Source organism: Babylonia areolata, chromosome 20, assembly GCF_041734735.1.
Source record: "Babylonia areolata isolate BAREFJ2019XMU chromosome 20, ASM4173473v1, whole genome shotgun sequence".
Taxonomy (NCBI): Eukaryota; Metazoa; Mollusca; class Gastropoda; order Neogastropoda; family Buccinidae; genus Babylonia; species Babylonia areolata.
The window spans coordinates 44,608,089-44,665,588 of NC_134895.1; the positions used below are offsets into that span (position 1 = coordinate 44,608,089).

The window sequence follows — 57,500 nt, forward strand, 5'->3', positions numbered from 1 at the left end:
GGTTCCAGAGGAACTAATTCAGGAGAGAGTAGTGTCGCTGTTCCGCGGCAAAAGGTCCGGCCGCCACGGGTGGGTGTGGCAGCGGCGTGGAGATGATGAATTATTATATTCCATTAACTCTCTCCATACGAACGGCGAAAGAGACGACGTTAACAGCGTTTCTCCCCAATTACTATCATCAAAATATTACAAGCGGAAGGCTCTTACACTGAAGAGGTGAATGTTGACAAAGAATACCACAATTCTGACGACGGAAGCTAAAGGTTGGATCATTGTGACACCCACTGGACATCCGAGGGGTCTGTGTAGAGGAGAAGAGAGAACTGGCCGTACTGAGTGAGTTAACTCTCTTCATACGAACGGCGAAAGAGACGACGTTAACAGCGTTTCACCCCAATTACCATCATCAAAATATTGCAAGCGGAAGGCTCTTATACTGAAGAGGTGAATGTTGACAAAGAATACCACAATTCTGACGACGGAAGCTAAAGGTTGGATCATTGAGACACCCACTGGACATCCGAGGGGTCTGTGTAGAGGAGAAGAGAGGACTGGCCGTACTGAGTGAGTTAACTCTCTCCATACGAACGGCGAAAGAGACGACGTTAACAGCGTTTCACCCCAATTACCACCATCAAACTATTACAAGCGGAAGGCTCTTACACTGAAGAGGTGAATGTTGACAAAGAATACCACAATTCTGACGACGGAAGCTAAAGGTTGGGTCATTGAGACACCCACTGGACATCCGAGGGGTCTGTGTAGAGGAGAAGAGAGGACTGGCCGTACTGAGTGAGTTAACATCATAGGCCACACACCACCCCCTTTCCCGGCTCCTTCTCCAAAAGTGTTCAACGTCTGTCGAATCCTCTCACATCCTGATCTGTCTATCAGAGATCTACATGCAGAGAAGCTGTGTCTGTTTGATCCAGTGAGAGCTGGAGATGAAGATGTGTAATAATCTTCATCTGCATCTGTCTGTGAAGAGGAATCTCCCCCCTCCTCTCGGCTCCTTTTTGTACCTCTTCTCTCTCACTCCTTCATCAAAGCTGTGCTAGTTTCATCGACAAATACACATGCATGCACGCGCGCGCACGTGCGCACACACACACACACACACACACACACGTGCGCACGCACACACTCATACACTAACACTCTCTCTCTCTCTCTCTCTCTCTCTCACACACACACACACAGAGAAAGATTCAGATTCGGATATTTTATTCATTTAAGGCCTTAGCCTCATGAGAAGAGAGAAGAGAGAGAGAGAGAGAGAGAGATTCAGATATTTTATTCATTTAAGGCCTTAGCCCCATGAGACAGAGACAGACAGAGAGAGAGAGAGAGAGAGAGAGAGACAAGCCAGTCAGGTCTTTGAGGTGCCTCCAAAGCAGGAAATGTTTGCCGACGAAGATGCGGACGGAAGGGAACAGATGAAAAGGGAGACTACAAGTCCCGTGCAGCAAGCAAAGCAGGGACGGACGAAGGCCTGCACGCGCACAGGGGGCATTCACTCCCCGAGAACAGTGAAAGCAATTTGATGGATGACCACGCCTTGACGATCACAGAGCTGACCATGAGCTGGAAATAGGTTTTTATTTGGGGGGGAGGGGGGGGGGGGGAGGATTCCAAATTGGGGTGAGGGTGGGAAGGAGTCGGGGGTACGAGTTGGGCACGGCCGGATAATGGAGGGGGGGTGGGGGTGGGGGGGCGAGGGGGGGATAGATGGAGGTCCCACTGAGAGTTGAGGGGTGGTGGTGGTGGTGGAGGTTATTGGGAGGTGGGGGGTGGGGGGGGTCGGGTTGGTTAGCAATGCCTGGATCTATACTACCAGCCAAGCTATAGACCTGTATCGACTAGGACTGTTGAAACAGATTAGGAGGGACGTTGGAAGGGAGAGGGGTGGGGGTGGTGACCGGGTGCGGGGGTGGGGGTCGATTATTGCAGTACCGCAGAATGTACGTCAACTTCAGTCGATAACAGCAAATATACGTATATAAGCTCTTCACTGTGTGTGTGTGTGTGTGTGCGTGCTGGCGTTCCGAGCGCGCGCGTACGTTTCAATAAAGAACACGCTCCTCTTTTTATTATATTGGGGGCCGCGGGCCGGGGAGGGGAGAGATGAGGGAGCGGGGTCTTATGTTAATGGAATATAATCTATCTTTTCTATACTGCCAGACCCGCAACCTTGTTCAGTTACCCACTATCCAGAAATCGTCGTGGCAGACCTTTTGCGGCGGCGGAACAACGACATTACTCTCTCCTAAATTAGTCAGTCTCTCTCGGACCCCCCCTGCTCCCCGCCCCCCCCAGCCCACTCCCTCCACCTCAACCACCCTCCTGTCCCTTTAATCTGTCTCAACAGTCTATCGATCGATCTGTAGCTTAGCTGGTGGTGGAGGTATACATCCAAGGCACAGATCAACGTTTCTGCTGAACTTAGCCGGACTCCCCCTTTCCTCAGCTGTTAGATACCTCTCTCTCTCCCTCTCCCTCAGTCATCCGTACCCCCCTTATCCCCTACCATCAACCCTTTTGAATCACCCTTCCCCCCACCCGCCCCCTCACACCCCTACTCCTCCCTACTATTCCCAGCTCATGGTCAGCTCTGTGATCGTCAAGGCGTGGTCGCCCATCAAATTGCTTCCACTGTTCTTGGGGAGTGAACGCCCCTGTTGCTGCACGGGTTCTGTGGCTTATCTCCCTTGTCTTATGACCCCCCCCCCTCCCCCCACACACCCTTCCCTCCAAACCCCTTCCACGTCTTCAGCGCCAAACATTTCCGGCGGCATTGAAGGCACCTCAACAACCTGGGTTCTCTCTCCGCGCACGCACGTGTGTGGGAGAGGGGGGGGGGTATATGGATTGTATGTGTGTGTGTGTGTGGTGTGTGAATGTGTGTGATTTGCTTGTCTCAGTGGCACTGCTGGACTGAAGTTGTGATCAAATGGGTATGTATTATTATTGTATCCCCCACACCCTAAAAGGGGCAAACAGATTAAATCTCTTTGAATCTTTGTATGAAAGAAGCTTTGCGGTGAACTTTGAACAGTTTGTCACTTCCAGGCTGATCCAACTCTGATAATACTTTTTTTTTTTTTCTGCGAAACATCACTATCTGCCACTGCTCTCACAGTGTAAATGTACGACCTTCTGTGTTGTAACAGGTTTGCATCACTCAACCCCTAGAATTCAGACACAGTTGTAATTCCATTAAGGTTAGTATAATACTGTACTTTGTTTAGATGTGGTGTTGTTGTTTTTTGTGTGTGTGTGTGTTTTCTTTTTTGTGGTTTTTTTTTTTGTCAGATGTAGCAAGATTATTGTAAATACAATCAACCTGAATGTCTGCTAGGAATAATACAGACAAAACGTTAAAGACCACTTCAAAAATGGTGGAATGATTAATCCTTTTGTGTAGATCGATGAGCAAACAAATGCTCGGCTAACCAAATTTATGCATTCAGCTTGCACAAACACATTGTCATAACAGAAAACTGAGGCTGGGTTTTTTTTGTTGTTTTTTTCTTTTTATTGTTATGCACATTTTGCTCAACACAAAACATATTCCAGCTGCATTATCATTTCCAGGAAAATATAACACAGACACTTAACAGTACATAATTCAGAATGTCTCGATGAGCACACACATACTTGTATTTCACACGAGTTATGAACAAACTCCAGCACACACACACACACACAAGTCTATTCCTGTTATACCAACATGCCCTCAGCACATATAAGTATCTTTACAAGCATGTGTGTTAACACACACAGAGCATGCCACACACAAACACACACACACACACACACACAATCAATCACTTACACACACACAATAAATCACTTACAATCATAGGAACATATGCACAGGCACTCACTACACTTCAGTGATGGCCTAGAGGTAACGTGTCCGCCTAGGAAGCGAGAGAATCTGAGCGCGCTGGTTCAAATCACGGCTTAGCCGCCGATATTTTCTCCCACTCCACTAGACTTTGAGTGGTGGTCTGGACGCTAGTCATTCGGATGAGATGATAAACTGAGGTCCTGTGTGCAGCATGCACTTATGCACTTAGCGCATGTAAAAGAACCCACTGCGTCAAAAGGGTTGTTCCTGGCAAAATTCTGTAGAGAAATCCATTTCCATAGGAAAAACAAATAAAACTGCAGGCAGGAAAAAATACAAAACAAAAAATGGGTGGCGCTGTATTGTAGCGACACGCTCTCCCTGGGGAGAGCAGCCCAAATTTCACACAGAGAAATCTGTTGTGATAAAAAGAAATACAAATACAAATACACACACTCACACACATACACACACACCACACCACACACACACACACACATACACACCAATGCACCCTTGACATTTATCCCACATTACTCCTGCGTCAGCCGCTGGCACACCTGGCTCCCTTTCTCCTTGCTCTGTTCCAGCTTGGCGATGCGAGATCCGAACTGGATGGCCCTCTTGGGCAGAGCGGAGGTGGCCGGCAGACGGAGCCGCAGGGCCAACAGTCGCAGCAGCAGCTTCTCCCCCACCCCTCGTGGCAGTCGTAGATCAGTCTGCAACAACACAGGTACTGGGGGGTTACCTGGGGAACACGGGTACACAGCTACTGGTCTGTTACCACCTGGGGAACACAGTTACTGGGCTATTACCTGGACAACACAGCTACTGACTGTTACCAGGGCTGGGCTGCATGAAGCTATCTTTGCAGCGCCGAGTTTGCTTAGAGTTATTTGTATTTGTATTTCATTTTATCACAACAGATTTCTCTGTGTGAAATTCTGGTTGCTCTCCCCAAGGAGAGCACGTCGCTATACTACAGTGCCACCCATTTTTTTGTATTTTTCCTGCGTGCAGTGTTATTTGTTTTTCCTATCGAAGTGGATTTTTCTACAGAATTTTGCCAGGAACAACCCTTTTGTTGCCAGGGGTTCTATTATGTGCGCTAAGTGCATGCTGCACACGGGACCTCAGTTTATCGTCTCATCCGAATGACTAGCGTCCAGACCACCACTCAAGGTTAGTGGAGGGGGAGAAAATATCGGCGGCTGAGCCATGATTCGAACCAGCGCACTCAGATTCTCTCACTTCCAAGGCAGACGCGTTACCTCTAGGCCATCACTCCACATATGAATGTTCCTAACAATGTAATGGAATTTACCATGAAGTTGGGGCAATGATTAACGACAAGCAAACTTTAGCGCTGCTAAGTTCGCTCATGCACCCCACCCCTGGGGAACCACAGCTACTGGGCTGTTACCTGGGGAACCACAGCTACTAGGCTGTTACCTGGGGAACCACAGCTACTGGGCTGTTACCTGGGGAACCACAGCTACTGGGCTGTTACCTGGGGAACCACAGCTACTAGGCTGTTACCTGGGGAACCACAGCTACTAGGCTGTTACCTGGGGAACCACAGCTACGGGGATGTTACCTGGGGAACCACAGCTACTGGGCTGTTACCTGGGCAGCACAGCTACTGGGCTGTTACCTGGGTAACACAACTACTGGGATGTTACCTGGGGAACACAGCTACTGGGCTGTTACCTGGGGAACACAGCTACTGGGCTGTTACCTGGGCAACACAGTTACAGGGATGTTAACTGGGGAACACAGCTACTGGGCTGTTACCTGGGGAACCACAGCTACGGGGATGTTACCTGGGCAACACAGCTACTGGGCTGTTGCCTGAGCAATACAGTTTTGGGGCTGTTACCTGGGGAACACAGGTACTGGCCTGTTACACACACACACAACCACACACACACACACACACACAACAGACAGACAGGAACACACACACACACACACACACACACAACAAACACACAGGAACACACAGACACTACCTTGTAGTGGGTGGGCAGGGAGGCCAGGAAAGCCACCACCTCTTCATCCAGAAACGGGAAGCGCGATTCCTTGCCATGGTCAGCGATGATTCTGTGTGCACAGAAACCATGCAGCAATGGATGCCAGTACTGATCACAGCGAAGGTACAGCCATGCCACTGATACTGTGATAAGCCCTAAAGCGTCTGTAGCAATAGCACATACAGTAACAAACAGACAACAACAAAAAAATCTACACATATCACTATTCCATTTCAGTCTGCAAAGCTCAACTCTCCCATACCACCAAGAAAAAGTAAAAGAAGAAACATGTACACACACAGGAACACACATACACACATACACACACACTCACACACACAAACAAAATCCCCATCAAAACATGCACGCACACACACACACACACACACTCACACACCACACACACTGCTTGTCATGTTCACCAAAATGAGCAAAGGGAGATCAATTGCTGAAAGAAATCAGCTGCACACACAGCCTTGTTGCAACCACACCTTCAAAGAGCTGAAATCAACTCCGCTGATAAACCAGCTTCCTAACACATGACAAACTGAAGCCTGGTTTGCTCACTTGGTGCTGTGCTCAGCTCGCAATCTAAACTGCTAAGGAGTTCAAATCACAGACACCTGCTACAACGACTGGCTTTTTTCGTTGCCCATCTAACATGTTCTGGTGGTGTCAGTGTGGAGTCAGAGAGGTCCCTTCCCTCCCACCACTCTCCTGGGATGGTCGTCCCTATCAGCCATATCACCCGAGTTGAGGTGTCAACAGCCCAGTGGTTAAAGAGCTGGACTTTCAATCTGAGGGTCCTGTGTTTGAATCTTGGTGATGGCGCCTGGTGGGTAAAGGGTGGAGATTTTTCCGATCTCCCAGGTTCGAGTGTATACGCATGCACAAGATCAAACGTGCACTTTAAAAATCCTGTAATCCAAGTCAGTGTTTGGTGAAACAAAAACATAACCAGCACGCACACCCCTGAAAATGGACTATGGTTGCCTATATGGTGGGGTAAACAAACACAAAAAAACCATACATGTAAATATGAGTGTGTAGGTATATGTGTGTGTGACTGAAGCCTGACTGAATGACATAGGAAACTAATGATGAGCACCCAATGGCAGCCGTCAGTCAGCTCTACCCAGGTAGGCAGCCTGTTGAGCAAATGGCTCTGTGTTTGTCAAGTGCTTCGAGAATGGTCTCCGACCGAGGTAAGGCGCTATGTAAATATCCATCCATATCATCATCACCATCAACATCACTACAATCGGCTTCGGATCCACTCTGTTTATGCATACCCAGCTTCAAACACTCAACTGCTGGCCACCGTTCTTTTTCTGTCTCTGGATCTTGCAAATGGAATAAACTTCCTCTTTCGCTTTGTCAAGTCTCCACACTCAGCTCTTTCAAGTCTGGCCTTAAAACCCACCTCTTCCCAAAATAGCCTCCCTTACATGCCTCTTCCTTGTCTTCAGTTTCTCCAGTAGAGCTATGCATGCGTGTGATTGAATGGTGTGAAAGCACTTTGATTTGTCTCTGCACAAGATTCAGCGCTATATAAATACCATTATTATTATCATTAAATCAAACCTGAATGTAACTGGATTGTGAGGTGGGTGTCAACATTAAATCACATCAAATTGTAACTGGATGGTCATCCACATCAGACATATCCCCTGAGGTGGGAGTCAACGTTAAATCCAACTTCATGACAGAGTAGTTTTCTGGAAAACTGATGAAGTTCACACACACACACACACACACACACACACACAAACACAAAAATCAAAACAAAAAAAAAGAAGAAAAAAGCAACAACCATCTCTCTCTCTTTCCACTTAAAAGAATACTGTTTTGTTTTCAGTGGTAGTCAATGAATAACTTTTTTCTTCTTCTTCTTCTTCTGCGTTCACTCATATGCACACGAGTGGGCTTTTACGTGAATGACTGTTTTTACCCCGCCATGTAGGCAGCCATACTCCGTTTTCGGGGGTGTGCATGCTGGGTATGTTCTTGTTTCCATAACCCACCAAACGCTGACATGGATTACAGGATCTTTAACGTGCGTATTTGATCTTCTGCTTGCATATACACACAAAGGGGGTTCAGGCACTAGCAGGTCTGCACATATGTTGACCTGGGAGATCGTAAAAATCTCCACCCTTTACCCACCAGGCGCCGTCACCGTGATTCGAACCCGGGACCCTCAGATTGAAAGTCCAACGCTTTAACCATTCCGCTATTGCGCCCGTCAATAACTTTTTTTTTTTTCAATCCATGATGTTCACAATACAGGTGAATGCACCCACCTGTCGTCACGGCCCAGGTTACGTGCTGAGATGCGATGAATCTCCATGTTGATTTCTGCTGTCAGTTCCGTCCATGACCCCTGCCTGTAGTAACACACACACTTTGCTGCATGGAGATCAGTACATGTTAAAAACTAAAAATGTGTGTGTTTGTGTGTGTGTGTGTGTGCTTGCTGCACGTAAATAAGTACATGCTAAACACTCGGCCCAACACTCGACTTATATCACAGATTGACATAAGTTTACATTTGGGCCAACAGCAAAGAGAGAGCTATATTATCAATGGTTTCTCCAGTCAAAGGGAAATCATTTACAGCATAGTGTTTTGTGAAGGATTATAACTCTCAAACTAGGAGGCAAAATTGCACTGGCTCTTAGTGCTGCAGCCTTGGGGGCTAGTTGGCCTTTGGGAATCAACCCAACACCGACTGTCCTAAAACCCTCTTGGCCGAGAGAGTGGGGATGTAACTTGGGCAAGACACTCTCCACTATAATCAAATTCTAGCCCAAGTAGTCAGAACAGCAGGTGCCTCCTCTGCTGTTCTGATGGTCATAGTCGGACACGACTGACTATCATATATAAATACAAAGGATGAATGTGTGCACATGACTGTGCATGTGTGAGAGCTTGCTAATCAGAATCAGAATCAATTTCAATCATCAATTAAACTTTAACAAGTTTTATAAGACATGTGTACACAGTTACACATGCTAATACATCACACATGTGCATGCATGTGTGTGTGAATTAAATTCTGCCATGCTCCTTTGCAGTATTACAATCACTTCTTGCGAAGTGCATAGAGGTTTAAACTATGATATGTTTGAGGAGCGCCCACTATGCAAATGTTTCATTCTATTAATTTTACAGGAATTTTAGTATGCATATTGGGATCTTCTGCACACTGTCAAGTACGCTAGTCATGTTGATCAAGAAAAATACAAAGACTGACCTGACTGTGCTGTGTTGTACTGTAGTGAACAGTGCTGTGCTGTGTTGTGCTCTGCAATGCTGTGCTGTGCTGTGCTGTACTGTACTGTACTGTACTGTAAAGTACTGTGCTGTACTGTACAGTGTTGTGCTGTGCATTGCTGTGCTGTGCTGTGCATTGCTGTGCTGTACTGTGCACTGCTGTGCTGAGCTGTGCTGTGCCGTGCTGTACTGTGCTGTGCTGTGCTGTGCTGTGCTGTACTGTACTGTACTGTGCTGCATGGTACTTACTGGAAACGAACCCTGTGCCTTGAATAGCCTGCCAGTTGCTCATCAGCCCCCATCCCACACAGAATGACCTGATGAGGATAAGTGGTTCAACTGTATCAACGCTCTTACAGTCTGTGTTACAGAACAGTAAATAAAACATATATGTGTATCTCAATAACTGTGTCAATGGTCTGACAGTCTGTGTGGTAGAAGTAAACAGTATATAAAACATACACATGTTTCTCAACAACTATATCAATGCTCTTACAGTCTGTGTGACATAAGTAAACGGTATATAAAACATGCACATGTTTCTAAAGAACTGTATCAATGCTCTTACAATCTGTGTGATAGAAGTAAACGAACACAACTTCCTCACCGACTCTGTCAATGCTCTGACAATCTGTGTGATAGAAGTAAACATACACATCTTTCTGACCAACCCTATCAACGTCCTTACAGTCTATGTGATGGAAGTAAACATACACATCTTTCTCACCAACTGTATCAATGTCCTTACAGTCTATGTGATAGAAGTAAACATACACATCTTTCTCGCCAACTGTATCAATGTCCTTACAGTCTATGTGATGGAAGTAAACATACACATCTTTCTCATCAACTGTATCAACGTCTTTACAGTCTATGTGATGGAAGTAAACATACACATCTTTCTCATCAACTGTATCAACGTCCTTACAGTCTATGTGATGGAAGTAAACATACACATCTTTCTCACCAACTGTATCAATGTCCTTACAGTCTATGTGATAAAAGTAAACATACACATCTTTCTCATCAAATGTATCAATGTCCTTACAGTCTATGCAACAGAAGTAAACATACACATCTTTCTCACCAACTGTATCAACGTCCTTACAGTCTATGTGATAGAAGTAAACATACACATCTTTCTCGCCAACTGTATCAACGTCCTTACAGTCTATGTGATAGAAGTAAACATACACATCTTTCTCATCAACTGTATCAACGTCTTTACAGTCTATGTGATGGAAGTTAACATACACATCTTTCTCATCAACTGTATCAATGTCCTTACAGTCTATGTGATGGAAGATAACATACACATCTTTCTCACCAACTGTATCAAAATTCTCACATTATGTTTGATAGAAGAAAACACACACAACTTTATTACCAACTGTATCAAAACTCTTGCAGTCTGTGTGATAAAAGTAAACAGTATATAAAACATACATGTTTCTCAACAACTGTATCCATGCTCTTACAGTCTGTGTGATAAAAGTAAAAAGTATATAAAACATACACATGTTTCTCAACAACTGTATCAATGCTCTTACAGTCTGTGTGATATAAGTATACACATCTTTCTCATCCAACTATACCAATGCTCTTACACTTTACAGTCACTGTGATATAAGTATTAGCTTTCTCAACAACTGTACCAACGTTCTTACAGACTGTGTGGTATAAGTCAACAATATATAAAACATGCACGTGTTTCTCAACAACTGTATTAATGCTCTTACAGTCTGTGTGATGGTAATAAACATACACATTTTTCTTACCAGCTGTATCAATGTTCTTACAGTCCGTGTATTAGACATAAACACACACACCTTTCTCACCAAATGTATAAATGTTCTTAACAGTCTGTGTGTCTTTCTCACTAACTGTATCAACATTCTGACAGTCTGTGTGACAGATGTAAACACAAACACATCTTTCTCACCAACTGTATCAAAGTTCTTTCTGTCTATGCAACAGAAGTAAAAAAACAAAAACAAAAAAAAAACAAAAAAAACACGTTTCTCACCAACTGTACCAATGTTCTTACAGTCTGCAATGACAGACATAAACGCACACACCTTTCTCAACCCTTACATGAAATGGCTGCACTTGAAAGGTGCTGATAAAACTCAACAAGGCATTAAACATCAACAACACCTCACAGAAATTTATCGTGTGTAAGTTTTTCTCACAATGTGGAAGTACAGTGGAGGGACCCCTCTTCCACCACCCCTTCAAAAAATATAGGTTATAAATAAAGTTATGCCCTCTGAGAACTGAACATTTCACAGCACATCAACCAGGTTTGTTTCCTAACAACAGGTAGCCACTGTGCTGTCAACACATCAACCAGGGTTTGTGTTCTAACAACAGGTTGCCACTGTGCTGTCAACACATCAACCAGGTTTGTGTCCTAACAACAGGTAGCCACTGTCCTGTGAACACATCAACCAGGTGTGTGTCCTAACAACAGGTAGCCACTGTACTGTCAACACATCAACCAGGTGTGTGTCCTAACAACAGGTACCCACTGTACTGTCAAGGGTCTGTGTCCTAACAACAGGTAGCCACTGTACTGTGAACACATCAACCAGGTGTGTGTCCTAACAACAGGTAGCCACTGTGCTGTCAAGGGTCTGTGTCCTAACAACAGGTAGCCACTGTCCTGTCAAGGGTCTGTGTCCTAACAACAGGTAGCCACTGTCCTGTCAAGGGTCTGTGTCCTAACAACAGGTAGCCACTGTCCTGTCAAGGGTCTGTGTCCTAACAACAGGTTGCCACTGTACTGTCAAGGGTCTGTGTCCTAACAACAGGTAGCCACTGTCCTGTCAAGGGTCTGTGTCTTAACAACAGGTAGCCACTGTCCTGTCAAGGGGCTGTGTCTTAACAACAAGTAGCCACTGTACTGTCAAGGGTCTGTGTCCAAACAACAGGTACCCACTGTGCTGTCAAGGGTCTGTGTCTTAACAACAGGTAGCCACTGTACTGTCAAGGGTCTGTGTCCTAACAACAGGTAGCCACTGTGCTGTCAAGGGTATGTGTCCTAACAACAGGTAGCCACTGTGCTGTCAAGGGTCTGTGTCCTAACAACAGGTAGCCAATGTACTGTCAAGGGTCTGTGTCCTAACAACAGGTAGCCAATGTACTGTCAAGGGTCTGTGTCCTAACAACAGGTAGCCACTGTGCTGTCAACACATCAACCAGGTGTGTGTCCTAACAACAGGTACCCACTGTACTGTCAAGGGTCTGTGTCTTAACAACAGGCAGCCACTGTGCTGTGAATGGTCTGTGTCCTAACAACAGGTAGCCACTGTCCTGTCAAGGGTCTGTGTCCTAACAACAGGTAGCCACTGTGCTGTCAAGGGTCTGTGTCCTAACAACAGGTAGCCACTGTGCTGTCAAGGGTCTGTGTCCTAACAACAGGTAGCCACTGTAATGTCAAGGGTCTGTGTCCTAACAACAGGTAACCACTGTCCTGTCAAGGGTCTGTGTCCTAACAACAGGTAGCTACTGTGCTGTCAAAGGTCTGTGTCCAAACAACATTTAGCCACTGTGCTGTCAAGGGTCTGTATCCTAACAACAGGTAGCCACTGTACTGTCAAGGGTCTGTGTCCAAACAACAGGGAGCAACTGTACTGTCATGGGTCTGTGTCTTAACAACAGGTAGCCACTGTACTGTCAAGGGTCTGTGTCCTAACAACAGGTAGCCACTGTCCTGTCAAGGGTCTGTGTCCTAACAACAGGTAGCCACTGTGCTGTCAAGGGTCTGTGTCCTAACAACAGGTAGCCACTGTACTGTCAAGGGTCTGTGTCCAAACAACAGGTTGCCACTGTACTGTCAAGGGTCTGTGTCCTAACAACAGGTAGCCACTGTCCTGTCAAGGGTCTGTGTCTTAACAACAGGTGGCCACTGTGCTGTCAAGTGTCTGTGTCCTAACAACAGGTGGCCACTGTGCTGTCAAGGGTCTGTGTCCTCATGACAGGTAACCACTGTTCTGTCAAGAGTCTGTGTCCTAACAACAGGTAGCCACTGTGCTGTCAAGGGTCTGTGTCCTAACAACAGGTAGCCACTGTCCTGTCAAGGGTCTGTGTCCTAACAACAGGTAGCCACTGTGCTGTCAAGGGTCTGTGTCCTAACAACAGGTAGCCACTGTACTGTCAAGGGTCTGTGTCCTAACAACAGGTAACTACTGTACTGTCAAGGGTCTGTGTCCTAACAACAGGTAGCAACTGTACTGTCAAGGGTCTGTGTCCTAACAACAGGTAGCCACTGTAATGTCAAGGGTCTGTGTCCTAACAACAGGTTACCACTGTACTGTCAATGGCCTGTGTCCTAACAACAGGTAGCCACTGTACTGTCAAGGGTCTGTGTCCTAACAACAGGTAGCCACTGTCCTGTCAAGGGTCTGTGTCCTAACAACAGGTAGCCACCGTGCTGTCAAGGGTATGTGTCCTAACAACAGGTAGCCACTGTCCTGTCAAGGGTCTGTGTCCTAACAACAGGTAGCTACTGTACTGTCAAGGGCCTGTGTCCTAACAACAGGTAGCCAATGTACTGTCAAGGGTCTGTGTCCTAGCAACAGGTGGCCACAGTACTGTCAAGGGTCTTCGTCCTAACAACAGGTAGCCACTGTACTGTCAAGGGTCTGTGTCCTAACAACAGGTAGCCACTGTACTGTCAAGGGCCTGTGTCCTAACAACAGGTAGCCACTGTACTGTCAAGGGTCTGTGTCCTAACAACAGGTAGCCACTGTACTGTCAAGGGTCTGTGTCCTAACAACAGGTAGCCACTGTACTGTCAAGGGTCTGTGTCCTAACAACAGGTAGCCAATGTACTGTCAAGGGTCTGTGTCCTAGCAACAGGTAGCCAATGTACTGTCAAGGGTCTGTGTCCTAACAACAGGTAGCCAATGTACTGTCAAGGGTCTGTGTCCTAACAACAGGTAGCTACTGTGCTGTCAAAGGTCTGTGTCCAAACAACAGGTAGCCACTGTGCTGTCAAGGGTCTGTGTCCTAACAACAGGTGGCCACTGTCCTGTCAAGGGTCTTCGTCCTAACAACAGGTAGCCACTGACCCTGGCGGGGCTGGCATAAGGGGCTCCCCTACGGGGCCCGTTTCCCAGCACTCCCTTTCCCCTGGCGGCAAACCAGATGGCACAGCCAATGCTGTCGTCCAGCACTGTGCTGAGGGGGTACACCAGGTGCCTCACATGTTGAGACCTGCAACAGGTGCGGTTTCATGGCAGACCAGTAATACATGTATCTCCAGTGCAATGGGAATTCCACTAAAGCTTAGTCTTTTGATTTGATTTGATACACACACACACACCCTCCCACCAGACCAGTCTGTAATACATGTATCTGCAATGCAATGGGAATTCGTTAAAACTTAAGTCATTTGATCTGATTTGATTTGATATCCACACACCCCCTCCCACCCACAAAACACTATCACACAATATTACAGCACAAAAGCGTACTGTAAAACAATATTTTGGCTTGAAGCTTCTATCTGGAGGGCTTCATAGTAAATAAAAACCCCCATGATTAACATTTCAAGCTAAAAATATTTGGTTTTTTTCTATACTCACTTCTAACATGACCCCACCCCCTTCCTGTTGATGTACCTTGTTGGCTGTAATCATCATCAGGATAACCAGCTGATCAATAATGACAACATTACTTTAATTTTCTATCACATTTTTGTAGATGCTATTGTCAACATGTGGAAAATCAAACAAAATTCTGGCCACCTCTTCTGTTATGTATGTCCTGGCAGCCATGTTGACACACTCAACAGCTTCTCACTTTAAAAAAACAAAAAAAACAAAAAAAAACAACAACAAAACAACACAGGTGAGCACAAGGCTGAATGAGATAATGATCGATTTTTGTATCAACGGAGTGATGGCCTAGAGGTAACGCGTCCGCCTAGGAAGTGAGAGAATCTGAGTGCGCTGGTTTGAATCACAGCTCAACCGTTGATATTTTCTCCCCCTCCACTAGACCTTGAGTGGTGGTCTGTACACTAGTCAATTTGATGAGATGATAAACCGAGGTCCCGTGTGCAGCATGCACTTAGTGCACGTGAAAGAACCCACGGCAACAAAAGGGTTGTTCCTGTCAAAATTCTGTAAAAAAAAAAAAAAAGTCCAAAAGATAGGAAAAACAAATAAAACTGCACGCAGAAAACAATACAAAAAAATGGGTGGCGCTCTCAGTGTAGTGACATGCTCTCCCTGGGGAGAGCAGCCCGAATTTCACACAGAAATCTGTTGTGACAATGAAAAAAAAAAAAAATAAAAAATACATAAAAAAAACCCCAACAAATACAAATATTCACACAAGTGACTGACAGTGAATGAAGTGACCATTCCCACAGTGTGACACCATACCTTTCTTTCTGCAGCGTTTCCTGAGTGACGTTCACCTGTCCAGACAAGACGAGACCAAAATGCTTCATTCAGTGTTTCCCCTTTACAAAAATTCATTGATGAAAACATCTAGCACACATACAGCTGGTGCACAGCAAAACAGAACAATTGAAGTCATTCATACATGTGTACAGCAATAACTAAGGGTTCATTTCGTTTCAAGGATGCCTCAAAGGATACCAACTGATTCATATGTAATGCCAAACATTTGCATTAAAAATAAAACACAAAAAAAAAAAAGAGGAGCAGGTACCTGACTGATGTACACATCCATCACACTGGTCTAAGACTTTTCTTTCTCTTATGAACAGGATTTATCATACGTAGGAAAGCATTTTTTTCTGACTGACAGTAGACTTCTGCATGGGGTTATGGCATTGTAAGATGAATAACACAGCTGAATACCATCTGTTCTGTTTATTTTAAAATATAAATAAGGATGAATAAATAGAAGTGGTATAAGATTTAACAAGATTATGGTAACAATCTATAACAATCTGTTAGTAAGAAAAATATTCATTCTTTAAAAGTGAGTTTAGAAGGCAAAAATAAAAGAAAAAAACAACAATAAACCCTACTCAACTCATTTGCCATAGCTTTTCTACCAGATGTATGCATGTCTAGAAAGGTAGTGAGAGAGAGAGGGAGAGAGAAAGGGAGAGAGAGAAAGAGAGATCACCTCTACGAAGTTCCAGTGTCGTTGAGAGTTCAGCTCTGCAAGTGCCAGATATCCTGTCTGTCTGTCCGGGACATCAAAATGTGAAGTTGCCATGGAACCCTGTTTGTCCTGGTGCCTACATTCAAATCAAACATCCACAAAGAATGAACAACTGCAAATACACTGAGTTAGGAGGAGGAGGAGGAGGAGGAGGAGCAGGAGGAGAAGAAGAAGAAGAAGAAGAAGAAGAAGAAGAAGAAGGAGGAGGAGGAGGAGGAGGAGGAGGAGGAGGAGGAGGAGAAAGAGAAGAAGAAGAAGAAGAAAAAGAAAAAGAAGAAGAAGAAAGTGCATTTTTTTGTGCTCAGTCTATTCCGTAGCAAAACTGTTGAAAAAATTGAATTTGAATTTGAATATACCACAGACAAAGGAAAAAATAAGTCCTATTAAACATTTCTGACAAAGAAAGCACTTCTGCAGATGTCTGCCTAAAATGTGCCAAATGCTACAACTAGTATGACATGATTTGATCTGCTTGCATCAACATTGTGGGGGGGGGGGGGGGGGGGGGGGGAAATCGGTGCATTTTTGTGTTTCAGAAACTTCTTCAACTCCTTTTCCATTTTCCCCACCCTTTCTGTTTACCAAGGCTTTCCCCCTCAAATCACACACTTGACACAGCTTGCTGGACAGAGAGTTGAACCTGAGCAATTAGCACTAATGTCAACAAAAGTGTCTCAATCACTTTTTTCAGCCAGTGTTTGACGTTAAGTAACATGACCAGAGCAAAATGAAATGGGTGGCCAGGGTGGGGGGAGGTGGTGGTGGGGAGGGGGGTGATGGGGGGTAGGGAGGGGGTCAGGGGGTGAATGCTTTAATTATTCATAATCATATATCTTTTTTTTAACAACCCACCTGACACTTATTTCAGTCTCACCTTCTTTTCCTCTCTGGCTGAGAAGCAGAGACCTTCTGTTCAAAGGCGACGTTGATCAGGTCAATGGGTTCATCGTGTGGGACACACCTAAAAATGCAAAGCTGAAGAACATTATTCAATTTTTTTGTTTCTTTCTTTCTTTTTTGAGTTTTCATTCGTGGGCTACAACTCCCATGTTCACCAGTGTACTGACAAGTACTTAAGCAAGCATCACGTTCATGACTGTTTTTATTCCTGCCATGTAGGCAGCTGTACTTTGTTTCTGGCAGGTGTGAATGCTGGGTATTTTCAGGTTTCCATAAACCACCAAACACTGACAAAGTATTATGGATCTGTGTATTTGATGTTCTGTATAAATATATAATATATTCATGAAACAGGTTAACACAATGACATGTCCGCACATATGTTGACAAGAAAGAGGGGTACTGGGAAAATAACCACCCTTAAACCATGGAAAAAAAAACCCACAGGTCTTAAACTATCAGAGGTACCCAGGAACGTTGGACTGAAAGTCCACTACTTGGCATTCATGCCTGTCAAGCACATTCATGGTGACACTGGTAGTCATTAATTTCTTGCTTATGCACATACATGCATATATATATGTTCTTTGTACATCTCTCTCTCTCTCTCTCTCTCTCTCTCTCTCTCTCTCTTTATATATATATATATATATATATATAGAGAGAGAGAGAGAGAGAGAGAGAGAGAGAGAGAGATTATGCATTGCATTAAAATCTATGTACTCTTTAATGCACTATCCCTCCAAATATTCCTTGTAAAGTTAAACTCTCTTTCACTTGATAATTCAGACATCATTTATAATCTATTCACAAAATGAAATGAAATGAAATTATGGTGCTTAGAGCCTCACCGACCACTAAGGCCATCTCAAGGCTATCGCCACGTTAATAACAACTACAAGGGTAAAAAAACAAACAATTAAAACGAATCACCACCTCAAACTTTCCACTCAAAGTTTAAAAAAAACTTCCATAGTTTAAAACCTTCAAATCAGATTAAAAATGTTCACTTCTATTCACAAGCCTCAACAGATAGGAAATGACACACTAACCCCATTACACTATGATGTGACAGCATTATGTCCCGATCCCCAACGTCAAACAAAACATCCATTCACCCAGCTAAACGTCCATCTTCAACTGCTCTCTCTCTCTGTGATCATCCCTCCCTCCCTCCCTCCTCCACCCTCCTGCTCCACCGTTGCACACAGGTTTTCAAGTACAGTTTCACAGCAAGATTCATGACTGGTGGTAAAAGCTCATGGCTCCCCTTCTCCTTTAGCGGGGTTCACCTTTCAATTTGCCCACTGCAAACTTCAAACAGAAAACAACCCCTCCTCGCCACCCCACCCCACATCTCCCAAACAAAACAAAAAAAACCAAAAACAACTACAACAACAACTACTACAAAAAACCCTGAAAAAAACTTCAAGGTTCAGAGAACAGAAATGTACAAGTCTGAAATGAATTAAAACCTTCCAAAACAAAACAAATCAATATTCATTCAAAAAAAAGAAAAAAAAAAGACAAAACAAGCCAAGCACACACATCCCTGGTTCCCAAACCAACCTGTCAGCCAGGGCGGCCAGCACTGTGGAGTCCACCCCACCAGAGAACAGAATGGCCACGCTGGCTGGCTTCCTGTCTACCTGGTCAGGAGCGTCAACATCTTCACCACAGCCCGTCATGGCCCGTCTTTCTGGTGTGTCCGATTCTGAGCCGTTCTCACGTCCCCCCAGCCATGCCTTCTTCCCTGCTGACTCTGGCACCAGTTTGTTAGCAGCATCCTGCGACAGCGATGTGGCAACTTCCGTTCTGTTTGGGAGTGAATCATTCACAGTCTGACTTCCACACGCCTTCTTCCCTGCTGACTCTGGCAGCAACGTGTCAGTGCCATGCAACAGCGATGTGGCGACTTCTGTCCTATCTGGGAGTGACTCGTTCACATTATCATCCTCGCACGTCTTCTGACCTACTTGCATGACAGTCAAACAACTGTCTAAAGATGATGTGTTTTCACATCCAGCAGAACGAAAGGCAGAGTTCACATGATCTGTCAAAAGCTCATGACGCTCTGCATGAACGTCCAGGCTAGCTAAAGAATCACAAACACAGCATTTGTCCGACTCTTCACCATCGTCCGCACAAGCAGGGGGAGCCACTCCTGAACCACCATCCCCCGCGCCTCTGCAGCACGACAGCGGCACATTGTGGACACGTTTCCTCACTGCTGCCTGCAGGACGTTCTGCAGCTGTTCAACCAACGCCGTGAACTTCCCCCTCTTCTCTATCTCCGTCAGTGCTCTCACAAGATCGCCTTCCCCCCCACACAGGAACTCCTCCACATTCAGCAGACCACCATCCTCAGGGAGCTCGGAGTTCACAACCGGCATCCAGGACTCCACCGCCTGGTCGCTGTGTACGCTGACGGTGATGTGGGCATTGCGCTCAAGGTGCAGTTTCTGTGCCACGGTGTGCGAGTCATCGGCAACAACTTCCTCCTGGGTGCCTGGCCAGGAGGCTCTCTGCCAGGGGTAGAGGTGCAGAGTGAGGGGTGGGGGTATGGGGGGCTGTGTGGTGGTCTTCTCCCCCTGATCCACGTCCTGACTGGCGGCCACACAAGGCCCGGACAGCTCCATGCAAAACAGCCCCACAGAGGGGACCTCAGCAAACTCCTGGAACCAAGACTCAAAAACTGTATCACATATCAAGGATAAGGGTCTTAGGCATTACCTATTCTTCCAGTCTGCCCTTGCAACAACAACTTACTTTAAAACCCTTTAAGTGCCACAACATCTATCCACATATGTGAATAGTGATATCACTGATGACATCATCAGAAGAAGGGAAATAACTATGGAAGGCTGAAAATTCACACACTTTATCTTTAATGGATTATCTTCAGACCAGACAATTTTCTCGGTTTTAGGCTTATTGTTTTGGATATTGTTTTATATTGTTGAAACACCACCTTCTACTGTTTTTCCCCCGGCACTGAAGGGGTTAATATTCTGTTTGCTGATAACCCAGTTGACCGCACAGAGCTTTACAGGGTTGAACAACTATAAATACTGGTCTCGCAGAACCTGAAATAAACTAAACTAAAACAGAAATCTTTCAAATTATGGTGTTTAGAGCCTCGCCAACCACCAAGGCCATATCCAGGCTCTCACCACGTTAGCATCTACTTCAAGTCAAGGATAACAGAAGTACAATAAAAAAAAAAAACAACTAATCAGCGCTTCAAATCTCTCATTCAAAAAGTTTAAAAAATCTTCCAGAATTTAAAACATTCAAATCTGGTTAAAAAAAAGTTCACTTCTTTCAAGAAGTCCATCAGCGCCCACAGAGAGACATCACAAAACAAAGTCTTCAGAGAATCTGCTGAACTAAAACAGAAAAAGAACGCATGGGAAAGAAAATAAGCCACAGGTACAGTCCCCATTAATGCACACAAACCAATGACATGCTACTGACGTTGACCATTCCATCAATTTTTCAGCAGAGGATTAAAAAGAACAACACAACTGACATGAACATAAATATAACTATACATAATAAACATGATTATGCATAAAAACAGGCATGCAAAGCAAAAAATGGCCTATGGCCACGTAACACACCCTTGGTAAAAAAAAACAAAAAACAAAAACAAACAAACAAACTAAAAAAAACATAGCAAGGGTGCCCAATAAGGCAATTAATGAATTACCGATTCCATAAAAAGACAAATAATATTCAAAGCTTTCTACGAAAAAAAAAAAAAAGTATAGATGAATGGGCCTACAAGAAAGGAAAGAACAACAGAGGGGAACAAGAAGAATTTAACAAGATCAATAATGACAATAAAGATGATAAAAGAGACACAGACACAGACTGACGGGTGGGGGGTTCCGTCTAATATCACTTCAAGTGGAAAGACGTTAAACTGAAGACGAACACACACACACACACACAGAACTGCAGAAGAATTTCACACTACAGTTGGATACAGTTATTTCAAGTTATTGTAGGGTGCAGATGATGTCACAGCCGTTCGAGTTCAGTCCTGAAATGGTCGTGTGCGCTTTTTTTATTTTTTTTTTTTACTGCTGCAACTGTTGTGTGTTGTTCAGTCCCTTCACATTTTCTTTTAAGAAATTTTTTTCCAGGGCTTACTGGGTTAAAAAAAAAAAAAAAAAAAGCAAACCTTTTCCCAGCTCTAGGGATGACCCTCCTGTGTTTCAAACACTTTTCCAGACATCCATGACTATCCAAGAACCCCGAAAATAACATCAAAACCATCACTGCATGACACACTTACCAAAGGTGCAATGGGGACTGACGACAGCGCAAACACATCATCGTTCTGTGGCAGATGCCACAACAAACTCCTTCGACCAAACACGTCACGCCCGAACCACAGCCTCTCTTCTTTGGCCTACAGCAACAAAGTTTTAACATGGTGGATCAGTCTGTTATTAAAAACGAAAAAAGAAAGAAAAAAAAAAAAAGAATTTAAGTATCTGATCAAAAAATGCTTAATTCCAAGGAGTTCCCAAATGGCTCCATCCCTAAACCTACAAAAGCACAACATATACAAATAAAAAAAAAATTAAAAAAACAAGGACAGTACCTTCCAAAGAGGTTCTCTGATGAACTTCTGTTCATAATGTACAAATAATTTTACAGTAATAAGGAGTACCCCCCAAAAAGCAAATGCACATCATAATACTACCTCTGTGTTATGTAATTTCAATCTCTCCCCCCCCCGCCTTTTTACCCATTCCCTACCTCTCTCTCTCCCTCTCTTTTTTTTTTTTTTTCCCTCAAGGCCTGACTAAGCGCGTTGGGTTACGCTGCTGGTCAGGCATCTGCTTGGCAGATGTGGTGTAGCGTATATGGATTTGTCCGAACGCAGTGACGCCTCCTTGAGCTACTGAAACTGAAACTGAATCTTCACTGCCCTCTCTCTCTTCCTCAATCTATCCCTTTCCTCTTTTTCTGTCTCTCTCTCACACTCCCTCTCCCTTTCATTCATTCTGTCTCTCTAACTCAACTTTACCAATAGTAAATGTTTAATCATGTGTCATATTATTATTATTATCATTCAAATGCTGATTTGATATATATATATATATATATATATATATATATATATATATATATATATATATATATATATATATATATATATAACTTTCCTATCCTCCCCTCCCCCCTGAAAAAAAAATTATATACTTATTCAGTTACTCTCAGTAAATAATATTCTGTGTGTGTGTGTGTGTGTGTGTGTGTTCCACCCCACCTCTTCCCCCCTAACCCCCTCCCTCTCTCTGTCTGAGGACATCACCTGCCAGAAGATGAGTGACCACGGTCCGTGGATGGACTGAAGGACAGTCAGAACATCTTGCTGCTTCTCACACTTCACCAGGTGCTGGAATAAAACCTGCGTGTCGTTTTCCTCGTCCTTTACCTGAGAACAGTTTGTTTTTGTTGTTGTTTGTTTTTGTTTTTTTAACAGAATTATTATGAAAGTAATCTTTTGATTTCTAAATACATTTCCAACAACAGCTAGCTATACAGCGGAATGTGTGTAAAGGGGAAAATGTGTTGTGCTGTGGTGTGGTGTGGTGTGGTGTGGTGTGTGTTGTGTTGTGTTGTGTTGTGGTGTGGTGTGGTGTGGTGTGTTGTGGTGTGATGTGATATTTTGTGGTGCAGTGTGGTGTGGCGTGGTGCGGTGTGGTACAAAAGAACATATTTTCCCTCATCTTGAAGAACCTGTAGTCCAGGTATTTGGTGGGTTATGGAAGCAAGAACATACCCATCATATACCCGCCCATCCCCCCTTGAAAATGACCAAGTATGGCTGCCTACGCAGTGGTGTAAAAACGGTCATACACTTTTACAAAGCCCACTCACACACGTGAGTGAACATGGGAGTTGCAGCCCACGAACACAAAAGAGATACAGGCCACACTGAACATACTCTTCACAGTGGAGTGGTGTTGGCCTAGTGGTAATGCGTCCGCCTAGGAAGCGAGAGAATCTGGTTCGATTCCCAGTCGCCAGTATTTTCTCCCCTTCCACTGCGACCTTGAGTGGTGGTCTGGATGCTAGTCTTTCGGAAGGGACGATAAACCAAGGTCAAGTGTGCAGCATGTACTCAGCACATGTAAAAGAACCCACAGCAACAAAAGGATTGTTTCTGGCAAAATTCTGTAGAAAAATCCACTTCGATAGGAAAACAAATAAAATTGCAGGCAGAAAAAGGAAAAAAAAAAGGGGTGGCACTCACAGTATAGTGATGTGCTCTCCCTGAGGAGAGCAGCGTGAATTTTACAAAGAGAAATCTGTTGTGACAAAAGAGTGATACAATACAATGCAATACAATAAATACCATACCATGCAATGCAATGCAAAAAATGCAATACAATACATTAAATACAATGCAGTACAACGCAAATGCAACGCAGTACAATACAATACAATACAATACAATACCCCCCAAACCCCTCCTGAAGATGACTCAGCAGCTATCCAGCACTCATCATCACGTGACATTAATTAACACAGACCTGGCTGTGAGTGTGAACTGATGGCCTTGGGACTGTGACAGAGCAAGGCTGGGTGTGGCCTCACGTACACACACAGGCCAACAGGGATGGCTGGTGTGAGAGCAGCAGCACTGACACAATCTACCACCACTCATCACCACCACCCCCTCAATAAAAACAAAAGGAAGAAAACAAAACAAAAAAAAAACGGGAAAAGGCAAAAGAAGGGAAAGAAAGATTTCTGTCCACTGAAAGGCGGGGAAAGAAAGATTCCTTTCAAGTGTAGGGAAGGGAAAGAGATATTTCTGTCACATGAAATGAAGAGAAAGGAGGATTTCTGTCAAGTGTAAGGAGGGAAAGAGAGGTTTCTGTCAAGTGTAAGGAGGGGAAAGAGAGATTTCTGTCAACTGAAAGGAAGGGAAAGAGAGATTTCTGTCAAGTGTAAGGAAGGGAAAGAGAGATTTCTGTCCACTGAAAGGAGGGGAAAGAGAAATTTCTGTCAAGTGTAAGGAGGGGAAAGAGAGATTTTTGTCCACTGAAAGGAGGGGAAAGAGAGATTTCTGTCCACTGAAAGGAGGGGAAAGAAAGATTTCTGTCCACTGAAAGGAAGGGAAAGAGAGATTTCTGTCAACTGAAATGAAGAGAAAGGAGGATTTCTGCCAAGTGTAAGGAAGGGAAAGAGAGATTTCTGTCAAGTGTAAGGAGGGGAAAGAGAGATTTCTGTCAACTGAAAGGAAGGGAAAGAGAGATTTCTGTCACATGAAATGAAGAGAAAGGAGGATTTCTGCCAAGTGAAAGAAGGTAGATTTATGTCATGGGAAGGGAAAGAAAGATTTATATCAGGTGAAATAAAGAAAAAGAAAAAAACATTATTGTCAACTGAAAGGGGGGGTAAGAGAGATTTCTCAATTCTGTCAACTGAAAGGAAAGGGAAGAAAAATTTCTGGCAACTGAAAGGAAGAGAAACAAGGATTCCTGTCAACTGAAATGAGAGAGAAATATTTCTGTCATTTCTGTCAACTGAAATGAAGAGAAAGAAAGATTTCTGAAATGAAGAGAAAGATTTCTGTCAACTGAAATGAAGAGAAAGAAAGATTTCTGTCAACTGAAAAGAAGAGAAAGAAAGATTTCTGTCATTTCTGTCAACTGAAATGAAGAGAAAGAAAGATTTTTGTCAACTGAAAAAAGATTTCTGTCAACTGAAATGAAGAGAAAGGACTTCTGTCAACTGAAATGAAGAAAGGATTTCTGTCGACTCAAATAAATGAAGAGAAAGGATTTCTGTCAACTGAAAGTAAGGGAAAGAAAAATTTTGTCAAGTGAAAGGAGGGAAAAGAAATATTCATGTCCAGTGAAAGAATAAAAAAAAAAAAAAAAAAAAAAAAAAGAAAAAAAAGAGTCAAATGAAAGGGGAGGAAAGAAAGATTTCTGTCAACTAGTGAAAAATCTCTTTCTGAACACAGGGCTTTAACTTAAAATAACTTTTTCTAATTTTTAAAATTTTTTTTAAAGCAGATGTGGTATGGTATATAATTATGAATTAGTCTGCACGCTCTGTCTGCCTTCTTAAAATGGAAAAAACTAAATTGTCTATAAGCACCAAACTGTAACTGTCTCCAAAGACTCCTGCTGAAATATTTTTACAGGGAAATACTCATCCCCACACCAACACACACATATAACATACTACACACACTTGCACACACATACACTGGACATAACACTCCACACACACACACACACATACATGTGCACGCGCGCACACCACACCACCACCTCCTCACACAAACATATGCACACATAGACCACCACACACACAGACACAACATATTTGAGAAAGAAAGATTTCTGTCATTTCTGTCAACTGAAATGAAGAGAAAGAAAAATTTCTGTAACTGAAAAGAAGAGAAAGAAAGATTTCTGTCATTTTTGTCAACTGAAATAAAGAGAAAGAAAGATTTCTGTCAACTGAAATGAAGAGAAAGAAACATTTCTGTCAACTGAAATGAAGAGAAAGAAACATTTCTGTCAACTGAAAAGAAGAGAAAGAAAGATTTCTGTCATTTCTGTCAACTGAAATGAAGAGAAAGAAAGATTTCTGTCAACTGAAAAGAAGAGAAAGAAAGATTTCTGTCATTTCTGTCAACTGAAATGAAGAAAGGATTTCTGTCGACTCAAATAAATGAAGAGAAAGGATTTCTGTCAACTGAAAGTAAGGGGAAGAAAAATTTTGTCAAGTGAAAGGAGGGAAAAGAAATATTCATGTCCAGTGAAAGAATCAAAAAAAAAAAAAAAAGAAAAAAAAGAGTCAAATGAAAGGGGAGGAAAGAAAGATTTCTGTCAACTAGTGAAAAATCTCTTTCTGAACACAGGGCTTTAACTTAAAATAACTTCTTTTTTTTTTTTTTTTAATTTCTTTAAGCAGATGTGGTATGGTATATAATTATGAATTAGTCTGCACGCTCTGTCTGCCTTCTTAAAATGGAAAAACTAAATTGTCTATAAGCACCAAACTGTAACTGTCTCCAAAGACTCCTGCTGAAATATTTTTACAGGGAAATACTCATCCCCACACCAACACACACATATAACATACTACACACACTTGCACACACATACACTGGACATAACACTCCACACACACACACACACATACATGTGCACGCGCGCACACCACACCACCACCTCCTCACACAAACATATGCACACATAGACCACCACACACACAGACACAACATATTTGTGTATGCACATACACTGTACATACTACAACTACTGCTACTACAACACACACACACACACACACACACACACACACACACACACACACAAACACACACACACAAAGGCACCAAACACACCAGCATTCGTCACCAAGTCATTAATCAACAGAGAGACCCGACCAACCAACAACATGCAACCAACCTCAATCCCACCAAAGATCTCGCCGTTCCACAACAAAACATCTCCATCTCTGTTTGTGAGAGGCTGGGGGGTCAAGGACCCTCGAAGGTGAAGGACAAAGCCGGCAAACAGGGCCCGAACCCTGGACCACAGATTGCCCGTCAGGCCCCTCTGCACGTCGGGACCACGGCGAGGGATGAATGAGTGGGACTCCACATAGCCCTGAACGAAATAACAAATACAGAAATCAATCAATCAATCAATCGGCTAATACCAGTCACTGTGACTAAGTGGTTATAGTCATGGACTGACGTCTGGGAGGATGCGGGTTCGAATCCCAGCGGAGGTGGGTTTTTCAGCCTGTGGCCGGCTTTGAGCTTAAATGGGGAGACTGGGACCAGACAATCAAGTAACATCCACTTCATGGATGCGTCTTTGGGTGTTTGCTCTAATTTCCTGACCAATACTGGAAGCATATGTACTTCTCAGGCCTGGTTGATGCCAGGATATCATTATGACAGGAAGTGTAGAGTACAGCCTTGTCACGTAGTCCCAAAACCTAAATGGACCTCCATAGCTGCATCGCCATCATCATCATCATCATCATTGTCATCCTCCTTCTTCATCATCAGTGTAAAAAAAACAGTCCCAAATTATGTGGCCTGTCATGCTTTGCTCTCATGGTGACCTGTTTCGACACCCCTACACTTCCAAACTGGAGGTGAGTCTTGTCAAGGTCTTCTGTGTCAGCAGATTCATGGAGGACGGTCACTGGAGGGACATGGTGGCAGTCTCCACTCTTGAGGGAGACGCTCACTCAGTCTGGCTCCTCAACTACACCATTATTGTCGTCAGTATGGGGCTTAGTAGGTGGTGTCCTATGTTAAATCAGAACAGGCGCAACTGCACAACACCAAACTGACTCAGCAGCAGTGCAGGGTATCTTCTTATGAGTGGGCTCCTGGCTTCCTAACCTCAATGGTTTGCTGTGCACTGCTGGCACTGGGACTGCGACAGATAAACACGGGTATGGCTGTGTACTGGGAACTCGAAATGAGTGGCATGGGAGTAATGCCACTGAAATGGTGCAGATGATGGGGCAGCAAAGAAAAACAACAGCTGTTCAATAAAAAATTGAAAAAAAAAAAAAAAATAAAACAGAGAAATATTTGAATAAAAGCATGTTATTTGGATATTTTTCTCCCTTTTTGGAAGAGAGACAGCATGAGAGAGAGGCAGGCAGACAGACAGAAAAAGAGAGAGAGAGGGAGAGATGGAAAAGGGAGGGAAAGAGTGTGTGAGTGAGAGGGAAAAGTGAGGCAAGGAGAGGGAAGGAAACCAAGAGGAGATAGGCTTTTGGAGCAATCTGTGTCTTGTATCACGATGTGAGATGATTAATGCAAATAGCTGTTTGTTAATGATAACCCTGCCATTCTTATGTTAAGGTTAAAACTAAAAGTTAACTCTCTCCATACGAACGGCGAAAGAGACGACGTTAACAGCGTTTCACCCCAATTACCATCATCAAAATATTGCAAGTAGAAGGCTCTTATACTGAAGAGGTGAATGTTGACAAAGAATACCACAATTCTGATGACGGAAGCTAAAGTTTGGGTCATTCAGACACCCACTGGACATCCGAGGGGTCTGTGAAGAGGAGAGGAGAGGACTGGCCGTACTGAGTGAGTTAAAGGTCTCATGGCCCACAGCCTTTTACTGCAGTCCACTGTGCCTTTTTTCCTTGCAATTTATTTATTCTATTTCACTTTTCAGTATCTGTCTGCTTACTGTTTTATGTTATCTGTTTATTCAATTTTTTCATTTATTCATCTATTTGTGGGTTTTCTTTTCTGTGTGCTTTTTTTTTTTTTTTTTTTTTTTCATTTATCTATTTATTCGATGATTTAATGATGTATCCATTCATTAGCTTATGCACTTTTTTTCCCCCTTTTTTTTCTCTCCTCAACGCCTGACTGAGCACAGGCGGTTAAGCTGCTGGTCTGGCATCTGCTTGGCAGATGTGTAGCACATATGAATTTTTCTGAATGCAGTGACACCTCCTTGAAAAACTGAACTTAACTCTTCTTCTTCTACTGCGTTTGTGGGCTGCAACTCCCACGTTCACACGTATGTATACAAGCGGGCTTTTACGTGTATGACCGTTTTTACCCCCGCCATTTTCGGGGGGGGGTGCATGCTGGGTATATTCTTGTTTTCATAACCCACCGAACACTGACATGGATTACAGGATCTTTAACATGCATATTTGAACTTCTGCTTGCATATTCACATGGAGGGGGTTCAGGCACTAGTAGGCCTGTACATATGTTGGCCTGGGAGATCGGAAAAATGTCCACCCTTTACCCATCAGGTGCCGTTACCGAGATTCGAACCCCGGACCCTCAGATTAAAAGTCCAACGATCTAACCACTCGGCCATAGCGCCCGTCAAACTGAACTAACTGAACTGTGCCTAGGGCTTAACATAGAAAGGCAGGACCTAATCCTCTTCATCTGCAGTTTTAACCTTCCACAACCAAAGTCAAGTACTCGCTCATTCACATCTAGGTGGAGCGAGGAAAATCAAAGTAAAGTGCTTTCCCCCAGGACGCAAAACCATTGCCAAAACAGGGCCTCGAACCCCGATTGTTGGTGAACACTGGATCAAAATGCCTAACTGATACTATCACCACTCTTCCATTCATATACAGTAGAACTATCAAAATGTCTTGATGAAAATAATTTTTGTCAGCTGATCAAACCATCTGATATATGCATCATTAATCTGAAGATAAATTTAATACATTCTGTGCTTTCTGAACACAGAACAGTATGTGCCTCATGATATACAAGTTACAACTTCCATTCCCTTAAAAATCAAACAAACAAAAAAAGAGATACAACAATACTGAATTCTTCGGTCTCTAGATATTGTATGCATGCCATAAAATGTTAACAAGAAAGCGTAACACTAATATCTAAACTACAGATTTACACCATATGAATAGTTTGTGTGTGTACACAACTTTAGCTTATGAGTCAATTACGACACAAAAATTCATATAAAGGCAACTTCTTTAGATTTTTGCTTTTTGAAACGTACTTTTATAGCAGTTACTATGAAATGTGAATGGTTTTTGCTGCTTTTCCCAGTAGCTTTTGTTTTCTTGCTTAGTCAGTTAGTGACTGGTTTGCATACATAAATATATATTTGCTTCCCTCTTTGTATTGCACGATTTACCTACTGGTCAGTAGGGCTTGGGGTTCTTCAACTATAAGACTGACAAACGTCTTGTTCAACAAACCATGTCGACGAAAGGACACGGCTTGGTGTCAGCCGATGCTGGAGACACGCTGAAGATGCAGCAAATACCGCACATGATGCCTTTAGCACTGCTGTCCAATCTGCCAGACCTAACCCGTCAGTGTGGGAAACCTTTCAGCAGAATCTGCACACCAAAGAATTGACAGTGTTGATTCTGTATTGGTTGGTTTTTGTTGTTGTTGTTGTTTTTTTTAATGAGGGAGAAGTTAATATACGGAACATGCAATCACGCACGCATGCACGCATACACACACACACACACACACTGATTTTCTGCCTTCACCCCCCACACTCTCTCCTCACACCTACCCCGTCCTCCAACCCCATCTGTATTGACTGCTTTTTTATGAGGGACAGATTATATGGCACCCGCATGCACACACACACACACACACACACACACACACACACATGCATGAACATCCTCTCAAGCACACTCACTGATTCTCTGCCTTCACCCCCACACCCTTTCCCCCCACACCTAGGCTACCCCCATCCTCCAGCCCCATCTGGCCCATGTCTGAATAAGATATTACGCAATCACATTAATCATCTCCACCCCCCCCCATCACCCATCCCACAAACACACACACACCTTCCCCCCCTCCCCTCACTTCCAAACTTTGCTAGCAACCCAAGTCAGCAACATAAAACTTCAGCACACTGAGGTAAATCTGCGCATGACAAGTGAGGCCAGTTATTTTGATACAACACAGTTATCACCTATGTCACAATGCAGGTGCAACAGACGGCAACAGGTGACAAGGCAACAGGCGGCAACGCCCTGATGGACCCAAGGCCAATATCTGATTTGCTGTTGATATTGATTTGTTTTGCTATTTCTTTCTTTCTTCAATAGGAGACTGAAATGTCAGCCACCCAGATGGGCACGCGGAAAAAGGCTGTCACAAGTTATCATCAAGCTACATGTCATGTATATATATATATATATATATATATATATATATATATATATATATATATATCTGACTCCCAGAGCATTTGACTTTTTTTTTCTTGTAGTTCAGCCGACCAACACACTGGGCCATAAGGAATACTGTTTCATGTCCCATCAGTAATACCAGTGATGGTCAAAATACAGTACAGTTTTAATTTTCACCTTTGAACGTTACCATTTAAAAAGAAATTAAAAGTTAACAGTCGAAGGTAGAGAGCATGTGGTGAGTCGGGAGAATCAGTAGAAATGGAGGGTAGAATCGTCTGACGGGCGCAATAGCCAAGTGGTTAAAGCGTTGGACTGTCAATCTGAGGGTCCCGGGTTTGAATCACGGTGACGGCGCCTGGTGGGTGAAGGGTGGAGATTTTTACAATCTCCCAGGTCAACATATGTGCAGACCTGCTAGTGCCTGAACCCCCTTCATATGTATATGCAAGCAGAAGATCAAATACGCACGTTAAAGATCCCGTAATCCATGTCAGCGTTCGGTGGGTTATGGAAACAAAAACATACCCAGCATGCACACCCCCAAAAACGGAGTATGGCTGCCTAAATGGTGGGGTGAAAACGGTCATACATGTAAAAGCCCACTCGTGTGCATACGAGTGAACATGGGAGTCGCAGCCCACGAACGCAGAAGAAGAAGAAGAAGAAAAAGGAGGGTAGAATCAAAAGTGAATAAGTGAATTGAGGACAAATAAAGAACATTAAAAAAAAAATGGACTTCATAAAAATGGAAACTGTTTAATTCAGTAAGATTGACAACTGATGATGAATGTAAAATGTCAAAAACATAAACATTCCCAAAGACTGAGGATGAGACACTTTCAGGCTGGAAAGGCTTCATTAACTCATGGTAAAAAATAAAATAAAATAAAATAAAATAAAATTATATGCTTAACTGTAACATGAATAAATAAAGTGCACTTGATATTAGGTCAATATTTAGTCTATAATGAATTACATAACAGTCTGAAAATTATGCTCAGAACAGGTCTGCAAATCAGACTTAAGTCTGAGGGAGTCAACTAATGATGATTTAAAGTTGAACTGAAGCAGTTATAAAATCTCTTTCATGTGTTTCACTCACTTCTTTGTATGAAGAACACCTCTGACCCTGGCTCCCACAAATGTTTGAGAAATGCAGAAGATTCAACGCACTAAAGCAGTTTACCAATTGTATAACCTTCTCTTCTTGACATTTGTAGCTGTATTTTTAGTCACTACTGAAGAATACTACAATATTATAACAAATAATTTGCAGATTGTCAACATGGCTTCTGTAAAGATGTGTGATGCATAATATATATATATATAAGATAAGATAAGATAAGAAGAAGAACTTTATTATCTCCAACTGGAGAAATTTGGTCAGGTGCATTTTCACAACATAGACAAGTAAACAACGTGGGGACCATAACTGTAAAAGTCAACAACAGCTTTTACAAATATTACAAAGATACAAATGTTAAAAATATCACATATACCGTTTCATACATACATCCACACACTGCAGGTAATAACTAGTATTCTTAATGTAAAAACAGAAAGAATTAAGAAACATTATTTGAATATAATTATAAACATAGCCTACTATACTGCACACTGATTATAATAGACAGATAAGATAAGAATAAAGATAAATTGCGGAAAACCATTACCAAATAATCAGCACACACCTGCACCCGTACCCACCCACCCCCCACCCACCCCCCACATGCGGATTACTTGATTAAACAAGAGTAATAAACATATGCTCTCAAATAAAAGCATTCACATATTCGCTTTTAAAAACATTGCAATTAATTATTACATCGTAATTATTAACAGAAATATATTTAGAATATGGATGTTAGCATTAGACATATTCCATTCCTCCTACATATTGCACATTCATTATAACCAATTGTCACGTTTTTAAGCTCAGTAAACACACACACACACACACACACACACACACACACACACACACACCACAACTAGAACAAGGTAAACCTATCATGCACGGACTTTCACACGTCTCACATGAGAGTGCGCGCGCGCGTGCACACACACACACACAGTTCTCAAGAATTTAAAAGGTGGATTGAACGTGGAATAAAAGTCTTCAGAGCTCTGGATTTCAACTTAAAAGTTCTGTAGTGTCGTCCTGATGGCAATAGCTCATAATACTTTGCTAAAATATGGGTGTCGTCAGTTGCTATCTGCCTGCTTTCTTTAACCACTCGACTTTCATACAGCTCTTGCATACTAGCTTGTTTCACTCCCACAATTTTACTGCATACACTCATGACATCGTTCAAAACACGCTTACTCCTCACTCCCAAACTTCCATACCAGCACATAAATGAAACTGTGAGCACACACATATATATAAACTATTTAAAGTTATGAGGACTTTATATCAAACTGACTATTACAACAAAATTTGTGATATAATATTTCAAGATGTGCTTTTTCTCATTCCTTGAGAAATACCATGCATTCTGGCCAAATAGTTTACAGCATTGGGCTTTCAGTTTATCAGATCCCACACCCACCCAACCTACCACCACCTATCCACACACATAATATTCAGCACGCAGGGAATACTTCCAACCCTCAAAAAAAAAATTGTAGAGACTTTTCAATTTGGATGTCGGCATGGGATTTTCATTTTTACTAATTTAGTTTACAACTCTGCCAAAGTTGACACATTGATGTACTGTGTTGTTACCTCCTCCATGCGACAGACATTCAGTACAGACTAATTCATGAATAATGTGTGACTGCCGCTTCACTGATTTTTAGAATGATGTCAGTTTGGTTTCATTTTCACTTCTTACATTTGGAGGGGCGTGGGTGGGTGTTGTAGTGTTTGTCATGTTCAGGTTTAACATCAACACCCATCTCAGGTGTGTTTTAATTTATGGACATTGTGTTTTAAATCAGCATCAAACTGGTCTTGTGAGCTCCTCAACTGATTATGCAATCAAATTGTGGTTTTAACATGGAGCCATATCATTCCTTTGGCAGAAATTAGGATCACTTATCAGTTTTACTGATTATGCTGTTTGTTTAAACAGTTGTTTTTTGTTTGTTTGTATTTGGTTTTGGTTGTTGTTGTTGTTGTTTTTTGTTTTGTTTTTTTGTTTTGTTTTGTTTTTGTTTTTCCAATAAGATGTCACAATACAACAAATTTGATAGGACAACAAGATAGATACATTAACCCTTTCAACCCTGGGGACTTTACATCCTCAGCAGGCTTCTTTGCCATGCTGGCACTGGAAAAAAAACACCCAAAAAAGAACAGAAAATATATACTGGTTTTCCTCCAAATTAGTGTAGACACATCCAAAAATACTGTAGAAATTAGTTCCCTTCCAATATGGAATAAGCATATATACATGTAGGAACATGAAAACTGTTTCATGAAATGAATTTTGACACCAGAGCAATACCTGAGCACAGGGCTGAATGAATTAAGTTCAGACTTAATCAGTTAATATACACATGGAGAATTGCTAAATATATACTGGAATGGATATCTGCTGGGAGAAATTTAAAGCATTGTGCCATGCTGTTTAATCAACCCATGCTTGAGGTCATTAACTGCCAATCATTTAACAATGCTGTTCAGTTGTCAAAAGGGGTGGGGGACAATCTGCATAAAGCCGCAGTATCCTTGGAAGAATGGCATCAATAGAAACCGATACTACTTGGAAAAGTCTGTTTTACTGATACAAAGAAGTAAGTTTTATTAACCAACAGGAACTATAATCATGTGTGATCATGTGAACCAAACCAAACCAAACCAACTACAATTGTGCAAAAAGCCATCACTATTCATTTAATAATGCAAGACAGCCTGAATTAGTAATGTACAGTTAAGTAATCTTCATAGTGACATCAGTCAATTCATCTGAAAAGTCAGATACTGCACGTGTAAGTAACCCTTGCTTGGTTGCACTTGGTTAACAACATGAAGTTTTATTACACAAATGTATTCAAAATTAATGGGACAGGGTCTGTAAAAATCTGAGTTATGAAATAACTCACTCTGATAAGAAATGATGTTACAGACCATACATATGTCCCTTTTTTCCCAGGGACTGATCATGGGTGATTTGGTTGAGCTGGCACCCCGGGAAGGTACACTAGCGCAGACAAACAGAACTGTCTGCGGCCACCCAGAGAAACTACAGGTACCCTTCTCCCGCACTGACTCCCACAGGTACCCCTTCTTCCCTTCAGCTGTCCGCCTGTGGAACCAGATTCCAGATTATATAATTTGTATTTGTATTTATTTTTTTCACAACAGATTTCTCTGTGTGAAATTCAGGCTGCTCTCCCCAGGGAGAGCAGCGCCACCCATTAAAAAAAAAAAACATTAATGCATACAGTTTTATTTGTTTTTCCTATTGAAGTGGATTTTTTCTACAGAATTTTGCCAGGAACCACCCTTTTGTTGCCGTGGGTTATTTTATGTGTGCCAAGTGCATGCTGCACACAGGACCTCAGTTTCTCGTCTCATCAAAATAACTAATCTCAGCCATTTCCCTTCAGTCTTTTAAGATCAGGGCTGAGGCCTGGCTGTGAGCCTCAGACTCAGTATAGGTACAGGACAGGGTGGGTTGTTTTTTTTTTGTGTGTGTGTGTTTGTATTTTGTTGTTGTTTTACTGATGTTGTGTGGGGCCCACGTTCCCCTGGCTGAACTAGAGGGCTTAACAGTCACACACAGACATCAGTCACCTAGAGCGCACCCCCTATTGTGGATTGTTTCCCTGTGTAGGGATTACCACAGGATTATAGACAAGACAAGACTGTAATAAATATGTGGAAATGTCCGTATGGGTACTATTAATTACTATTCATCAGTAAAACTAAAAGCAGAGATTGGCAGATATGCGAGTCATCTGGAAAAAAAAAAGTTTTATCATTTTGAAACCAATCAATAAATAAAATAAAATAAAATCACGGCTGTACGTTTCTTTCTTCCTTCCATTCAGAAACTAAGAAAGTCTGCGTTAGTTGACGGCAACCACGAACTTTCACGGACTTTTCTGACAGTTTTAATGCAGTCATACACATTGCACTTTAGCCTTAGGGGGGTGCGATGTCCGACTTGCAAAATTTGAGGGTGGTCTTTGGATTACCCACCGAACGCTGACATGGCCAGTGGGATCTATATCTGGCGACGTGGTGGACTAGGGAAAATAAACTTCACTCTGACAAGTCTTAGTCTTAGCCACACCTGGCACCGTAAGGACGTAGCCTATCTCACTGACCCGTAGAGTGGACGTCGAACCCTCTGACCATTCAGCTATCGCACACGTGGGATATAAAATTCAAAACAATGCTATTTTAACCCAGCTCCAAGCCCTCCTGCACATGTGTGTCTATAGAGCGGAAGCGACATCAGTCAGCAGGGGTAGTAATTCTCATTACTAAGGAACTATAAACAGGAAGTGTTGCGCAGATCGGTGAAAAATTTTCCTCTCATCAAACTCGGAACCAAGAATAACTGTTGTGGAATGGATATAATTCATAATAAGGTATATTGTTTTATTCTTATGAATAGCAGATTGTTGCTGGTAACTTTTCTCCATCTGACATAACGCAGTTGATGCAACGATCGCGTTTGTATTTTCTGCGCAGACTGACTTGACGAGATAAACTGATCTCATCTAGGGGGATAAAATTATGAATGATCCGATCCGATCGCTTCCTCAGTATCGGCTTGAAGAATGGTAAAATAACCAGAAAAATGTCTTATCTTTGTGCAAACATAAGAAAGGTCGTTCATTTTTGTTGTTACAAATCAATTCCGGTTTCAGTATAATTTGTTACTTTCCAATTCTTTCAATTGCATGGAGAAACTGCTCTAGTACGTGGTGTATTCTATGATCGGCAGTATATTTGGGTATACATGTTCTTAGTTGCTGCTCTTAGTCTGTATGTCAGTGTTGCAGTAGACGATGTATTCCATAACAGTGTGTAAAATTGATGTCCTTTGATGAATCAGAACTCACACTACAATAGGTATAACGGCTGAGTCGCAAGGCTGTAGTCACGCAGATGTACTGGACTTTGTGTTCTATCTAAAGAGGTTGTGAAGCCTGTGGTTCAAATCCTAGGGGGATTTGCTTCATGGATGAAGGGGGGTTGGGGGCGGTCATTTTATGTCTACCACTTCCAGATCAACATTATTTGCATTGGTCTACCTGGCAGTATCCAATTCTTCCTACCCCCTTTTAATCTGTTACATGACCAACATAAATTTGCTGATGAATTCAGCCTTGGTTGGTTTTAGTATAATGGGTATTTCTGTCTTTCCATAGCATGTTAGTGTTAACTGTTGTTGTGAAGTTGTGAACACTACTCATTCCATCTTGAGCCAGTTGAGGGGAAAAATTGTGGATATTGCCATTGACTGTTGACATGACAGGTAAACCCATCATACTGTAGTTGTGGCCAGATTGCCTGCATGCCAGGTTAACCTACCATCTGACTTTCCTGAATTTTGCTTCAGCCAGAAAGAGAGATAGCATCACAGCTGAACTAGAAGGCTGTATTTTAATCATGAATCTTTTAAACACAGTCCTGATTTTTGGTGTGTGTGTGTGTGTATATATATATGGTATGATGTGTGATTTAAAACATTGAACAGCTGCCAGCCAAATCAGAGATCTTGTACACACATGGCTAACAATTCCAGCCTCATTGGTCAACTTCAGGCAAGCAAAGTGTGAACTCTCTCTCTCTCTCTCTCTCTCTCTCTCTCTCTCTCTCTCTCTCTCTCTCTCTCTCTCTCTCTCCCTCCCCCCCCCTCTCTCTCTCTGTGTCTCTTATAGTTATAGTCATATTATTTGTTGTTTTGGTCATATGCTCATGTGTTTGCACCTCCTCATGAGGGGCAATGGCCTGTACTTGAATGAATTATTCATATCTGTGTCTGTGTATCTCTCTATCTCTCTCTTTCTTTCTCTCTCTCTCTGTCTGTCTGTCTGTCTGTCTCTCTCTCTCTCTCTCTCTCTCTCTCTCTCTCTCTCTCTCTCTCTCTCTCAGGCCCTCTCTCTCTCTTTGTGTTTCTCACATTATAAATAAGTAAAATTGTTTTTTGCAGTTAAAATCATCTACTTGATTTTTGTTTCAGATGACCAAGCTGTTTCCACACAAGCAAGACACTTGAGAGCAGAGCGTCAGTCACTGTCCTTCATCATGGCCTGGAAGGGGAAGATTGCTGCGTCAGTGTTGGAGGGCATGCAGCGATGCTTTGCTCACGACGTCTTCACAGACATTGAGATTGAAGTGGACAATGAGGTCTTCAAATGTCACAAAGTGTTCCTGTGCGCCATCTCAGACTTCTTTCGGGCCATGTTCCTGTCCGGAATGAAAGAGAGCGTCAACAACAGAATCCAGCTATCTGGGCTTACCTCTTCCACCTTCAGAGATGTGCTGACCTTCTACTATGAGGGGGATGACCAGGTCATCACTCATGACACTGTGGAGGAGCTGCTCCGAGCGGCAGGTCTGTTGCAGCTGGAATGCCTGCAGGCGCGCTGTGAGGCTTACTACACAGATCACCTCTACCCGGAGAACGCTCTGGGAATCTGGAAGCTGGCTGCTTGTCTTGGCTGCAAGGAATTGGAGTTGGTTGCTCGTGCCTTCATTCTCCACCAGTTTGGTGCTGTCAGCCAGGAGGCGGAGTTCCTGACCCTGGAACTGGAGCCGCTGCTGGAACTGATAGGGGACAGTGACCTCAAAGTGAGCAGCGAAGACGTTGTGTGCACAGCAGCTGTCAAGTGGATCAAGCAGGACTTGGCCTGTCGTGGGCAGCACCTGGATGACATTGTCGGTCGGTTATGTTTGCACCTGCTGTCCTTCAACTGTTATTCCACCCTCCTTGCCTTCTCCAAGTTCACCTGTGCCTCTTGCTCCACCATGCTGCCCGAACATCCACGGCTTATCGCCCTGGCAGGGACGTCCTCGGAGCTGAAACTGGGTCGCCACAGTCGCAATTACGAGGAGATGCTGGTGGTGATGGGGGTCCACAAGTCCACCAAGATGTTGCCAGGGGTGCATGCCTACAGCTTTAACTCCTCCACATGGTACAAGCTCCAGCCATTGCCTTTTGATCCCGGCGTAGGGTATGCCACCTGTGTCCACAATAACCAGATCTACATCTCTGGGATCTCCCTGCGGAGAGGGTACATGCTCAAGTATGAAAGTGAGGACAACCTGTGGGTGGAGGTGTCTGAGATGCCAGATCGACGTCGCTATCACGAGTTGGTGGTCACCGGGGCTTCTGTTTACGCAGTTGGAGGATGCACCAAGCGTGATGGAGCCTCTGACGTGGTCATGTGCTACAGCATAGAGGAGGACAGTTGGAAGCCGGTCGGTCATCTGCAGCTGACTGTCTACTCCGCTTCTGCTACCATGGTTGACAATGTGATCCTGGTCTTCGGAGGTCGTGCCCAAGGTGGTGTGAGGAGGAAGGAGATTCAGGGCTACAACATTCGGACAAATGCATCCTTCGTCATCGGCAGGTTCTCCTTACCAGTGACAGAGAGCAAAGCTCTGACAGTGGGCAATGAGGCCTTCGTGGCTTTGACCAATGGCAACGTGGTGAGGGTGTCGGAAGATGGGGCCATCTACCCCCATGCCAACCTGCCCAACTTTGACCGCTACAACTTTGGGTTTGTGCACAGACTGGATGGCTTGCTGATTGTAGGAGGGGAGACCCGCTACCCATCAGGCTCCGGGCTGGGTCACTTCGAGGACTTCATCCAGCTGGAGACGGACAGCAGCAAAACCACCACTCTCAGCCACCAACTCTTTGCCTCGGCCAGCGCTGCCTGCTGCTGCATGGTAATCCTGCGCAGGAGTGCCTTGCCCAAACTGGCCCAGCAGTCACATAACTTGTAGTCCTCCCTCAGTGGCAGTTTAGTGGGTGGCTGGAAAGAGCACAGAGTCCTAAAAATATTGCTGAGAGTCCTGGGTTTGAATCTCGGTAACGGCGCCTGATGGGTAAAAGGTGGAGATTTTTCTGATCTCCCAGGTCTACATATATGCAGACCTGCTTGTGCCTGAGACCCCTTTGTGTGTATACATGTTTACGCAAGCAGAAGATCATGTGATCCATACATGTCAGCGTTTGGTGGGTTATGGAAACAAGAACATACCCAACATGCACACCCCCGGCACAGAGTATGGCTGCTGAGATGGCATGGTAAGAACAGTGATACATGTAAAAGCCAACTTATGTACATATGAGTGAACGTGGGAGTTGTAGCCCACAAACGAAGAAGAAGAAGAAAAGTATTGCACCCCTGTTGCCAGACCACAACCAAAGCTGGTAACTTATAGGCAACTGGAGAAAACCAGATTGAATCTATTAATGATTACAAGTAGTTTGGGGTTTGATTTGTTTTTGTTTTTGTTTGGGTTTTTTTTTTGGGGGGGGGTTATTTTGTATATATGTATATATCAAACAAAATGTAAATGATCAAATCAAACAAAAACTGAATTATTCACTAATTCACTATATACCAGGAGTTGGTGGTGGCTGTGATAAAGAAAAATATTTACTTCGGTTTTTTTTTGTTTTTGTTTTTTTGCTTTTTTGGTGTGTTTTTTTCTCTTTTGATTAAACTCTTTTATTTGTTTGCCTGTTATTCATTTTTGGTTTCAGTCAGTGTTGATCTCCATTTTTTTTTTTTTTTTTCTTTTTTTTTTTTTTTTTTTTAACTGTACAGTGTTGTCTACTCTTAATGATTAAAAAAACTTCTGTTTTTTGTTTTTTTTAGTTTCTACACCTGAACAGTCCAAAATTGGAATGTCTCGTGGTCTGTTTCAAACAAACATTGTGAATTTGGAATCAGAGGTTTAGGAATAAAATATTTTGAACTGGATACTGTGGCACTGCAATTACATTATAAAGATAGGCTGGTAAAGTTATCATTCACCTCTTTACTGTCATACATAATATTTGAATGATAACTTTACCAGCTTATCTTTATATATATATATATATATATATATATATATATATATAATCATGATGACATCATACATTGGCATTTCATGTTAGTACTTCGCAATCACAGTGCTTATAAGTATTAAGATATGTTTTGTCAATAATTAGAGGATTTTTTTTTCTATCACTAACCCCCTGAAATTCGGCATCTGTGGTGAAAAGTAGGGGAGAAAACCTGCTTTGCATGTATAGCAGACTGTGTAAGCTTCCAGGCTCTTTGACGTTATCAGGTTTTGTGTTCGTTTCATAGATCATGAACTGATGGAACTTTTGTCATTTACAGCCTCGTTTGTGTTCTCCTCACATAAAGTTTGACTTTTATTTTATTGTGTTTATTTATTGTTTAGGAAATTAACTGGTTTAAAACTGAGCCAGTATACGAAAAAAAATATTTGAATTTCATCTCATCTGTATGAGTGCTTTGGTAGTCATCTTTCACCTGCTCCATATATTGGTTTTATAATTAAAACTAAACGAAAAAAACAAAAGAACTTGCATTATTAAATATTGTGAGGTATATTGTATGGAAATAAAATTGTTCCAGTGAAAACTTTACAATAGTTTAATCTAAAAAGAAAAGTTTATAAGTTTGCTGGATGTGAAAATGCCAGAATTTAAAATAAATTTCAAAATACTTTAAAATGAAATGTCACTGTTATTTGCATTAACACTCTGTAATTAATGTGAACCAATAAGTGTCTGGAGAGCAGAGCAGAGCATCCCACCACATTAGAATTGAAATTCCAAACTTTTGTGGATGCTGTTCTCTGTCAGTCTTACGCTCTCTGCATTGTCATTTGGATGAGATGATAAACCTATCCCCCATGTGCAGCATGCACTTAGCACACATAAAAGAACCCATGGCAACAAAAAGGGGAACATTCTGCAGAAAAATCCACTTCAATCGGAAAACAAATAAAGTTGCAGGCAGAAATTTTTATTTTATTTATTTATTTATTTATTTATTAAATGGCCGGCACTCTCAGTGTAGCAACACACTCTCCATGGGGAGAGCAGCCCGAATTTTACACAGAGAAAAATCTGTTGTGGCAAAATAGAGTGTCATTACAATACAATACAATACAATACAATACTCCATCAGCAATGGGTTCGGGCAAAATAGAGTGTCATTACAATACAATACAATACAATACTCCATCAGCAATGGGTTCGCTATGTGCCACAGGAGTGACTGGATATATTTGCGTTCTGCATGTTGCTTGTGATGCTTCTTGTAGGTATGACGTTTGTCACACACATGCATTTGATGAGTGTGAGTTTTAGGAAGGTGAGGATATGCATGTATGAACATTTTACAGCAGTGCAGGCTATAAATTGTATTTGTCTTCTGTGCTTTTCAGTTAGAAACAAAGTTTATTCTGACTGTTGTGCTTGAGATAAGTGAGTCATGACTGTGTGCTGTGTAGTATTAAGACGACCAAATATTTCTTTAAGTTCTGAATGATTTTTATTTAAGTCAAAGGTTAGCAAGTCTAAATGACAGGTGTGATTTTCCCACCCATTTCCATTTTTGTATTCTGTGGAAATGATATTTTCTTTGGATACTGTACCAATTTACAATATGAAAGATACCAGCAAGTGTGCCATTTATAATATAAAATATACCGAATTTGTAGTAATATGTGATGAAGATTTTTTAAGAGTTTCTGTCTTTTCCTTCGATCAGTCACAGTTTGAAAACAGGGCATGTCAGAATCAAGATTTGGGGGTGAAATTGAAGTTGAAAAAAAAATGGCATTTCTCTCCACAGAAACAACAAACGTCTTATTTGTGAAACATGGACTTTACAATTAATTTCTCTATACATAGCAGGAAAGAAACACAATAAAAACATGATCACAATTTGTTGTGAATATTTGACTTTGTGAAGAGGACTCCAGAGCAGAAGTTAAAATAATGTTTGCCAAATTGTTATGATGATGCAATCAGCACATACACAGCAGTTGCTGAGTTAGCATTTGATCCATTCTGAAATCATTTGAAATCACATCATTTCAAATAGCTTGTCATCACAATATCCATTTGCTTTTGAGCACTCCAGTTTTGCTCAGAATTTAGCTCAAATCAATCAATGATTAAAAAGAAAGAATGGAGAATGTATTCTGTATATGCTGTTTTCTCGCTCTGTCTGTCTGTCTCTGTTTCTCTCTCTCTCTCTCCCTGTCTCCCCATCTTGTGCAGAGAGCCAATCACATTATTTGTTCTTGTTATCACAGTAAAACAATAGTTCTGGTCTGCAAAATGATACATAAGGTCTGAAATGAAACAAAGCTGAAAGCAGTGTTTTTTGTGTGTGTTTTTTTTGTGTTTTTTTTTTGTTGTTGTTGTTGTTGTTTTTTTTTGTGTGTGTGTGGATAGGGGGATGATTGGAGAAGGAGTTGGAGATAGTGGGACGGTGGACAGAAAGAGAAAGAGAGGGAGAAGATCGTTGGAGTTTTAACGACCTATTGGCGCCTACACCCTTAAGGTCAAGAGGGAGAAAACTTCAACCAGTCTTTATATATCCCCAAGACTTCTGTCTGTGTTGTGCAATGCGTTGACTAGTTTGTAAGATGCCTTACAACTCTGGTTCAATCTGCTATTTGTGATACACACACACACACACACACACACACACACACACACTCACACACTCACACACATATATATTAATTCACTGGTTGGACTGCGGACAAGATGTTTTACTTTTGGGTGCTGAATTTTATGTCTGAGATGTAAACGAGCATATTTTTATGCAAATCTTAGTTTGAATGTGATTATCTACTGTTTGGTTTTACTTTAGCATGCTACATTTTATGTCTGAGATGTATGTGTGTATAAAGGCATGTCTCAGTTGTATGTGATTATTGAATGGTGCACTTTGTTCATAATGTGTGCATTGCATTTTATTTTACATCATCTGTTTAATTCCCTTTTGGTTTTATTCATTTTAATTTTTAAAATGTAGAAGTAAGTGTATTGTGTTTCAGTTTGTCCAGTGAAGAATTTTGTGGAAAGCTTGATATTGCTATTAATTTAATGACCGGATGTAAACAACGCTTTGAACATATTTTATGAATGCATTGAGGAATGTGCTGAATTTATGAAAAAAAAAGTATATCTGTTGGTAGTCGAAAAAAAGAACATGACACAGATTTAATCATGAGTGTACCTGCCAAAAGGAGTGTTAAAAAGAGTTATTGAGAATGAATTGAAGGTTGAAGACCAACAGAAAACAAGAAATATACAACAAAAGAAGAAATACTGTTAGCTTTTACTAAAAATTTAGAAAACTTAAAAGTAGAAAAAGAGCTGGTCTGGATGGTATCATAAGTGAATTACAATGTGGAAAAAAAGGAAAAGAAAATAGATTCAAACAATAAAGTAGTGGAGTTTTTCTTAAAATCATTAAATACGCTTTGATAATGGAGAGTTTCCCCTAAACTGGAATGAGCTAGTTACGCCACTCTTTAAGAAAGGGAACATTCACAATCCCAGCATATCAAGGTATGTCTTTGCAATGTAAGCACTATAAAGCAGTAAATTGTTTGGATTATTAATCGTCAGTAGTAGATTACAAGAGTGAGTAGAGGAAAATAAAACTATAATAATCCCCAACCCCAACCCCAACCCCATTACATCCCACTGTACAAACATTATATATACAGAATAAGTCACTGACCTTTCTTTTTCTAAATGTTGAATGGTAGATCTAAATTCACGGCCTTTATTTTTGTTCACTGCAAAGTATTAGGGATTTGTGACTGGATTTGACCTTTGACAATTTGATAAATAAAGATTAATAGGTTAGTAAGAATACTGACTTATTGTATGGCCAGTTTCTTGTACAATCATTCTTTATATTAAATGTCTGGTCAGACATTTGACATGAATTGTGTATACATATACTCTGCGAGACTTTTGACTGAATTTTGGATCTATTAGTAAACTTGATTCATTGTTGAGCCAAATATTTGACCTGAACTTTGAACTGAAGTGAATATTGCAAGGATTACAGACCCATTGATGAGACTCTAGACTTAAATTGTTTCAAGATTTCAACATTTTTGGCATCATGAAGTCTTTGGCTGGGGTATATGAAGCAGGAAAATTTGGTATTATAAGTAACATTCTTTGGTTGTCTGAACAAAGTGCTGGTCTGTATGTATTTACAGCCTTGTGTTTGGAGATACTTTCACAGTGCAACAGGATTATGTGTTAGGTCAACTGTCAAGAATCTGCCATCCCCCACCCCACCCCTCCCCTCTTCACCACCCTTCAGATACAGTGCAGCATGTAAGGATCAGTCAGCAGTTTGTGACATTTTGGTGATTTCCAAGTTTCACTGCACACAGAAACTGAAATGTATTCTGGAGAATTATGGGTCAGACCTATAACCTGAAGACACTGTGCAAACACCCATTTTTTCAACTCATGACTGCAGACGTCATGAAGAACTATTATCAATATCAGTTATGCCTCTCCTTCACTCTTAACATATACAAGGGGCGAAGATGCTGGTAACATTTCTCTGAATCAATTACCTGGAGTGTTTGTGTGAAAGAATCCTTCACAAAGCTAGATCTCATAGTAGGTTCTATAGTTTTATCAGCAGACTTGTTTTTAGCTTTTTTTTAATGACAATAAATTTAATTCATAAATTTCTTCTTTTTAAAAAAAAAATTGAATCTCATTACATCTTTAATCAGTAAGGAAGCCGTTTATTATTTTTCTTTGAAATTAATTGTTTTGGCAGTTGCTTTTGTTACCACAGACAACACATGATTATGTGTTGTTCTTGTGTTTTATCGTTTCACATCACTTTGTGTTGACCACTTTTTCTTGTGCCACCCCTTGTGTTTTATCGTTTCACATCACTTTGTGTTGACCACTTTTTCTTGTGCCACCCCTTGTGTTTTATCGTTTCACATCACTTTGTGTTGACCACTTTTTCTTGTGCCACCTCTTGTGTTTTATCGTTTCACATCACTTTGTGTTGACCACTTTTCCTTGTGCCACCCCTTGTGTTTTATCGTTTCACATCACTTTGTGTTGACCACTTTTTGTGTTTTATTGTTTCACATCACTTTGTGTTGACCACTTTTTCTTGTGCCACCCCTTATCATTTTACATCACTTTGTGTTGACCACTTTTTCTTGTGTCACCCTTTGTGTTTTATCGTTTCACATCACTTTGTGTTGACCACTTTTTCTAGTGCCATCCCCTTGTGTTTTATCGTTTCACATCACTTTGTGTTGACCACTTTTTCTTGTGCCATCCCCTGCTGCGTCTAGTCCCTCAGTCTGTGTTTGGGTACTGAAATGGAACGGAACAGGAACAGACTGTGATGCAGTGTGTTCAGTTCAGACATTATGCTGATCACCGTGTACATAGCGTGTTGTGTGCTACTAAGCATTACCTTTGGCGCAAAATAAATTATTGTTATTATTATTATGGTGGCATCTTTGAGCAAGTCAAATTGTTCATGTATTACAAGCCAGTGTTACAGAGACAGTCTTGTGACAGCTCCTGCACTGTGTACATATATTCAAAGTAGGTGAGACTACAAAGATTTCTGTGATGCATATATATATATATATATATATATATATATATATATATATATATATATATATATATATATATATATATTCCTTTTCTTCTCTTTTTATCTCCTCCCATATTATGATGGTAATCCAGTTCTTATGGCAGGTGAGAATATTTAATGAACCCATATATTAATTATTTGATAATTTTGATTTGGCATGATTGTCACCCCTGTGGATTATGCCTCATGATCAGTCAGTGAAATCCTGAATCTCCAATTGTGGGTTTTGGGTTGGGATGCCAGTGTCTATAAGATAGACAATGATTGTTTTCTTTCTTTCAGAAAGTGTGTGCCCCAAATCAGGTTGCATAGATTGTTTTCAACTTTCTCTCTCTCTCTCTCTCTCTCTCTCTCTCTCTCTCTTTTTTTTTTTTTTTTTTTTTTTTTTTAATAAACAGTATGTATGGATCTTTCCACATGCTCTGACATCTGCTTGAGACTGAACTGAACTGAACTGTAATAAAACTGTTTTGCTTGCATCAATTTGGGTAAATTTTCTTCTTTCCTCTGCCTGTGCTCTTTTGAAGTTCAGAGATATTGGATGTTCTTGATGTTTGTTATCAGTCTAACTTCTTATGTGCCACTTTCTTGATTGTGCACGTGTGTGTGTGTGTGTGTGTGTGTGTGTGTGTTGATATGGTTTCAGTTTATTGAGATGACTCGTCACCTGTGATAGAACTGCATTCATTGACTCTACAAGTTACCAGTGTGATTCTCAGTTTTGACACATTGTTTGGTCTTGAATATAATTATGTAACTGCTTTTGTGCGTTTGCTTTATCCTGTGGCATATGTTTGTGCTTGCAGACAGTTTGGTGAGTTAAGTCTTTGTGGAGTCAGGTAGGACTTGTAGGACACATGAAAGTTTGTGAAGAAAATGGAGGAATAGAAATGATTTCGACGGGCGCAATAGCCGAGTGGTTAAAGCGATGGACTTTCAATCTGAGGGTCCCGGGTTCGAATCACGGTGACAGCACCTGGTGGGTAAAGGGTGGAGATTTTTACAATCTCCCAGGTCAACATATGTGCAGACCTGCTAGTGCCTGAACCCCCTTCGTGTGTAAACGCATGCAGAAGATCAAATACGCACGTTAAAGATCCTGTAATCCATGTCAGCGTTCGGTGGGTTATGGAAACAAAAACATACCCAGCATGCACACCTCCGAAAATGGAGCATGGCTGCCTACATGGCGGGGTAAAAACAGTCATGCACGTAAAAGCCCACTCGTGTATATGCGAGTGTACGTGGGAGTTGCAGCCCACGAAAGCAGAAGAAGAAGAAGAAATGATTTCAAGACACTGCATCGTATGTTTTATGTTGGATTGAAGCACTAGTTTCAAGGGAAACAATGCTGTCTTGATACCACATGCCCTGATTGTCAAGAGAATCATTATTACCATGTTTTTTATTCACCTGTTTCACCTCGTGTTGTTACTGCCACGCAGACAAACAAGGTTACAAAATTAGGTTCCCTTTTTTTCTTCTTCTGTTTTTTTTCTCAGAGAAATCAGTCCAAAAATAATGACAGAAAACCAGCAAACTGTACATGACTTTGTCATCATATTAGTTTTGATGCTGATGTCACCTCAAAACTCCAAAGTGAAATGAACAATTAGTAATAGCATACTTGTGAAAACAAGCCACTGAAAAAAATATAGATAGATAGACAGATAGATAGACAGATATTTCTGGAATGGATACTGTGCTGAAATGAAGCAAAACAGAAGGAACAAAAGTCTCCATTGTGCACTTCATACACCCTCCCTGCCCTGCCCCCCTCACTCCCCCTCTTCCCCGCACCCCCCTTTCAATCACAATGACTGTCTGCATTCCTCTGGGGCAACAGGTAAATTAATAGATGGTTATTTATTGATTTACCATTCTCTTTATTTATTTAGTGGCATTACAATTGGTGAATTATGTTTTAGTGGTCTTTATCTAATGTCTTGGTGCAAATTTTACTTCATCATTTTTACCCCTTTGTGTGTGTTTGTGTGTGTGTGTGTGTGTGTGTGTGTGTGTGTAAATTAATAGATGGTTATTTATTGATTTACCATTCTCTTTATTTATTTAGTGGCATTACAATTGGTGAATTATGTTTTAGTGGTCTTTATCAAATGTCTTGTGCAAATTTTACTTCATCATTTTTACCCCTTTGTGTGTGTGTGTGTGTGTGTGTGTGTGTGTGTGTGTGTGTGTGAAAAATCATTACATACCATACTGAACACAAAAAAAATTAAATTGTGTGTGTTGGGGAGAGGAATCACAAATTACCATTCTCAATGCTTGTTCATATGAAACCAGTGGAACTATTCCTGTAAATTTTCATTAAAGCTCACAGTACACAAAATCATGTTTGTTGAGTCAGTGTGTGTGTATTTACAAGAGTGTGTGTGTGTGTGTAAAACAAAGTATGGCTGCATACATGGCAAGGTGAATAAACAAAATGGTCATGCACATAAAATTTTACATGTCTGTATGAGTGTGTGTGTGTGTGTGTGTGTGACTGAAACCTGATTCAGTTTCATTTTCAGTTTCAGTAGCTCAAGGAGGCATCGCTGCGTTCGGACAAATCCATATACGCTACACCACATCTGCCAAGCAGATGCCTGACTAGCAGCGTAACCCAACGCACTTAGGCCTTGAGAAAAGAAAAAAAAAGGGTGAATAAATAATAGATAAATACATAAAAAGAACTACTACTACTGATAATAATAATATGTATAAGGCACAAAAACTTGATGAAGTCAACTAGAAGCGTACATAAATAAATAAATAAATAATAAATAAAAAAAATATTAAAAAAAACCCTGATTGAATGATACAGGATACAAATGATGAACATCCAGTGGCAGCTGTTAGTCGATTCTTCCCCAGGTAGGCAACCTGTTGTGAAAATGACTGCGTGTTTGTAAAGCGCTATTTTGGTCTCCGATGGAGGATAGACGGAATATAAGTACCCATAGTTATCATCGTCATCACCGTACTCATTCTGAGTCCCTCAATCACAGCTGTATCCACTGTGACAGCCTCACGTTACCCCTGACTGGATTTTATGTTGGTCACTCTACGCTAGCTTCAAATGACCTGTGGCTAGTCAAAAAAGGTGTAATCCAAATTATAAAATCACTCAGGAGACTACGGTCGACGGACTGATGCACAGCTTTTCTGGAAACTTTTCGACACACAAACTGAACCAGTTTTGAATTATGGAGCAGAAATATGGGGACTTACGACAAATATTAAAAAGGAAAGAGTACATACTTTTGCAATGAAGCGTTTTCTTTGTGTCCCATTACATTCATCAAACACTATAATGTATGGCGAAACTGGCAGGTACCCATTGCATATTAAATCAATTGTAAAATGCATGAAATATTGGCTCAAACTTACCAGACTGCCAGTATCACGACTATGTAGGCAAGCATACGAGATGATGCTGCTGCAAGAGGAGAAGGGCAAACAGAACTGGGTATTCCACATCAAGAAAACACTAACGGAACATGGATTCTGTCTGATTTGGATATGCCAATGAGTAGGGAACGAGAGCGGCTTGAGACCTGCCCAATGTGTGGCGAAGGCCCAGAAGATGAAACCATTTCATATTCTTCTTCTTCTTTTATACAACCAACATCATTATACTGATGGTTCTGTTGTAGTTTGGGGAGGTTGCTGAGGATTGCGCTGTTGTGAGGATTGGATATGAATAAATAAATAAATAAATAATTTTTTGCGACCTGGCCAGCCAGTGTACGTTCATGGGGGGTGATTTTGGGGTGTATGGGTGGTTAGAAGGAGGGGGGGAATGGGGGGTTGGGGGGGGATTCACTTTTAGAGATGAGAGGCCAGTCTGGACTTGAAGCAGTCCAGTGACTCGGCTGTCACAACTTCCTGAGGCAGCTTGTTCCATTCTGGTATGGTCCTTGGGAAGAATGCCATCTGCCTGTACAGTGTTGTGCAGGAGGGAATGTCGTAGCTCAGGCTGTTGTTCGTTCTGCAGCTCAGCCTGCTCTTAGATGGCTTGGGCAGGTACTTGGAGTTGATGGAGATGATACCATGGTGGAATCTGTAGAACATCTCCAAGCGGGCTTTCTTGCGGCGCTGTTGTAGGGGAGGCCAATTGAGTGAATCGAGGATGGAGTCCACGCATGATGTTTGGCGGTGGCGATTTGAGACCCATCTTGCTGCTCTTCGTTGGATCTTCTCGAGGGCCTCAACCTCGTTTCCAGTGTAGGGATCCCAGACGGTGGCTGCATACTCCAGAAGTGGGCGGACAAGGGATTTGTACGCAGTTTCCTTTGTCTTCTTGTTGCCGATCTTGAGGTTGCGCCGGACGAAGCCTAGGGTCTTGCTGGCTTTCTTGGTGATGGAGTCAATGTGGGATTCCCACTGCATATTGTCCTGAATGTTGACGCCCAGGTACTTAGTGGTGCTGACGTTTTCAATCTTCTGACCATGCAGCTCATACGCAGGGGCGGTCTTGTCCCTTTTCCGGGAAACTCTCAGCGTTGAGCACTTCTGTGGATGGAACTCCATGGACCACTTCTCCTCCCAGGTGGTAAGGGAGTGTAGATCTTCTTGCAGCACTTGCTCGTCCTTTTCCTTCATGATGGTCTTGCTGCACAGGGTGTCATCGGCAAATAGGCGGATCTTCGACTTGATGCCATCAGGGAGGTCATTTATGTATAGAAGAAAGAGACTCGGCCCTAGAACCGAGCCTTGAGGGACGCCAGATTCCACGGGTAGAAGGTCGGATCTTGTTCCTTCCACTACCACAGCCTGCTGTCTGTCCTTGAGGAAGTCCTTGTACTGTAAAAGACACGAATAACTGCGAAAAAACTGTACCCTTTTTACAATACTGCTCCAGCGTAGAGAAAAGATTTGTTCGGCATACTGATGACAGAAAATGAAGATATGATACTCTCACTAGCAAAACATGTATCCGAGGCAGTAAATATACGTAAAACGTCTACTATCAGTCCAAATGCTCATTAATCAACTAAAAACTTAGTATGGGTTCTATGAGGGAAATAAAAGGCATAGACAAAGAGGAAGGGTTACATTTGGATAGTCAATTTCGACAATTATATATTTATGATATGTTCGTATTGATATGACGAGTTTCGGTGTTACAGGCTTAAATAATTATTACATGTTTTATAATGTACTTTGTTATGTGTTCGTATTGATATGATGAGTGTCGATGTCACATGCTTAAATAATTATTATACTGTTCAAACCTTGGAGATGAACGACTGGGGGAAGGCGCAGTACCCGCCTGCCACATGGACTTTTAAAGCGAATGACAGAGTATCAAAGTGCCGCTTATCCCTTAGTAGTTTAGTTTGCTTTGGTTATGCTTTTCCTTTGTGTTCCATTTATTTGTTTTGCACCATTTTTGTTCTGATTCGTACCTACTGTGTCACTAGAACTTTACAGCGAAGGGCATTATACATTTCAGTGCTCAGTGTTCTCTCTCTCTCTCTCTCTCTTTGTCTATTCCTTCTGTCAGTTTCTCTCTCTCCTCCTCCTCTTCTCTCTCTCTCTCTCTCTCTCTCTTTCCGTATCTCATTTTCTGTTTCTCTGTCTCTCTGGCCCCATCTCTGCCACTCACTCTCTCTCTACCTTTCATTCTCTTTCTCTTCCCTCTGTCACTCTCTCATTCTGCCCCCTCTCTCTGCCGCTGTCTCTCTTCTCTCTCTCTATTTTTCTCTCTTTTTTTTTCTGTTCGACTTTGTTTCATTGTTTTCACCATTATTGTTCTGATTTGTACCCCCATGTCACTAGTTGTAGTGAGCTGTACAGCTACTGACATTAAATATTTCAGTGTTCTGCCGGTGTGTGTGTGTGTGTGTGTGTGTGTGTGTGTGTGTGTGTGTGGCGGGGGGTGAGGGGGGTGTTGGTATGTGTGCGCACGCGCTTTAATATGACTGCGTGGATCTGTATGTGTGTGTGTGTGCGCGCGCGTGCGTGAGTGCGCGCGCGTGTGTGCGTGTGTGTTGTATTTGAAAAAAAAAAACAATAAAAAGAAACGAAAACATTATGAACAATTGTATTTGTATTTCTTTTTATCACAACACATTTCTCTCTGTGAAATTCGGGCTGCTCTCCCCAGTGAGAGCGCGTCGCTAAACTACAGCGCCACCCTTTTTTTTTTTTTTTTTTTTTTCCTACCGAAGTGGATTTTTCTACAGAATTTTGCCAGGAACAACCCTTTTGTTGCCGTGGGTTCTTTTACGTGTGCTAAGTGTATGCTGCACACGGGACCTCGGTTTTTTGTTTCATCCGAATGACTAGCGTCCAGACCATCACTCAAGGTCTCGTGGAGGGGGAGAAAATATCCGGCGGCGGCTGAGCCGTGATTCGAACCAGCGCGCTCAGATTCTCTCGCTTCCTAATGCGGACGCATTACCTCTAGGCCATCAATCCATAGAAACACGCATAACCCACCCTCCCAAACCATCTGCGTTTAACCCTTTCACCGCCAAGCTCGCATTTATGCACAGGCGTGGTAGAGGACACATGTCACTGAAAGTTGACCATTCATTGGTCTGTTATCCATGAAACTACTGCTCTTAATGTTCGGTGGTAGGATAGGCCATATTTTCTATACATCGCAGGGAGAATTCCCAGCTATTCTTAGCCACTGTCTTTTCTGTGTTTATACCACAAGGGAATTTTGTACTCTAAATTGACTGGCGGTGAAAGGGTTAAGCATGTGACATCGACGCTCATCAATCAATACGAAGACATAACAAAGTACATTATAAAACAATTGAATTGCTGATTGTTTATTTGGGTGTGCGCATGTGTTACATGCAGGTTTTCTTTTCCTATGGTTCCACGGTGTTTGTTTACATGGTCGGTGGTACTCACGATGTGATCATGATCGCGCAGTGGTGTGCGCTCGATTATGCACATCGTGTGACATTTTTACCTTCTCGTTTGTCCCTCCAGTCACTCACGGAGGCGTCATAGCGTTCGAACAAATCCATTTTTCGCTGCACACACACACACACACACACACACACACACACACACACACACACACACACACACACACACAGACATAATTCAATTGAATAAATTTTATTTTCTGAGGGTAATACAGTAAGCAAAAATAATGTGTGTGTTTTTTTCATGCAGCCCTCGAAGGGGAAACATTAACATGAACATGGCGGTGAGAGAGATGGATAGACAGATAGACAGATTAAATAGATTGCATTTGTCCCATTGCACTCACCATGCCTAGATCATTCGCCTCCAGTCATTCTTGTTATCATGTTATCATGTCAAACACACACACACACACACACACACACACAAATTTTCACCTCTTGAATGTTCTGTGAAATCTCCGATTTTCGTGGGTGTCTTTCTTATAATAATAATAATAATAATAATAATAATAATAATAATAATAATAATCTTGTAATAATAACAATATTAGTATCAATAATAATAATAATAATAATAGGCTAACAATAATGCCAATAATAATAACAACAACAACAACAACAACAATAATGATAATGATAACAATAACAATACTAAAAACAGAAATGGAAATTCAAGGATTTGTTCCTTGTTTCGATTATTATCTTGGATGCACTCTTTCATGCCCGCCGATTTCACCCCACGAAGTCATACGCACCTATTGGCCTGTGTTTGTTGTTCTATGTTTGTTGTATTTTCGGATGGGTGATCCGTGTAATTCACAGTGGAAAAGAATCACATTGAGAAATCTTTACAAAGGTGGTAAATGTCTCATGTAAAAGTCAAAACTGGTGATATGATTTTGATTGATGTCACTGATTCATTAATGAGAATTAAATGAGTGGGAAAAAATAATTGAGTTACCTTACCCCACTCCAGCATCCAACATACACACGCTCTCTTACGCACGCACACAGTCCGGGCTTGTGTACAAACACATGCATACACACTCGAAAAATAGGACTGAATCAAGAAAATGTCAAGCCATTAGAACGTCTGTCATTCATTCTTCTTCTTCTTTTTTTTTCCAATATAAACATGCATATATTTTCCCTAAATGTTTCTAGCAAAGGTTAAATACGTGCAGGTCGTTATTGAGAAGGACTTAAACTATCATCAGATTCCACCTTTTATTCCATGAACACAACACTCGCACATTCACAGACACATCCCCCCCCCCACCCCCCCTCACACACACACACAAAAGCAACGGGTTTTTCTTCCCATAAAGGTACATAACTAAAAACAACAAATCACCATAGTTGATCTCCATCATTTAGACATCCGAATATACATATTTTTGGTTATATATATATCTTAACAAGGCTACTATCCCAAAAGTATAATGCGGTAGGGAAAAGAAAAGCAGGAAAAAAAAAAAGAATTCTTCAAGCCTTTGATCAAACGGTATAGAAAAGGAATATATATGCCATTATACAATTAAACCCATATGCAGTTGACAACTGAAAATGGCACTGAAAAAAGATTGTTTGTTCGTTCTTTAGTTTAACGTCTTTTCACTGTAAGTGATATTAGACGAACTGAAAAAAGAAAAAAAAAAAACAATGAATATGATGTATTCTTGAATATGTCAGATAAAAAGCGAACATTTGTTGTATCAGCTTAAAATGACAAGGCGCACGTACATATTTTCTTAAATCTTTGCAAACACACATGTTAAAATGTAGACACTCAACGCCACATAAGGGATGGGGTAGGGAATGCACGAGTTATAATTATTTTCGTGCCAAGGAAATTTTCTTGAGCAATTCGTCAGTGAGTCAACCGTTACCGAATAAAACAAGCAGTCCAGTTTCAGCTTCAGTAGCTCAAGGAGGTGTCACAGCGTTCGGACAAATCCATATACGCTTCACCACATCTGCCAAGCAGATGCCTGACCAGCAGCGTAACCCAACGCGCTTAGTCAGGCCTTGAGAAGAAAAAAAGAAAAAGAAAAAAAAAAGAGTGAATAATAGATAAATACATAAAGGAACTACTACTACTAATAATAATATGTATAAGGCGCAAAAACTTAATGAAGTCAACTATAAGTGTACATAAATAAATAAATAAATAATATTTAAAAAAACCCAAAAAACAGTATTTATATCATTGTATTTATGGCTTGTTTTCTACAGCTTTACTAAGCTACGTGACGTTTTATGATTTAATTCTTTAAGAAAACCATTGACATGTGGATATGTTTACTGATTTTTACGCTGCAGATGCTGTAAAGCCATACTGAGTGAGCAACTCTTATTACAGAGTTTACATCGAATATTTTTTTTTACAACCAGCAAGTTCAGAATAAAGAGAATAACTTGGAACTAAGTTCATCGTGAATAGATGGTGTAGAAGACACAGGCTTTTAAAGTTGTTGTTTTTTTCCCAGGGTGGGGTGGGGGTGGGGGGTTACATTGATAAAAGAATATGGCTATTACACTAGTCTTGAGTACATCTACAACTACGGGAATCCATTCAAGCTTGATATCTACTTGGCAAGGCTATACTTTTACACCTTTCAAAATCTGCTCTGGCGATCAGAGGGCTTGCTAGACATGAATACATGTGATGCTCTTCCGGCTGAGACAAACAACTGTCTGTTGTGTTGGTCAGGGTGACCCAGAACTTCACCCCTCTTCAGACAGTCATGACTTCACCCCTAGCTCTTCAAACAGCCAAGACTTCACCGCTAGCTCTTCAAACAGCCATGACTTCACCCCTCTTCAAACAGCCTGGACTTCATGCCTAGCTCTTTAGACAGCCATGACTTCACCCCTCTTCAAACAGCCTGGACTTCATGTCTAGCTCTTTAGACAGCCATGACTTCACCCCTCTTCAAACAGCCTGGACGTAATGCCTAGCTTTTCAAACAGCCATGACTTCACCCCTCTTCAAACAGCCTGGACTTCATGTCTAGCTCTTTAGACAGCCATGACCACCCCTCTTCAAACAGCCTGGTCATACAGCCTGGACGTAATGCCTAGCTTTTCAAACAGCCATGACTTCACCCCTCTTCAAACAGCCTGGACTTCATGTCTAGCTCTTTAGACAGCCATGACCACCCCTCTTCAAACAGCCTGGACGTAATGCCTAGCTTTTCAAACAGCCATGACTTCACCCCTCTTCAAACAGCCTGGACTTCATGTCTAGCTCTTTAGACAGCCATGACTTCACCTCTCTTCAAACAGCCAGGACTTCATGCCTAGCTTTTCAAACAGCAATGACTTCATCCCTCTTCAAACAGCCTGGACTTCATGCCTAGCTTTTCAAACAGCAATGACTTCATCCCTCTTCAAACAGCCATGACTTCATTCCTCTTCAGACAGCCATGACTTCATCCCTCTTCAAACAGTCACGACTTCATACAGCCAGGACTTCATCCCTCTTCAAACAGCCAGGACTTCTCCCCTCTTCAGACAGCCATGACTTAATCCCTCTTCAAACAGTCATGACCTCATCCCTCTTCAAACAGCCATGACTTCATCCCTCTTCAGGCAGAACTCGTCCCACCAGAACGCCAGAATAACAGCCATGACTTCACTCTCCCCACACACTACCCCCTTTGAACGTCAGGCGGACTCATCCCCGAAGGACAAAACCGTATTCGAACGAAGACCCATACCTTATATAAACAGCGTGACCTAAGGAACGTCAGCCAATAGGTCGTTAAACAGCCAGGATAGCTTACTATTGAGCCACACTTCCAAAGGCACAGCTGCGACGATAAAAGGCAACCAGCTGTCCCAGTGTTCCCAACGGTCCATACCTCGATGGACTACAGATAGGAAGTAGGTCACACACACACACACACACACACACACACACACACACACACACACACAAATCTTGCAGCATGTCTTGATGGGGTGGGGTTCAGGCCACTGTTTTCTAGCCACCCGTTCGTCATGTTAATAACTGGTTCATGTCAACTGGCTGGC

General features: G+C 41.9%; 3 protein-coding genes across 3 annotated transcripts; 1 reads left to right on the forward strand and 2 right to left on the reverse strand.

Moving 5' to 3' along the window:
• Positions 1-3,555: 3,555 nt before the first annotated feature.
• Positions 3,556-36,321, reverse strand: LOC143295036 (asparagine synthetase domain-containing protein 1-like). Its single transcript, XM_076606577.1, has 14 exons — positions 36,205-36,321; positions 29,959-30,102; positions 26,676-26,876; positions 22,547-22,669; positions 21,518-21,634; positions 18,784-19,889; positions 17,189-17,275; positions 16,276-16,390; positions 15,558-15,592; positions 14,238-14,382; positions 9,412-9,479; positions 8,190-8,273; positions 5,866-5,956; positions 3,556-4,572 (listed from the first exon to the last, which is right to left on the reverse strand). Exons 2-14 carry the CDS (start codon positions 30,031-30,033, stop codon positions 4,387-4,389), a joined length of 2,433 nt encoding a protein of 810 aa, XP_076462692.1. The 5' UTR covers positions 30,034-30,102; positions 36,205-36,321; the 3' UTR covers positions 3,556-4,386.
• Positions 36,322-36,394: 73 nt separating this feature from the next.
• Positions 36,395-40,833, forward strand: LOC143295037 (kelch-like protein 24a). The gene is made up of 2 exons (XM_076606578.1): positions 36,395-36,471; positions 38,073-40,833. Exon 2 carries the CDS (start codon positions 38,138-38,140, stop codon positions 39,842-39,844), a length of 1,707 nt encoding a protein of 568 aa, XP_076462693.1. The 5' UTR covers positions 36,395-36,471; positions 38,073-38,137; the 3' UTR covers positions 39,845-40,833.
• Positions 40,834-48,872: 8,039 nt separating this feature from the next.
• LOC143294623 (uncharacterized) lies at positions 48,873-56,525 on the reverse strand. Its single transcript, XM_076606000.1, has 4 exons — positions 55,352-56,525; positions 53,501-53,564; positions 50,653-51,372; positions 48,873-48,878 (listed from the first exon to the last, which is right to left on the reverse strand). The coding sequence occupies exons 3-4, from the start codon at positions 51,169-51,171 to the stop codon at positions 48,873-48,875; spliced, it is 525 nt and encodes a 174-aa protein (XP_076462115.1). The 5' UTR covers positions 51,172-51,372; positions 53,501-53,564; positions 55,352-56,525.
• Positions 56,526-57,500: the final 975 nt, after the last annotated feature.

Coding starts and splice junctions, on each gene's coding strand:
- LOC143295036 (XM_076606577.1), bottom strand. CDS start 30,033: ATGTGCGGTATTTGCTGCATCTTCAGCGTGTCTCCAGCATCGGCTGAC. Junction 16,391..17,188: donor CAGCCAGAGAGGAAAAGAAG/GTGAGACTGAAA, acceptor ATTTGAATGTAG/GCACCAGGACAAACAGGGTT. Junction 14,383..15,557: donor GAAACGCTGCAGAAAGAAAG/GTATGGTGTCAC, acceptor CACCTGTTGCAG/GTCTCAACATGTGAGGCACC.
- LOC143294623 (XM_076606000.1), bottom strand. CDS start 51,171: ATGAAGGAAAAGGACGAGCAAGTGCTGCAAGAAGATCTACACTCCCTT.
- LOC143295037 (XM_076606578.1), top strand. CDS start 38,138: ATGGCCTGGAAGGGGAAGATTGCTGCGTCAGTGTTGGAGGGCATGCAG.